This window comes from Suillus paluster (genome assembly GCF_016628075.1).
Source record: "Suillus paluster strain FC165 chromosome Unknown EDB91scaffold_178, whole genome shotgun sequence".
Classification (NCBI taxonomy): domain Eukaryota; kingdom Fungi; phylum Basidiomycota; class Agaricomycetes; order Boletales; family Suillaceae; genus Suillus; species Suillus paluster.
Genome location: NW_024537738.1, coordinates 1 through 58357, shown reverse-complemented (window position 1 = coordinate 58357; position 58357 = coordinate 1). Strand labels below are relative to the sequence as shown.

General features: G+C 47.6%; 9 protein-coding genes across 9 annotated transcripts; 4 read left to right on the top strand and 5 right to left on the bottom strand.

Moving 5' to 3' along the window:
• Positions 1–37: 37 nt before the first annotated feature.
• Positions 38–394, top strand: EDB91DRAFT_1027993 (uncharacterized protein; the record flags this gene model as incomplete). Its single annotated transcript, XM_041312664.1, has 2 exons — positions 38–95; positions 153–394. Coding segments are annotated over 2 exons (300 nt in total), but the record flags the coding sequence as incomplete, so codon positions are not given.
• An 11493-nt stretch (positions 395–11887) lies between these two features.
• Positions 11888–13887, bottom strand: EDB91DRAFT_1088245 (uncharacterized protein; the record flags this gene model as incomplete). The annotated part of the gene is made up of 12 exons (XM_041316389.1): positions 11888–12140; positions 12290–12328; positions 12465–12548; positions 12591–12665; positions 12757–12830; positions 12898–12928; positions 13023–13059; positions 13108–13241; positions 13311–13343; positions 13617–13717; positions 13749–13793; positions 13861–13887. The coding sequence occupies 12 exons, from the start codon at positions 13885–13887 to the stop codon at positions 11888–11890; spliced, it is 933 nt and encodes a 310-aa protein (XP_041169535.1).
• A 3144-nt stretch (positions 13888–17031) lies between these two features.
• EDB91DRAFT_1210139 (Peroxin-3-domain-containing protein) lies at positions 17032–19386 on the top strand. Its single transcript, XM_041320758.1, has 7 exons — positions 17032–17222; positions 17279–17735; positions 17786–17870; positions 17924–18293; positions 18347–18460; positions 18512–19109; positions 19233–19386. The coding sequence occupies exons 1-7, from the start codon at positions 17065–17067 to the stop codon at positions 19308–19310; spliced, it is 1860 nt and encodes a 619-aa protein (XP_041169534.1). The 5' UTR covers positions 17032–17064; the 3' UTR covers positions 19311–19386.
• A 5344-nt stretch (positions 19387–24730) lies between these two features.
• EDB91DRAFT_1175112 (uncharacterized protein) lies at positions 24731–25462 on the bottom strand. Its single transcript, XM_041320353.1, has 4 exons — positions 25370–25462; positions 25233–25278; positions 25053–25127; positions 24731–24995 (listed from the first exon to the last, which is right to left on the bottom strand). Exons 2-4 carry the CDS (start codon positions 25242–25244, stop codon positions 24852–24854), a joined length of 231 nt encoding a protein of 76 aa, XP_041169533.1. The 5' UTR covers positions 25245–25278; positions 25370–25462; the 3' UTR covers positions 24731–24851.
• Positions 25463–32560: 7098 nt separating this feature from the next.
• On the top strand, positions 32561–33376 carry EDB91DRAFT_1064040 (uncharacterized protein; the record flags this gene model as incomplete). The annotated part of the gene is made up of 1 exon (XM_041314658.1): positions 32561–33376. The coding sequence occupies one exon, from the start codon at positions 32561–32563 to the stop codon at positions 33374–33376; it is 816 nt and encodes a 271-aa protein (XP_041169532.1).
• Positions 33377–38819: 5443 nt separating this feature from the next.
• EDB91DRAFT_1088240 (uncharacterized protein) lies at positions 38820–39656 on the bottom strand (the record flags this gene model as incomplete). The annotated part of the gene is made up of 2 exons (XM_041316388.1): positions 38820–39172; positions 39203–39656. The coding sequence occupies 2 exons, from the start codon at positions 39654–39656 to the stop codon at positions 38820–38822; spliced, it is 807 nt and encodes a 268-aa protein (XP_041169531.1).
• Positions 39657–44379: 4723 nt separating this feature from the next.
• On the bottom strand, positions 44380–47052 carry EDB91DRAFT_1088239 (uncharacterized protein; the record flags this gene model as incomplete). The annotated part of the gene is made up of 4 exons (XM_041316387.1): positions 44380–44528; positions 44578–44852; positions 45174–46512; positions 46563–47052. 4 exons carry the CDS (start codon positions 47050–47052, stop codon positions 44380–44382), a joined length of 2253 nt encoding a protein of 750 aa, XP_041169530.1.
• A 2105-nt stretch (positions 47053–49157) lies between these two features.
• Positions 49158–49748, bottom strand: EDB91DRAFT_1004607 (uncharacterized protein; the record flags this gene model as incomplete). Its single annotated transcript, XM_041312291.1, has 3 exons — positions 49158–49443; positions 49492–49551; positions 49603–49748. Coding segments are annotated over 3 exons (492 nt in total), but the record flags the coding sequence as incomplete, so codon positions are not given.
• A 689-nt stretch (positions 49749–50437) lies between these two features.
• On the top strand, positions 50438–51103 carry EDB91DRAFT_1021654 (uncharacterized protein; the record flags this gene model as incomplete). The annotated part of the gene is made up of 2 exons (XM_041312570.1): positions 50438–50771; positions 50868–51103. Coding segments are annotated over 2 exons (570 nt in total), but the record flags the coding sequence as incomplete, so codon positions are not given.
• Between the last annotated feature and the right edge of the window lie 7254 nt (positions 51104–58357).

Genomic DNA, 58357 nt, shown 5'->3' with positions numbered 1-58357 from the left:
GATCCCAATGCACGTGGTCAGAGGACATGACTCTTCATGGTTCTGGTCCTTGGATGTTCAGGGCGACACATCAGGCAATGACTGGATGACAGAATGTGATTGTCTGCTGTATCCGGTGTATCAGGATGTCCGGTCTCACATATTCTCAATAGTTTATCGGGTGAATTGGCTCCGGACGAAAGCACTGCGTGATCGTTGGAATGAGGAGGTTATTCTTGTCAAACATGAAATGCAGTGGTCCATTAATTTCTTTAACCACAAAGCCAAGCAATGGCTCAGTCACATGGACACCGCGACTTCTGCAGGGCTCACCGGACATACATGTTATGCTGCCCGACAATCTCACATATATCACCAACTAGCAGGACATGCAGAGGATACTTTCCGGAAGATGATAGGTCAGCCAGAACTACCGGTTTGATGGTTCATGGTACCGGTCGGATAGTTCATGGTACCGGTCAGATAGTTCATGCCACCGGTCAGATGGTTCATGGTACCGGTCGGATGGTTCATGCCATCGGTCGGATGGTTCATGGTACCGGGCGGGTGGTTCATGTTACCGGTTGGATATATAGTTCATGGTGCCGGGTGGATAGTTCTTGGTACCGGTTGGACAGTTCTTGGTACCGGTTGAATCTTTCATAACACCGGTTAGGTAATATGAAATTATGGTTGACACATGTAAATAATTCTGAGTGTCAGTCTCACTACAGCCTCACATTCCCTCCATGAACAATACTGTACAGTGGCTCAAAAAACTGTCCACATGTTTTCACATTTTTCACTATCTATGATATTGTGTGAGAATATACAAACACCTCAAGGACATGCTGGTACATATTGTAGCACCACTTCAGGGCTTTCAATTGAGCACTATGGCGTGGGAATTGGTTGAGATATGGTGAGATATGAGGCTTCCAAAATGATGACTCATGCGGACAGTTTTTTGACTCAAGTATTTTACAGTGATAATCAGGTATTCTAGTACATTGTGTGACCTCCCTTGGCTTTAATTACTGCCTCTATCCTTCTAGGCATACTCTTAAACTATATCTAACTATATAAACCAGAATGTTCATGTGTCATGATCATAATCACCATGAAAGCCATCTCCTCTGCTCAAAGGGATAATATCCTCTCTTTGTCCTATTCTGGCCTCTCTGCTCATCAAATTTCCTCTAGAACTGAGTATGCAAGTCTACTTGGCCAATTTATCAAAGAAAGCCACCTGGACAAGGAAAACTCTTGTGGAGGATGTCCACCTCTACTAATAAGAGGGCTATCATTCAACATATCACTACAGGAAAGGCTGATAATGCTGTCCAAGCCACCCATTATATCAATTCCACCATCACCACCACTGTCTCTTCACAAACTGTGAGGGATGTTCTCAAGGCAGCTCTCAAGGCAGTAACAAAGAAGAAATGCCTCTTCTCTCTATCAAACATAGGCAGAGAAGACTACCTTTGGCTTGGCCCATCAAAACTGGACTGTAGAGGACTGGAAGCATGTTATATGGTCAGATGAGACCAAAATCAATAGGATTGGGTCAGATGGGAAGGTATATGTATGGAAAAAGAAGGGAGATTTCTAACAGACAGAGAGGTTGTGAGACTGTCAAATTTGGAGGAGGTTCTCTAATGGTATGGGCTGTATGGATGGAATGGTGTGGGTATGCTTGCTGAAGTTGAGGGGAGGATGGATGCTGAGCAGTATGTGGACATTCTAAATGACCACTTGCTGCCTAGCATAGCTGAATCAGGGATTGATGAAGAAGACATCATTTTCCAACAGGCTAATGATCCCAAGCACACATCTAGGAGAGCCAGAAAATGGTTTGAAGAACATAATATCAATGTTCTTGACTGACCAGACAGTCCCCTGATGTCAATGTCATTGAACATCTCTGGGGAACACTCAAGAAGAAGCTTCAAGCCTGAAACCCCCCTAAAGGAGTATGGAGCTATGGGAGAGAGTAGCAGTGGAATGGGAAGGATTGCAACAGAATATTGCCAGAAATTGATTGAGAGTATGCCTAGAAGGATAGAGGCAGTAATTAAAGCCAAGGGAGGTCACACAAGTACTAGAATACCTGATTATCACTGTAAAATACTTGAGTCAAAAAACTGTCCACATGAGTCATCATTTTGGAAGCCTCATATCTCAACCATATCTCACCACTTCCCACGCCATAGTGCTCAATTGAAAGCCCTGAAGTGGTGCTACAATATGGTACCAGCATGTCCTTGAGTTTTTGTATATTCTCACACAATATCATAGATAGTGAAAAATGTGAAAACATGTGGACAGTTTTTTGAGCCACTGTAACTCTCATCCCCCCTGACCAAGTCATCATTGCTGCTAAGGGCAATCAAATCACTGCTGGGGATATCTCTCGCCCTTATCTGCGCCTTATTCTATGCCAATTCCCGGTTGTTGGCCATGCGCCTCTATGTTGACAAGAGTTTTGCCACTGACATGCCTGGCTATGCAACAAATTTTTACATCTTGATGAAATGGGAGATGGAGGTAGCTATCCGGCAATGCTGATATTCCCTTGCACTCATCTTCTACACTGTCATACAGACCTTTGTAACTCCATTCATCAATATATCATTTATCACCCAGTTGTCCGCTGTCATTCCCCACCTTCTCAAGGGGGTGCTTGCAATCATGACCGCACTGTCATGAATGTTACCAACTGCATCTAAATTTCGATTATCAAACCCTAAGTCACCTTATCCGATAAGATTAGATTAGATAGATCCCTGATAAGATAAGATGGATAACTGATTAACGATCACTATCTTTACATCACATCTATACTACATCAACATCATCCATCTATATCCGTAACCATACGAACTCATCATATCCTTAGAAGTCCTACGATTAGGCAATGGGTTACATCATAAGCATCTACAACACTCTACACGCCTCTATGATCGAACCATAACCGAGAGTCCTTTACGAGCTATCTCTCGAAGAGTCATCATCCCTTCACATCGCACACCTTCACTTCTCATGACATGTTAAGAGTTACCTCTGTCATTCACCGAACCCCTTACATTAGACCCTCCGCACAGTCACAGCTAGAACCCTGAACCCCTATCACAGAAAGCATCGCTCATAGAGAAGCATGTTCATTACCGAAGACCCTGGAGAACCCTTAGATCCGATCATACCCGATACATCTCCAGATCCTATCTAGATCCTCAGATCTAGATCCAAGATCCTATCTCTTATCGAGATCCTTAATTACCGCTCGAGACTTCTTGTCACAGAACTCTCTCACACCCTTCTTAATCTCCGTTCACCCTGAATAGAAGCAGCCCCTGAGAACCCTGCTTAATTACCGATACCCTAACCCCTATGAACCCTTACCCTTTTCACCTTGTAGTTGATTGGTTGATAAGACGCCCTATACCCTAGTGCAATGTTATGACCGTATATATTTATCACAAACCTTTCATACTCAGCTATCTCCGCTTAGAGAGTAGTATATAGTTTAGGTCGTAGTCAGTAGTACTCCTTAGACTTAACCTCCTCGTTTCTACGTCATCGTAGGGCCTAGACGTTCCCTCTCAATACTACCCTTGCTTTATCCTCTTCAGACTGAGTCCTGTGGTGTGATCCATACTCCAGACACCTACTAGTTAGGTTAAGGGACGCTGGTCATAACACGCACACACATTGGTGGACCACGACCGGATGTTGATGCTATCCTGCAGGATATCAAGGCATTGCGCCTCTCTGTTGATTCCAATGCATGCGATGACTATGACATTGCTCATATGCCGGACTACTTCAATGACTGGTGGAAGGAAAGTCTCGGTTCTTGCCGGGTGTCCGATATGTTGCCAAAGTCATCCATCAAAGATGTGATGGATTTGGTTGAATTTCACTGTTCACAACTCGTAAGTCCCTCAGATCATGTTAATCTTTGCCGGATGCTCACAACATCCAAAATAGCCGGATCATGTAAGGTCCGGCATGCTCCCATATATTCTTCAGGGTCCGGATCCGCTGCCAGATACAACCGGTTCAACATCTCTTGTGCAGTGCCACAAGACGCCAATTGGGAGAGAGTTGCTGGATATGTTACAGGGAAGGATGAACAATTTTAGAAGCTCAAGTGATAGGTTGGCTGGATTGGTTGGGCCGATTGAATGAACTCACAAGGGCTGTCGCATCCTCACAGGCACTCATTGACCGGTTGAACACAGATGTCAGTGCATAGTGCATCCTGGGTGCAGTCAAGGACAACCTGACATCTTCCAGCATCTGGTCAATATGTTATACTATTATATGTTACTGTCATATTCACTGCAATGTAAATGAGAAGCACCGGTTTTTGTCTTTGCAATCAGGCCGTGTGAATGTGAAACTATTTTCTCTAACTGCTATCTCTCCGGCTATCATTCAACAGTGGTGTTTTTCCATCACTCATTTGGTTTTCCAGACATGGTCGCAATCCCACTAGACTGGGCTTTGTATCAGACCTACCTTGCTGGTGAATTGGTTCACTGAGATTTTCATGTCCACAATTCATCAATGACCGGCAAAAAACATGAACCTTGGACTCTTGGATATTGACACTTGCATTGCATTAGAGCATCTTGCCAATGTGATGGCCTCTGCATACTCCAATGCCGGTAGGTATGCCGGTCCATCACCACATTCCAGTCAACTCACCACCATACAGTTCATCTCAAAATAGACATGGTCAGATACAATGATGCCCTGGACAAAGATGAATCCAGTCAAAGTGCAAAACGAGAGCAGACCCTCTTCGACAGATTCCCCCCCGAACAGGAGCATTTCTTGACAACACCAGCCGTCATCAGTCGATTCCGGAGGTAGAATCATTGTCTGGTATTTGCCTGGAGCTATGCTGCTATGATGATGGTCAGTCTTCCATTGATCTTCATTTGAATTTCAGCTCAGCCGGACATACATAACAGCAAGATATGCATGGTGCAACGCATTCCATGAGTGATTTATTGAAGCACAGCATAACAACTGGTAGGACTGTTGAATGGAGGACCCATCGGTCTAACTTTCATCCAAGTCCGGATGGCAAGATTACGCCCGGTTGCATCAATATATCCCCTGCATGGTTTCAGCAAGGAAGAGAGGTACGTCCGGTCCATATATATGTCATGAATGTTACCAGCTGCATCTAAATTTCGATTATCAAACCCTAAGTCACCTTATCCGATAAGATTAGATTAGATAGATCCCTGATAAGATAAGATGGATAACCGATTAACGATCACTATCTTTACATCACATCTATACTACATCGACGTCATCCATCTATATCCGTAACCCTAGATATACGAACTCATCACATCCTTAGAAGTCCTACGATTAGGCAACGGGTTATATCATAAGCATCTACATGCCTCTATGATCAACCATAACCGAGAGTCCTTTACGAGTTATCTCTCGAAGAGTTATCATATCCCTTCACATCGCACACCTTCACTTCTCATGACATGTTAGAGTTACCTCTGTCATTCACCGAACCCCTTACATTAGAACCTGTTGCACAGTCACAGCTAGAACCCTGAACCCCTATCACAGAAGCATCGCTCATAGAGAGCGTGTTCATTACCGAAGACCCTGGAGAACCCTTGGAACCGATCGTACCCGATACATCTCCAGATACTATCTAGATCCACAGATCTAGATCCAAGATCATATCTCTTATCGAGATCCTTAATTAACCGCTCGAGACTTCTTGTCACAGAACTCTCTCACACCCTTCTTAATCTCCGTCTACCCTGAATAGAAGCAGTCCCTGAGACCCTGCTTAATCACCGATACCCTTGACCCCTATGAACCCTCTACCCTTTCCTTCTTGTAGTTGATTGGTTGATAAGACGCCCTATACCCTAGGTGCAATGTTATGACCGTATATAGTTATATCACAACCTTTCATACTCAGATAGCTCTGCCCCAATAGTAGTATATAGTCTAGGTCGTAGTCAGTAGTACTCCTTAGACTTAACCTCCTCGTTTCTACGTTATTGTAGGGCCTAGACGTTCCCTCTCAAATCCATCTTGCTTTACCCTCTTCAGACTGAGTCCTGTGGTGTGATCCATACTCCAGACACCTACTAGTTAGGTTAAGGGACGTTGATCATAACAATATATTGAAGTCGCCGGTTTGAAGTATTCTAGAAACATGGTTTTCCAAAGCTTGACCCGGAAGATGGGGTTTTTGCCCGAGGTATCCGCTGCACTGAAAGGTGATGTCGGTCAGGAACATTACGACCTCCCTTCAAAGGTCCGGTAATACTAGTTTTGGCTGCACTTCGAGTCATGCACCCTGATCTTTATTGGGCCGGAATGGAAACCCAAGTCAGGCTGGGCGAATGGGCAACCCGATATCATTTGCATGAGATGTACCATCATCTACAACACTGGACATCCATATTCAATGTTGTGTCGGTCATATGCAATCGCCGGACACCGCCTCATAGAGACCCAAAGTGCCGACCGGCGGCATTTGATATCATGACAACCGCTGGTGTTTATCAGCCGGTTATCATGGATTTTATGAACCTCAGGAATCAAATTTCTATACAACTCCGGCTCAATGTTGGCTTCATCATGTCGCCTGGTGAGACATTACATGAATGTTGAAGAAGGCAACCGGATTGTCACTGCGTGGTACATGCGAGACAGCATTCACAACTTTGTCGGGACTCCAAGCACAGAGTATGCAAAATATAGCAATGTAAAATTCAGCGACCCAGTGGAGATGGAATGGGTTTGAGGACTCTGGGTCAACGGACTGTAGATATTTAGACAAGTGATGTCATTCAAAGATATATTTCCGGTAGATCTTGTTTTGCTATACAATGGATCCCCCGGTTGTTCTATGATGGATACGCCAGTTACTGTATGGATGTACCGAATATGGTTTTTGCACGCATGCACCGGTCTCCATTGCACCCCACAGTACCGGCCCACCCGCCTCCATTGCACCCCATAACGCCAGCCCACCCATCTGCATTGCACCCGGTAGCCCCGGCCCACTGGTCTTGATTTCACCTGGTTGACCAGCCCACCCGTCTCCACTGCACCCCATAACCCTGGCTCGATTTCACCTCGTTTACCAGCCCACCCGTCTCTATTGCACACCGCAATGCTGGCTCACCCGTCCTGATTTCACCTGGTCAACCGGCCTACCCATCTCTACTGCACCCCGTAGCCCCGGCCCACCTGTCTTGATTTCACCTGGTTGACCGGCCCACCCGTCTCCACTGCACCCCATAGCCCCGGCCCACCCGGCTCAATTTCACCTCCTTTACCGGCCCACCCGTCTTGATTTCACCTGTTCTACCGGCCCACCCGTCTGCACTGCACCCCGTAACCCCGGCCCACCCGGCTCGATTTCACCTCGTTTACCGGCCCACCCGTCTCCATTGCACCCCGTAACACCGGCCCACCCATCTCAATTTCACCTCATTTACCGGCCTACCCGTCTCCACTGCACCCTGTAACACCGGCCCCCTTGTCTACATTACATTTCATCTTCCGGCCCACCCGTCTCCATTGCACCCTGTAACACCGGCCCACCCATCTCCATTGCACCCCATACGGCCGGCCCACCCATCTCAATTTCACCTCATTCACCGGCCTACCCGTCTCCACTGCACCCCGTAACACCGGCCCCCTCGTCTACATTACATTTCATCTTCCGGCCCACCCGTCTCCATTGCACCCCGTAACACCGGCCCACCCGTCTCAATTTCACCTCATTTACCGGCCTACCCGTCTCCACTGCACCCTGTAACACCGGCCCCCTCGTCTACATTACATTTCATCTTCCGGCCCACCCGTCTCCATTGCACCCTGTAACACCGGCCCACCCATCTCCATTGCACCCCATACGGCTGGCCCACCCGTCTCCCATTGCACCCTATTCCCCGGCCTCCTCGTCTCCATTGCACCCCATATGGCTGGCCCACTCGTCTCCATTGCACCCCATTCCCCGGCCCCCTCGTCTCCATTGCATCTCATCTACCGGCCCCCTCGTCTCCATTGTGCCTTATTTACCGGCCCACTCGCTATCACACACTGGATTCACCACCATTCATAATCACCTATATAGTACATTGCTATACTACCATGTATACTATATACCCCCGGCCCATCTGTTTGCCTCGGATACACCACACCCTCGGCCCACTCGTCTATCACGGTACAATTATTGCCACCGGCCCACACCGGATGGCTCGTCTCTATCGGTACATTGTCACGCCCGGCTGCCCGTCTCAGACGGGTGAATTCACTGAAGGGGCTCAGCTTCTCTCTTTATTATGCTAACTATACTAATATATGATGCGGAGGATCCGAACATGGTCTTATGAACCACTGCCTCCACCACAATAATGCGTTGCAACTTACACCATTGTATTCACACGTCAAACATGTCTCCTCTATGTGGGCCCGGAGGCTAAAATTTGGTCTTTAAATTAGCGCTCATATCAGAGAAATATAGCCTGGTGGATGGACGACTCCCTCTTCGCACCTCAGCAATGGTCGAGTTCTATGGAGGTGCGTGCTTGATCTTAGTCGGGCAGCAAATGTTGGAGGGACCACAATCTCCGAGAGGATGTGTATTACGCAGATAGCGAGCCCGTGACTCCGTGATGTTCACAGTACCCACCCTCACGGTAGCTCACAAAGGTCCGCCATATCGTCACCTCTCCCGGATTTGCATTCCATCCATCGGCGAACTCGGACTATGTGAGTTTTTCATTCATCAATAAACTGGCCTGTTCTTTCCTTGTGCTCCTCACAGTCCCCCAATACAATTAGATTAGCCGTTGTGGGTTGATGAAACTTGTCCACAACTTACTGTTTGGTTATGTAATGCCAAACATTTAACGTCGAATAACACGTTCAAGACGCTCAAGAGTTAGTAGTTATCTTTGCTTCTCCATCACTAACACTTCTATCTATTAAAGTCGTTGCAAGCTCTAAAGGAAGATTTTTACCTTATCGATTTTCCTTCTAACGTCTTCATTTAAGATCGCGACCCTTCAGCAGACTGGAGTTTCCACCGGACGACGACCCTTCAAACCCGTCCTTCCGGAAAAGCAGCCTCATGTTCAGACCACCAATGTGCAGTCTCGTGATTGTCTTGTCTAGTCTGCGGAATAACACTGCCCGGAAACATTGCGCGAGCGAAGCGCCAATAACCAGCGAGAACACTGCCAGAACCCGAGCGTACGAGTTCATTGTGGAATGGTCGGGCATATACACTTAGACCTCAAAGATTATTTCAATCCTAAGTGTGGCTTGGTGCCTCCAGAGTGGATTGCCCCGTATAGGGGCGTTTACGACGACGACGAATTTGTGAGCATTCCAATCGACACCGTTTACGTGCTAGCTGTGTGCTCGGATCAAGAAGACGACTTTGAATGGTGTCCTGCGCAGGAAAAGATGGACTTCATAATAAAGTTGAACGGACGTACCGCAGTGGTGGGTGAGTTGTAGGTATGCTGATTGAGTGCGAGTAGCGACTGGTTGGAACGAAGCTCATGCACTGTACTAATTGCACAAATTGTATTAGGCTCCAAATCACGTTCGTGCCATGGTATCTTTCCCGGTGTCCGTGGTGCTGGAGAAACATGCTTGCTGCTTCGAGATATACTGCGAGTTCGTATCCCTTGGTCTTACGGCTTGCTACCGGAGACAAAAAGCTTCGCTCTAAATACGCATCACATCCTAAGGTCCACTGTGCACCAGGAGGCACTTGTTCATCCAGCCTCAACCCACTGATGGTGCCCGATACGAATCTGCCTCGGTCCGGAAACGGCCGAGTAGTAGTCCATACCAGTCAGACTGGGGGCCCTGTGATGAAGCATCCATCGCTCTGGTTAGGTTTACCCAACTGTAAACTTCCCTGTCTATGGGTCATAGGTTTCTTGGCGTCCCTGATCAGCTGGCTGTATGCACTGAGTCATACCTCCGTACCATTTACTCTCATTGGTATATAGGCTTAGAGGTAGTAGCACCTGTACAGCACCAGAAAGGCGAGCGGTCAGGGTAGCGGTAGCCCACTGGCGAGAGCTTTCGCAGGCTCGAAACCGTTGTCCTAGTGACCCTCTTCTCTGGCTGACAGCACTCAACCTTCGGGGACAGCGGATGCCAAGGTCATGGTTAGCCTAGCGTTGTTCGGATGGACGGGGGTCATATGCTGCTTCGCTTCGCTAGGACCTGGTGATTCATATATGTTGTTAGTAACTCAGTCGCTTTGGTATCATCGAAGCCGCGAGACATCCCGGACAAAAAAACTTGCGTCGTGCGCGAAAGGCAACCCAGGCGAACTGTCAGATCTACTGCAGCCATCGACACTTTTCCACCTCCCAAAATCCTGCGCGCGCAAACCTCGCGCAGGAACATAGCCACCTGTTACCGGGGGCAGTGTCTCAGCTGTTTCTCCTAACTTACACAGGGAAGCGTGAGAGTCTTGGCTGGTGCATTCATGAGGGACTCGACCGTTTGATGTTGCTACTAGAAGTACTTAGGGGTAGGCACTAGCGCGTATTCATGAGTAACGGATGTGACAATCGCAGTATAACGAGCCCTCCGACAGAAAATTTCAAATGCCTATCTTCCCGATCATCAAATTTTCGACGTCTCGTATGGCAAGGGAGTTTCAATAGCGTGAGGCGGGATAATGTCTCGGACTGCAACCTGTACAATCTTTGAAATCGTTAACCACGTAGATACTAGAGAGCCCAGGACAGCTTACCCGAACTAGAAGCAGATATAGCTGGTCCCCTGATATAATCAGAGACACTGATTATTTACTGCAGCTTCCATATACGGCAACAGGTCAATCACCGTCCTTTCAGTAACATTCTTCAACGCGTAGAGCAAGTCAAATGTAAGGTCTGTTGGCAATCAGCTGGCATGAGAATGACACCTCTTTGAAAGGAGTTAGTAGGTTCTTCCTAAAACACTATTTTCAGGATATAAAAGCAGCAGTGTTCGTACCGTCCTACCTCAGAATTATTTATCTCATATCGCATCGCACAATGCGTTTCTCATCCGTCCTCACAGTTGCTGCTGCTTTGACTGCATTTATGTCTGTCAGCGCAGTTTCGGACCGTGATGATTGTGTCATTTATTGCGATGGCCCTACACCTTGTTGCCTCGGTGACACGTGTACAGAGTTAGCCTCCGTGAGTTTTCTTTACATTCTGGATTACGCCATGACTCACCGACCTGGTAGGCTGAAACTAGCATATGGGTGTGTTTATGATAACAAGTTAAGCCCGACTGGCAGGTTTTGGCGGTGAGTTACTTCTCTGCTTTCGCATTGGTGTATTTGATGCACGATATGCAGAGCGTAATTCATTGCTGAGTTGATAGAGATGGCTTGCTTGTGGACAAACTTCACTGCCGCTTGAGCAATGAAGACCTTGGAATAGAGGATTCAGAGTCCAGACTCGATATGACGATGTCTTGAATACAAGACATCTGACTGAAGTGCTTACGACGTATTGATATTGCTATATAAGCTTGAACATCAAAAGCATCATAGACATGACGCATGCCAGCTGAACTGATTGCTGTTGATTAGAGAAATTGTTTGCGTTGTTTATTAGTCATCGAATCGATCTTTGGCCTGTTTTGGTAGCACATATGGAGGTGGGCAACACCCGCCAATAATGCGTGACGCTTTAATATATAATCGAAAAACCCCTAATCAACTCAAAATTCCGCGAAACACGGCTAAAAAAAGACAAAACAATATATATTGTGGTGTAGAACACATCTACGCTTCTAGTGCGTTACTATGTCAGAAATGAGTGTAAATGTAATGTATGTTATGTATGTGCGTTGAAACGAGGGACTATTCGCTAGTATTTGAGTCATGGCCCGTAGCTGTAGCAACAATCATGAAATCTGCGACATCTCTTACCATTTCACCTCTAGCGCGAACCTCGCATCGCTGAACGAGAGCTTTAAGAACACGATAACACTGCTTCTTCGACCTCAAGTAAGAAATCTTGGGGATTTTCGTCTCGTCTTTGAGGCGCCTGTGGACTTCTAGTTGGTCCTTCAGCGCAGGATCTAGTGGCAAAGACTTGAAGGCGGTCAAGGATCTACAACAAGCTGAAGGCCAGAGAAGGAGTCCAACTTTTCAGCCTTCTCCGAGCCTTGGCAGCCACCGTCAACTCATATGAGCTGCTGTGATTCTAAGAGCCTCACTGGTGTGTCTAACACGTTTGCTCTATAACCCTTGACCACCTACCTAGCGGGTACCCCCAATTGCTTTGTTTTACCGTTCGCACTTTGAATCATTGGCCATAGCAGCGAGCAAAGATCAGATAACAATAGTAGTGGTAAATCTCAGACGTAGTTACAAGCACTGTAATATTAAGAGTAATTGCAGCTCCCCACTCCCCCTCGACACGATGTCGGCGAACCTGGCAAGACTGAACGCTGCGATTGTAGCCCATGAACAACTCGAAAACAAACAGCCGACCTTTAAAGACGAGAAGTCCCAGTTCCTATGCAACGTGAACAAACTTCTCGAAGCAGAAAAAACACACCTGAAGTTGCAACAGAAAGATGCGGACGGGCGCTTGCGACGATTGGAGGACAGGTCGGTATTGAACAGATTGACGCTGGTGATAACAGAAATTCAGAGAATGACGAGGGTGAACAGATGGCTGACAAGTGAAGGCGGGCTGCGGAGGAGGAGGATCACATCCGCACCTGACGTCACAAGAGGAAGTGATGAGCGCTTGCAGCCGATCTTTTGGATCCCGTGCTGGTTCTGTCGCCCATAGCTGCGATGGTGTCTGTGTATATGAAACGGCATGAATAGAGGGTTCGACGGGTTACAGTTCACAGTACCTTGTGCTCGAATGAAACTTTTCCACTCATTCTGGACCGTGATATCGCAACCCGTGCCTGTTATAAGTTGTCTGGCTTTCAAAATGCATCAGTAGTTAGAAGGTTCAGAGACATCGAATACTCACGAATTCGAGTCAACGACGGCGACAACAATGGCACCTTCTATCACCAATGTAAGCAAGTAACCAACAGAACGGGACTACTAAACACTCTCTCTTGCAATCATCCTGGCAGCAATGAAAATCTGCAGAATGGCTTCCGTACGCTGAGAATTGTCGGGCAAGTAGTAACTTGATTGTGATCGCCACTGCACCATTAATGCTGCAGCCTTCAGGCCCCAGAGCCTGGTTTCGTGCACATCCCGAGTGTCCATGTCATCATTAACTGTAGGCAAATGAGTGAAATGAACGTACAATGAGCCTCCTATAGCTAGTTGTACGCAGAGCCTATAATATAATCGTCGTCACCGTTGTGGTGCAAGAGTGTTGTGAAGTTGCGGCTGGGTCAAGGGTTCTACAAGTTATGCACGTAATTGGACTTAGAAACAAAATTATAATAGAGATGAGGGCACCCACTCGGAGTAGAATGTCGCCAGGATTTAGACATAATGAGGGGATTGTGCGAAGTCCTAGCGCTGCTATGAATATGAGCATTATGCGTGACGGATGTCATGCGAATGTCTAGATTCGTGTCAGAAGTGTCTCTCGCTTCTACCACACCTTCCTACAGCCTCAATTTGAACTTCCTCCCATCGCCTGGTGTGCAGACTCGTGCAGCCGAGCGTAACAACCTCAGCTTCCTTTTTCCCGCTCCTCGGTGACTTGTAACACCCTCCTCGCGCTAAACCTCACCATCAAGTACTGCCCTTCTACCCAACCTCGAGGCTCCACCTCTCGCTGCATTCATGACATCTGTCACCCTTCGTCATGTCCCTCAAGGCCACCTCCGAGTCACTACACTCACCCACCATCTCCCCTGCCCAAACGACATATGTACATCACTGCCTCTTCGCCCAGTTATTCAGTGTGGGGGACGTGGTGACTCTATAGACTATCCCCATCTTCTCCGCATAATTCCTGATGCCGCATGGGATTATTTTTTTGCAACTTCCTTTAGATTGTTTGCCTTACTTGACATAGTGTATTGAGCAATTGGTCTTATGAATTTAAAGACGGAAGGCATGTAGAAGCGCGTGCTCATGAGTAACGGATATCGTAGCAACATGAGCCCTTCGTGAACTGTCGAACCGCAAAGCACCGATATCTTCCCCGGCATCAAATTTCGACGTCTCGTAGTATGTACAGCGAGGGATTTTCAACAGCGTGAGGCCAGATAATGTCTTGGACTGCAACCTGTGCCATCATCGTTGACCACGTGGATAAATAGAGCGCAGAAGACATCTCACCCGAACCAGAGGCGGGGGTCAGGCCTCCCCCCTGCTATAGTCAGAGGCACAGGTGTTTCAACTTTCGTTTTTTCTGCGAGCGCTAGACGGGTTAGTCTCCCGTAAACAAATAAAATAGAAGGGGGATACAGTCGTTCCTTCAAACGAGCGTCAGGCGATTCAGAAGTGATACGTCCCCTTCGGACGAATCATCCTACGGTATGCGGGCATTTCAGAGTTCAGCTCCTGTATGGGGTAACGGGTAAATCATTGCCGTTTCATAAAGCTCTTCCATCCATACCCAGACATCGGTAATTCTATCCCATCCCGTGCAATCGGACATGACTGACGGTGCCTAGTTGTATTGAAAGCATCGCATCTTCCCGCCGAGGTCTGGTGTGCCGAGCGAGATTTAAGGCCTGCCGGCATGTAAATGAAGTCAGTTTGAAGGGGGATAGGTTGTGCCTGCACTGACCGTCAAGCTCCGCCCAGAATTTTTCAAGGCATAAAAGCGAGCAGTCTTACGGCGCTCCCCTCAGATTGTTTGATCCCATATCATATCGCACAATGCGGTTTTCTTTCGTCATCGCCATTGTCGCTGGTTTGACAACATCTATGTCTGTCAGTGCCGCCGATAGTCTATGCCCTACCATTTGCTGCAGAGTGTTTTCCGGAAAAGAGTGCAGTCGAGATACATCTCCAGATGTGTGAGTAGAGTAGTTTGCTTGCATCCAGAGTTTCCCCATGATTCACCGGCCTGTAGGTTGGGTTCGTAGATGCCTGTCGATAATAAGTCAAGCCTGAGTGGCAAGTCGCGACAGTAAGTCGTGTTTCTGCTTTGCAGTGTGGTTGATGTACAATGTTTACTGAATGGTTCGTTGCTTAGTTGATCGAGGTATTTGCTTCTGGAAATTTTTCGACGCCATTTAAGCAATGGAGACCTTTGAATAGTGGATCACTCAGTGTAATATTGACTTGAAAAATACGTCTGCCTGAAGTACTTACCACGTATTGCTCTTGTTGTGAACTTCAACATCAAAAGCCTCATGAGTTGACATAATAACTTATCGGACACCTACCTGTATCGATCTCGTGTAACTGCAGACTGCCTCATTTCCTTTGGTTGTGTTGGTTCTTCGTGATCACCCGATAGGACATTAGGGCGATGAGATGAGATGATGAACCGTTGCTAACATGAATTTGAATTACCTAGCCGGTCTCCAAGAGTATCAAGCGCCACCGTACGTGTGGGTAGGGGCCAGACAGTGCGTGGGTGTTTGGAAGTGGGTGGGCGTGAGCGTGCTGCGGGAGGACGAGCCCGGGGTGAGAAGGGTGCGTATTTTGAATCTCAATTTCGTGGTGAGGCAGAGATAAAGACTAAGATCCGCGTACCGCTCATACTTGTGTGCGATGTTAAATAAACGATGGGTGAGCACAACAAAGTTGAAATCAGTTTTGGCCCTGCTGGTAAAAATTCAACAAAAGTTCTAACCTCTGACCCAGTACAAAAATCAGCTGTTTGGCGCACATCCACCCATTCCGTAGCCTGCAAGAGCACGCCCATGTACATTCCTTCTAGGTTCCTTTTGATGGCGGTATCTTCTTTGCGGCCATGTGCGTGACACTGCGTGTATTACTTTTTAAATCGATACAGGGAAATCATGATTTCTCTGTGGCGCTGAAAATCGTGATTGCCCTGTATTGAATAGGATGTGCTAAGAACGACTCGTGGTCCTAGCCAAGATGTAGTGTTGCCGCGAGGCGAATCGAGTCGAACCGAGGTGGAAAATTGTGGTAACTCGACACAGTTCGACACTTACGAGTTGCAACGAGTTGTGCCTCGTTTGACTCGCGAGTTGGTAACGAGTTCGGAATTGATGCGGACCGGTGGTCCAGCCAATGAGAAGCCAGGGATGCTAGATACTGCTAACAACGATTATTTGCAAGTAACTACACATTGAGGCGGTCTTGCTTGTAAGCGAACTTCAGAACTTGTAGTGCTTCGAGTGTGGTCGGAGATAGGTTGCTGCGCCGTAGAGTGCAGGTCTCTTTGCTTGATGAAAATATGCGCTCGGAAGGCACAAATGAAGCTTGAGCAGGCAGGACGTCCATAGCAACGCAAAATTTAGCCTTGTTCACCATTTGCACTGGGGGCAGGAGTTGTTGGACCAGGTGAAATGTTCCGAAGTGATTGGAAGGATCCACTTGGAGTCTGGAGTGGAGATAATGTACTTTGGTGAGAATTCAAGTGTTCAGGACTGAGATGACTCGGAGGAAATGACCACAGGCCAGGATTCTGCTGCAATGACATGGGGTCAAAATGTTGCTCGCAGCAACAGCTCTGAGCCACGATGGTATTTAAGTGTTTTACTTCAATTGAAAATTTGATAGCATCCAGCCAGGGTCTCAACACCCGAGAGTGACAATCTACTAGATCCCGGGTTCTTTTGGATGTTGAAGGGGAAGCTGCCAGTCTGCTGCAGCTTGTGCCAATTGCAATGGGATATAATGATATTGACCATTATGATTTACAGGGGATTACGATGTATGGATGTGAACTACACAAACTCGATTCTAACTCGCGAGTCCAACGAGTTGTAACTCGATTTAGTTCGGAAGGTTCGAGTTGAAACGAATTTGGTCATTTTCGAGGCGAGCCGAATTTAGCTCGAGTTGAACTCGCCTCGACAGCAACACTACCAAGATGGCATTCACAGGAAATGCTTATGTCATCCACGTCATCCATAACCGGACACGTGAGCTAACTGCGTTACTCTTTCCTCATGTTCGACGCTGCAAGGAAATACGTGTACGACCGGCGTCGTGGGTTATTTGAGACGTCGGTTGTGCTCTGTGGAGCGTATGCTGTGAACCGCTATGTCAACGAGAGATTGGAGGAAGTCAAGGAGAAGGTGGTCAGGGAAAGAGCGGCTCGAGAGGCGTATGTCCGCTGACACTTTCAAAAAGTATCGATACCTGCTCATTCACTATTATCAGACTTCGAAGACGCTTTCAGAGTACCCATGATGACGCATGCTTTACTATCATGGCACTCGTCCCTACGCTGGCCGAGCAAATTCTCGAGGAGATGGATGTCGAGTCGCTTACAGACGAGCTTCAATCTCTGTCACGTACATCCCGTACTCGATCCCGTTTTCAACATCCAGGATCTGAATCCGAATTTAGTTCCGTTTCGGACGTACACTCAGATGCTGGGTCTGCGTCGGTGTCGTCCTATTCGTCCTATTCAGGCGTCGATGGAGAAACGTCGTCAAATCTGGTGGCATCAACTGGCAGCTGGGTCGATCGCTTTTCCAGCTCCTCCTCGTACAGGAGTCCGATCGAACAGCTGCAGCAACCCCACGATTTTCTTGCCTCTGCTGGTAATCGACTTTCTGACTCCATCACTACCGCTAGTTCCTCACTGAGCTACAATCCTGGTGCCCCTCTTCATGTGAGCTTCTCGCATCTGTAACGTCTGGATCTGAGTTTACGCTTAAACAGGAACCACGTGCTTCCATGTCTACCTCCATGAGCGAGAGTAGCACCCGAACGAAAGCACAATTATGGAAGGAAGTAAAAATGTTAAGTACGTTGTCAAACACGGTATTCTTTGCAATTTGCTCATGCAATATATGTTAGCACTGACCCGCACACTGACAACTCTCTATACAACTACCTTGTTGTCTCTTCTCACAAGCATACAGCTAGCACTTTTGGCACGTGAACGCTACGTCACCTCGGTCCTCTCTACCGAACGCGCCGAACGCATCCGCGAGGCAGCGCCAACGCTTTCGGGGCTTATCTTCCGTGAGGCTGTATCTCGTGTTGTCGACGTTGAGGCAATATGGCCGGCATGGTGTGCAGGCCAAGAGGGCTGGGATGAAGAAGTCGAAGGCATATCAGAGGAGACCGAGATGCGCTTTTTGACGCTGAGTTGGTGGATATTACATGTGGGGTGGAAAGATGTAGCCGCAAGAGTGCGAGGTAGCGTCGAGGCAGTTTTTGAGGGGTATGTGCTTCGTTAAAGTATATGCGCATATTTTAATGATATTTTACTGCCAGAGTATCTCTCAAGACGAAATTATCGCCTTCTGAGCTTCATGTACTGATCATGGATGTTCGACGGCGCGTTGAGCGGGATGGCACTGGAGATAACAAAGCAAGCATGTCTGGCCGGTAAGTAGTATCCCCTGGTTGCCACGTTCATTTTCTCACTCCAACACTTAGCTTTCTTGGCTCTCTCCTTCCACCGACTCCCGAAACGACAGCCCATGTACTTGCACAAGGGGGCGCTCTCCCCCAAGTCCCCTTTGAACCCTCGCCCCTCCCTAGTTCCTCCATCTCGTCGCTGCGCGACTGCGATGACTCTCTCCCAATTGCCGGTCCCACACCTCGCGAAGGTGTCTTCCCAACACCACCCTCCTCTATTCCGCCGTCTTCCCCATCACTATCATCCAGCCGACCTGCCCCAAACACAGCATCCCCACCCCCGCCGTCACAACCCCGCGCCGAGCTCAACGACCCAATATTTTCCTCCCTCCTCTCGCAGACCAGAGCATATCTCGTCGGCCCAGACTTTGCATACGCACTCAGCGCTGCGCTCGACCGCGCCACGGGCGTACTGGTAGACGGACTCCGTGCGAAGGTATTCGTAGACTCGAGCACGACGAATGCTCTGGAAGGGTTGTCGGCGACTGATCCGATAGATTTGACGATGGAAGAGGAAGCGAGGGAGGAAATAAAGATACGGCTGGCAGGTCTTTTGCCTGGATTGGCGCGGTGGAGCCAGCTGGCGCTGAATGCCGTGCCGAATGAATTGGTAGATGTGAGTGTTTGATTTTTCTTTGCCTTTATCATTTGCTTCTTGTATCGGGCCTTGGATATCACGCTCATCTCATTTGATTCATGTCATGCTGTGAATGCTTCGACTGACCGTCTTTTTTGACAGAATGTTATGGCCGTGCGCGAACTCGGTGCGTTGGAGGCAATTGTCATGTCGGATTACCAAGATCGATACACTAGTTGATGCTGAGAAGTCATGCTACGTTGTACCTCCTGTCCTGGCTAATGCATCTAAAGAGAATATCATTAATATAACTTGGAAGTGATTCATGCTGGCTGGGGGCTTACAGCAATGACAAAGGAGATGGTACCCCACTGAAGGCGGGGTCGCGGAGTCTAAAAACCCGTCTACTTTCTCTCACCATAACATTGTCACTACTTCGCAATTCCTCCGCCCCGCACCAGCCTGATAATCCATTCGGGCTATGCTCCTAGTGGGATACCGGGGAGGAGGGGTACATCCGCTGTGAATGTTTCTCCTGTTTTGAGCAGACGCTGTCTGAGCCAGAGATGTATTAAACTCTATTCTTAAATTCAAACTTCTGATTGGCCCACTGGTGCGTGTCTGGGGTCAGTGGAAACGGACAAGAGACTGAATTGCCGGAAGGTGTGTTCCTTGCTTAATGATCATGCTAAGTCAACGATCTTTCTTGTTAATGATACTTGCATGTTGGACGTCCATTAATCATATCTCCCGAACTTACTGCTAGTGGCGAACCCATGGGCATGGCCCTTCTCCAGGAGGTTGCGGCCTCGTATACTAGTTCACGGTACTCGAGATGTAGATGGAGCTTCATAGATCATTTGTCCCATCAGTGACTCACTAATGCTTAAGCTTGACCACGGGGTTCATTGTGACGTTATCATTACCTTTATCTGGCAGGTATATGAAAATCACGTTGCCACTATCGTTGTTCCTCCAAATCTTCAACTCCCTGTCCACATTTTTCGAGGAAGCGACCCCCGGCACAATCCCAGTCGCAAATGGCATGTAGTATAGTCTGTCCTCGCTTTGGGGATGTGGGTCTGTACAAGGTGTGAATGTTGAATCACGATAGGATGTTCACAGAGTCATGGATCATTTACCCCATTCACACTCCTCATCACCCTTGTGTATGGCGGCTGGGGGTATTCACAGGGCGGGGCGGGAGAAATCACACTTCAACTCTTGCCGAATCTACGACCTGTTACTTGCTAAGCCTTGATACTTCAACGCCCTTCACGATCTGGGATCGTGCTTCCGTTTGCACGCGATTTCACGGTCCCTGATCTAGGTCTTTTCGTCATCTTTTCGAGCCCATTCTCATCGATCTTAGGTGAGCAGAACCAATATCACGTGTCAAATCTATGTACATTTGCGGAACTTCAAAAATCACAGTGCCTACGACACCATACCTGTTCCGACTAGTATGTGATTCGGTGACCTCCGCTCGCATGCGGAGTGCCAGAACCTAAGGCTTTTGTTTTTCGAACCCAGTTACGACAGACTCAACCCTCACTGTGATCCAGTCTCTCGCGCTTCTAAACAATGGCTTCTTAACGGTGCGCGTCTTGTAAAGCCCAACATCACTGCATTTATTGGCTTGCTTGCAAGTGAACTCAGTGCAGCTTGCTATCCTGATGCGGATGCTGTCCATCTCCAAATCTCTTCGGACTTCTTGAACTGGTTGTTTAATATGGACGACTGGCTTGATGACTTTGATGTCGACGGTATGTGGGGAATGCGCGAATGCTGTATGTCTGCGCTTCGCTATCCCATCAACTTCCAAACGGAAAGACTTGGTGGAAAAGTGTGCAAATAGTACGTCGAATTATTTTATCACATTCACCTTCGAACAGTCTTTATACTGTAATTTTACGGTTTTCAGGTTCTTTAGCCACTTTAAGGAGACTGGTGGCCCCGGCTGCACCGAGCGGTTCGCCCACACAATGGACTTGTGTTTCATTGCTGTGGCTAAGCAAGCGCATGGCCGTGCCATGGGATGTATCCCTGATGTTAAATCTTACATCGCCACGAGGCGAGACACGAGCGCTTGCAAGCGTTGTATTGCCCTCATTGAATACGTAGTTCGAATTGATCTTCCTGATGAAGTCATGTCACATCCAATACCCCCCCCCCCCCCCCGCGTGGGGAGAAGAGCTTAACAGGCAGGTGGCCATCTATGTCGAAGGGCTGCAGAACTGGATTGTCGGTTCGCTGTACTGGTCCTTCGATTCCACCCGCTATTTCGGGAAGGATGGGTATACGATCAAACGGGACCGAACTTAACTGTGACGATTTGCGTCGTAGAACGCTACATCATCCGCGTCTTATGAAATTCTTACTCTATATCCACGACATAGGTTACATGCTCTTGCTTTTTATTTTCGTAGTTCTAGGTTCTTTGTTCTCCTGCGGCACCTTTCTATTCAATGTCCCGTTTGCTGGTCACGTATCACCACTGTCAGTGTACATAGAATTATCTCACATTCTGGTGCAAATAGAAGCCATCAGCGAAACCCTTATAATATTGTGTTATGAAGTTGGTGGGCGAGCTAAGTATTAACATGCCTCGTGTGAAGTCGTCAATAAGTATAGTGTATCGTGCCAACTTTGTGTTCTTGAAAGATCGGAAGAGATCGAGAACTATGCGAATTAGCAATCATTGAAATGGTCACGATCAGGGAGGAACTTGTCCAGTTTAAGGTACGGCTTGCAGCAAGCAGGGCGGATAGAAGGAACATGTGATGCAGGGGATGATCGAAAGTGTTCAGACGTCTGATTTCAGCGAATCGACTCGGATGGTGAATGCGAATATTCATAGCCAACAGTACTGGGGAGGGATTCTAGGGGTGTAAGCATCGAAGAATACTAGTCTGCTAAGCCAGCATACGATACCGAGTACAAAAGGTAGTAGTATACAGGTGATGGCGAAGTCATCTCAATTTAGATCTTCATGCTTATCCTAGATCTAAGTGAAAGGCAGTTGATGACCATAGGATGGGTAACATGACTGAAAAGACTCACTAGAGAACCAAGCCCGTAAGCTAGCCTTGGTAGCTTCATCACTTGCGTCCATCAACTTCCGGTACGGTTCCAGTGCTTCTCCAAGTCTACCCGCCCGAATGAGTGCATGACACTGCTGCTTGTGTGCGGTTTGCCACAACGACTCGAGGTCCCACCCGAAGAGCTGCAAAAAACGCACAGTTGAGCATGGAAACGATTGTCGGTTGCATTATGTCAACGTACCACGATGAATTCTTCGAACATGGAATGAATCGGCGAGCTGGAAAAGAAATCGCTCGCATTGACAGCAGTCGTGAAGTGGTCAACAGCTTCCTGGTGACGCCTGTTACGCAATGCAATGATTCCCAGTTGGACACGTAGATATGCCTGATGTGCAAAGCGCAGAAATTCAGCGTCAGCGTCAGCACGCGAACCTAGACTTAATACTCACTTCCACGACACGACGAGCAAGAGGATCCGTATCGGGGAAATCGGTGGCTAGCTCTTCGATGCGCAACATTGCCTCTTCATGTTTATTTGCGTTGAACAGCACGATAGCCTGTAAACCCGTAAGGAAGCGCGTCCCAGTATGTAATAAAACGGTAGCTTGCCTTGATCAAGAACAGGAAATATGTCGTTTTCGAATCTCCGTTCGCAGATACGAATGCGAGATCAAAAGTTTTCATAGCGTCCCTAATCTGCCGTTTCCCGCAGAGGGCAATTCCCTTGGATATATAGCCCACCAACGAGGGCCTTATGCGGATGGACTATGTGAAGATCAATGTTAGCCTACATTGAGTGGGTCAGGGTATCTCACCTCAACTGCATCTTGAAGCGCGTTGTCCCATTCCATTTTGCGCGCCATAATCAACGAGCGGTTGGCATAGGAGGTGTAGTTGTTGACGTCTGCATTGATCTCTCGCGTGAGTAGCTCTTCAGCAGTAGCCAAGTCCCCCATGATGCACGCATTGCGAGCGGTCGGGTTCATAGCGAGGATCTATATGAAACATGGTTGAATTATGTTACACGAGCCAAGGGTGGAAATTTCTACACGCCTTTGGAGCAGAGTCTTCACCCTTAAAGACGCAAGATCAGATGGCGAATGGGCGGGAAATCAACGGGAAAGTACCTTTGACGCCGGTTCCTTGGAAGCCTCCTCTGACAAAGCGTCCTTGGGTACTGCCCACTGTGATATCTTGCCATCATCTCCTCCGCTGAGAATGTGTTTCCCATCCATAGAGAACGCTGTGCAAAGAGCAGAGTGCTTGAAGACGGCAATAGTTTGTCGATCAGAGAGCCGCCAGAGGCAGACATTGTCTCCAGTTGCGGAAGCGACGAGCTTGCCAGCTGGATGGATGGCAATGGCGTTGGACGCAGTGTTCACAACGCCCGTCCAGGGATCACCAATCTGGTTCCAAGTCGACACATCCCACTCCCGTATAGTGCGATCATTGTTATCTCCTCCTGAGAGAAGGCGAGTACCATCGGGCGTCCAGGCGAGTGAGAAGGTCCATGTGTAGTGTAACTGCCCAAACAATATTATTGTTGTGTGACCCTTCAAGTTTGCGATGCATTGCCTGGTGCCTGTATTATAAATTTCGATAACATTGCTCTCTGTTGCAATCGCAAGAAGTTCGCCGGACGGCGAATAGCGAATGCAGTTGACATCTGCACCACAGTTGATTGGATCTCCTTGCTGCTGCCACGTAACTGTGCTCCACAGCTTGGTCGTTCGGTCCCATGAACCAGTGGCGAGCAGTGTTCCGTCTGGTGAAAAGTCCAACGAAGTGATCTTACAGAAATTTCGATGGGCTGTGATGATTCCGCTGAGATCTTCCCCAGTTTCTCCATGCCAGATGATGAGCTCCCCAGCGGCATCACCGCTTGCTATGAATCGCCCATCTGGTGATATAGCCAATGACCACACCCCATATTCATCGCGATGTCCCTCCATCTTCTTCAACATTACACCTGTATTCAAATCCCAGAGACGAAGCGTCTTGTCTTCCGAGGCGGTGGCGATACGTTGTCCATCGGGGAAAACTGCGACTCCAGTTACACGTTGTCCATCGGGGGAAACTGCGACTGCAGTTACACGTTTTCCATGATCTTCAAACACTCGAACGGGTGCGGTGCCTGAAATGAGCTGCCCCATTTTACTGGAGGTGGATGTGTTGAGCTAAGGGTGGGTGTCTTGCTCTAAGCTGCAGCGGTTCGTGGGGCCGTGTTTACATTCATTAGACGCCCACCACCAAATTACGTCGCTGCAGCTTTCCAGATCACTCAACGAGCTCTCCTAATGACATAACCAGCTATCGTTGCAGGTGTTGAGCAACGCAGGCAGGCACAATCTTTTGCGCCCGGGCGCGTTGTGCTAGTTCAAATCCGGCCTGGTGTCTTTGAGAAGTTCATATTCTCATCCATGGTAATGTTGAAGTTATCAACGCCCAATCACGCGAGAAGTTGGCCTGCAAAACACACAAGTTACAATACATCTGTATGTTGGCTCGGTTGCTGATGGTAGATCTGTGCGCGACAAAGATGAGCGCAGATGAACGGAACGCGCTTAGTCTCATGAATACATCATAAGTGGTAAATAGCTCAGTAGTTTCCGGAATAAGTGCAATAAAGAAAAAAATATGATTCGCAACGTGGCAGCTCACCTCATGGCACTGACCATGGACCAAACATCACGCATGATCAGACGCCTAATCCTTGCCTGATCCATACCCCACCACCTTACAGTCCGACATGCACCAATCTCAGGGTGCAGGAGGACCGCGCCGAGCCAATACTGCAGTTGCCTCTGGCGCCGATCGAGTAAAGCTGGTCGTGCGAGAAGGGTGACTTTTTGGAGGGAGGGATGAAATGGCGTTGATGCTTCTGCCGGTGTGAGTTAATACTAAGTCGCTATCCAAGTAAAACGAGGGCTAGACGCACAGGTAATGAATGTTTCAGGGCATCGTACAGCTGCACAACATCGTTATACCGTTCATGTGCATGGATGGTAGTACCCTATCAACCCGGCTCATCAATTAGTCTCGTATTTGAGCTACAACACAGAAGGCATGCGAACTTCGTTTGGCCGAATCACAGAATGAAGCACCGCATATGCCCCACGTAGCGTATCATCTCATCCTACGCTCGCCCAATCCACGATATGCACCTTGCAGGTTAAAATTTAACGTGTTGTTTGCTGATTACAGTGGAGGACTTCCTAAGTGGTGTAACTTACATGATGTGCGCGTCCAGCTGCATCGAAGACACTGTATGCGTTTCAGGAAGAGAGCCACGTTCCGGCAAAGGAACAGTCTGGAACTTCTTCTCCAGTAAACGTGACACTGCTGCCATGCAATTGGCCTGTGAGCCCGCTAGGGATGCGATATGTGAAATGCGACTTGGTGCAACAGATGACGCATTTCGGTGTGAATGTCTATTGGGAGAGGTAGTGTTTGTTGAGCATCTCGATGATGACTCAGAGCTTCATGGCTTTGGTCGTTGTCAACTTGCGAGTGACGATCTCCAAAGGTTAGAAGTCCAACGTACAGTCAAGGATGGGTCAATGACACAGGACGGCTCTATGAATCATTTTCTGCATCACACCACAACTACATACTTTTACACATTCAACACACCTCAGTTCCCTGCTAAATACATGTCTCTTGGACTCTCAAAAAACACGACTGAAATTGATTGAGAAGTGATGACGAAATTGTGTGATTACCATTTGTGACAAACCTAAATTTGACCCAATTGAAATTTCTGCTTTGCCATGTACAACTCTGTGGAGCCCAAAGCCTTCAAAATCAAACGGAATACATTGAAGAACATCTCAGGTATCCAGCCCATTTGAATTCATAGAAATAGGTGCATTTTGTGGTGAGTAATTATATCACGGGCCTTCGGGGACGTTCTAATGAACAAGTATAATCTCAGTCTCTTTGAAAAGGCTCGTGCAACGAGCTAAGTACCTAATGAACAAGTATACTAACGACTTGTTAGCTGCATTCTAATTGATACGTGAAGAGTATGTACTCACATCTCAGTCTCTTTGAAAAGGCTGAGATGCGCTCGTGCTACCAGTGGCATTCTTATAGTAAGCTATATAGAAATGAAAAATATATCAAATGAATAAGTGAAATATTGGGGGACTCGAGCTGACATCAACGCGTTGCTCGACAATGTCCATTTTGGCTTGGGCTCGGACCACCTGTCACTCTCCCTCCTCAACCATCTCGGATCGGTCGGTCTTCTTCGTCTCTGATTGTTCTGATCATTTGGACTCCAACACTCCCCCTCGAGTGCAAGCCAGGGACATTTGTCCACGTAACTTTTGCAGGTGCGGGCGAGGCAGGGCCTTGGTGAATGCGTCGGTGACGTTATGGTTGGTCGGGTAGTAGAAGAGTCGGAAAGTCTCGTTCTTAATGTGGGAACGGATGAAGTGATACCATAAGTCGATGTGCTTGGTTCGGGATTGGAATTTCCCATTTGACGCAAGCGCTATTGCTGCTTGATTGTCGCAAAAGATGGGGGTAGGGAGTGGGGTTGGTTCATAAAGCTCTCCAATGAGGTACTGAAGGTAAAGTACTTCTCTCGCAATGCTAGTCAGGGCGATGTACTCAGCCTCTGCAGTGGACAGTGCAATGAGCGGCTGCTTCTGCACACTCCATGCAACGGGGCCGCCGTTCAACATAACAATATATCCAGACATTGAGTGTCTGTGGGGTTGCGATGCCCAGTTGGCATTGACGAACGCCTCAATACCTCTGTCTGTTGATCCAAGGGTAAGTTCGAAATCCGCGGTACCCTTCAGGTAACGCAACGCGCGCTTGGTGGCTTCCCAGTGAGTCCTACCAGGGTTGCGCATAAACTGCGACAGGGTAGCAATGGCAAATGCCATGTCAGGTCGCGTGCTGGTGGCTGTGTACATGAGGGATCCGATTGCTCGTTGATACGGTATGTTGCACATCGCGTCTAGCTGCGCTGCTGTACCAGGGGGACTGATCAATAGATAGGATCGCACCTGGCTCCATTGGTGTTAATGCGTTCTTTGCATCCCCTAGGTAAAACCACTTGACTATCGTGTCGACGTAGGCTCTCTGGGATAGAGTCAAGGTACGTGCTTCACGGTCTCTCGTTACCTTGAGTCCTAACAACCAGTTAAGCTCCCCTAGATCCGATATCTCGAAAAATTCAAGCAGCTGCGCTTTAAAGTGTTTGATGTGGGAGATATGGTTGGTGGTGATGGCCATATCATCGACTGATACAGTGATGACGACATGTTCTTGCTTGCCGCATTTGAAGTAGACCGCCTGGTCGACCTTCGATCACGTGAAGCCCAGCTTCGCGAAAACGCCTGCTAACTCCTCTGCCCACTCAAAGCCCGCTTGCTTCAGCCCAGGTAAGCTTCTCAGCAACCTTAACACCTTTCCTTGCTGCCCATCCTTCAGATAACCCGGTGGCGCCCTCATATATATCTCCTCCTGGATACTGGCATAGAGGTACGCACTTTTGATGTTGACTTGATGTATCTCCCAGTCTCTCTGCGCGGCCATCGTCAGAACCGTTCGAATGGTGCTCATGTTGGCGGTGGGCGCGAACGTGTCGAAGTAATCAACTCCGTACTGTTGCCTCTGACCGTTTGCGATGAGACAGGCCCAGAGTTTGAGTTTTTCACCATCAGGACCGCATTTGGTGGCCAAGACGAAGTGACAGGGTATCAGGTTTGCGCCGCGAGGTGCGTCTACTATCTCCCACGTCCCTAGCTTCTCGAGCTGACTGATTTCGTAGTCTACAGCTTCCTGCCACTCAACTCTGTCAGGGCCATTCAGGGCTTGCTGCAAGGTTGGTTCTGGCTCGGCAGCTGCTAAGGCAAGGTGGATATGGGACTCCTCATCCAGTAAGTCCAACTCTGACGCTTCTAGTAAGGATTCGATTGTGACTGACGCTGTCTCTCCTTCCTGCAGTCTTGCATAGTACCCAGGAAGAGGTCTGTTTCGCGTGACGCGTGGCGCTGGCGGGGTGATTTGCTTGGCGGTTGGTCTGGGTGGTGTAGAGGGTGCCTGAGGGATGGTCTGGACGCCTTCTGCATTGCCGGGGTTGTTGGGTGGGTCATTTGCGGTGGTGGAACCACTTGGCTCCCCCTCGTCCATGACATCCCCAGGTACCATTACCTCCATGGGTGCGAAAGTGATGTTGTGCTCCATGGAAACGTGATATTTCGTCAGCCAGTAAACCCTATACCCCTTGCTTTCTATGTCCACTCTGACGAAGAGAGCCTCCTCTGCCTGTGCCTCCAACTTACCCACCTCCAGGAGATGGACATAGACCCTCGTCCCGAATTCGTGCACTTGGGCCAGGCTTGGCTTGATATTATGAATGAGTTCGTGAGGCATAGTGGCGGGGGTCGCACGGGAGGGAAATCTGTTCTTCAACCAGGTCGTGTAGCTTACTGCTTCGGCCCACAGGAACTTTGGTAAGTCCTTTGTGATGAGCATTGCGCGTGCGTGCTCTACTAATGTTCAATTAAGGCGCTCCACCACTCCGTTCTGCTGGGGTGAGTCGTGTACCGTGAGTTGATGCTCGATACCTTGCTGACGCAGGTAGTCACCAAAATCGGCGCTCAGATATTCTCCCCCTCGGTCCGAACGGACTTTCGCTAAGCGAACGCCAGGTGTTTGACGCGCTAGCCAGACCTCATAGGCCTTGAACGCGGTGAGTGCCTCGCTTTTGAGCTTCAGAAATTGAAGTTTCGTCTGACGACTATAGTCATCAGTAAAGCTTATATAGTATAGGCACCCCCCTAAACTCGTGGTCTGCGCTGGTCCCCAGAGGTCCGTATGCACTAACTCCCCATAGGTAAGTGCGCGGCTCATAGCTTCGTCTGGGAAGGGCTTTTGAGCTGACTTCGCTTTAACGCAGGCATCACAGAACTCTGGCTTCGACGTGGTGTCGATATTGACGCCCGTTATCAAACCCTTCTTTACTGCGTCTATGACAGCGGTTTGGGACACGTGTCCGAGGATGTGATGCGCCTCATTAACAGTGAGCTTCGTGGTTGTGACATTAGTGTGGTGTCTCTGACGACTCCCTACCACACTATATAGGCCCTCTACTTGAGGAATTTCTGCGATGACGTGCCGTGGGGCCCCTTTGACAATATCTTGCACATGTGGCCTTCAAAAAGGACAGCTAGGCCTCCTGCCGTGATGTGATTGGTGGAAATGAGGGTAAAGGCCATGGTAGGGGTGTATAGTGCGTTCTTCAGCATTACCGTCGTGCGCTTCTCACCAAGGGGTAAGTCGATCTGAACATCTCCTCGTCTGATTGCGCTGAGAGTAGAACCGTCCACAGTATGGACATCTTGGGGAGGAATGGTAACAAAGTTGGCGAATTTTGAGCGATCGGGGCAAAAATGAGATGTTGCCCCTGAGTCAATGATCGCGCCTCTCTTCTCAACGGGTAAGCCCAGGTCTCTCACTACACTCGCTAAGTCTGACGTGACGAAAGCGTACTGATCTTGGGACTCAGCTTCTGCTGCGGAGTTTGCCGCTTGCTTCTGAGGCTTTTCCCCTCTCTTCCTCTGCTGGTTCAGGCCTTGCCCTTCCTTGCCCCCTCCAGGTCTCCAACAGTCCATCTTGTAATGGCCCTTTTGGTCGCAGTTAAAGCAGATAACATCGGTGTTGGTCTTGTTGGTGGAGGATGGTGAGGTGCGGCCTTTGCCTTTTGCCTCCTTCGTGGCGAGAGCTGCGCTAGCTCCCTTCTTGCTGGGGCGTCTTTCAGTAAGCTGTCTGTGATCATACTCTTCAGTTATGATGGTGACAAGCTCATTGGGTGTGACAGGAGTTTTCGTGATCTTTGACGCTGCTGTGATGGACGACAGGAGTGGTCTATAAGACTCGGGGAGGGAACCCAGGATGACCGCGTGAAAATCTGGGTTGGCGATCGCGACACCCATGCCTGCAAGCAATTTGTGGAGCCTCATGAGCTCTCCGAAGTGAGATCTGACGTCTCCTGCCTCATCGCACTTCATCTCTTGCATCCGACAACGTAAGTCTATCTGGACGAGCTCTGTCTTCCCTTCATGGATCTGACATATCTCTTCCCAGATCTTCGACGCGTCGTTCAGCTTCTGGACTCACAGTAACAGCCGATCGGTTATCGTGCTGAATATCTGCTGTTTTACCAGTGAGTTTTTCTGGTGGTATTTGTCAGTACATTTATCAAGTTCATCGTAATCCACCTGCGTAGGCATTATCCCGTCCGGCTTCATGATAACCTTCATCTTCTGGTCAAGCACGAAGGGTTTCGGCTCACTTGCTCGACCGTCAGTATACTGCATCAGACCTCTAGCACCAATGGCTGTTAATGTCCACTCCTTATAGGTTATCCAGTTTGAGCCATCTTTGGCAAGCTTCGGGACATTAAGCGGGGTGGTGTTGGAGCTGGGGAGTGATGTATCCATGATTGAGACAGGGCTCATAACCTGTGGTGAGTAATTATATCGCAGGCCTTCAGGGACGTTCTAATGAACAAGTATAATCTCAGTCTCTTTGAAAAGGCTCGTGCAACGAGCTAAGTACCTAATGAACAAGTATACTAACGACTTGTTAGCTGCATTCTAATTGATATGTGAAGAGTATGTACTCACATCTCAGTCTCTTTGAAAAGGCTGAGATGCGCTCGTGCTACCAGTGGCATTCTTATAGTAAGCTATATAGAAATGAAAAATATATCAAATGAATAAGTGAAATATTGGGGGACTCGAGCTGACATCAACGCGTTGCTCGACAATGTCCATTTTGGCTTGGGCTCGGACCACCTGTCACTCTCCCTCCTCAACCATCTTGGATCGGTCGGTCTTCTTCGTCTCTGATCGTTCAGATCGTTCGGACTCCAACACATTTCTGCCAGAGTTGCAAGCAAATCATGAGAAGTATGTGATCCGAGTTGGAATCTATACTAGGCCAGGGTCCACAGTCCAGTAAATTACTACTGAATTCCGCTCCGTCTTGGCTCAAACATGTTGAAACCTTCACCTCACACCTTGAACTTGCAACAATGCCTGGACGACCCAAATCTGTAACATGAAAGAGGCAAGAAGCCCGTGAGGCTTGTGACTACCTCATGTCGCGCACTGTTGAAGCATACCATGCTGAGCTCACAAAAGCTCCAGGAATTCGACACCATGGGGCAAGGACAATCTGCCATGATTTCGAAAAGATGAACTTTGAAGCAACAGGAAAGTTAATCAAGCTATCCTATTCAACTCTGATCCGTCTTGCAGCTGGTGGAAAGACATTGAGCGAGACAAATGCAGCCAATGCATGGATTACTGAGGAGGAGACGAAACAAGTCATTGCTTATGTTCAAGAAGTTGGTGACCATGGTTTTCCACTCAGCCATAAGCAACTTCGCGAACATGTTAATGAAATATGTCACGCACGACTGGGAGATGCATTTCCAGGAGTCGGTGTTAAATGGACCAATCGCTTTGTTGAGAAGCATGCTGACAGTCTCAAGACATCATGGTCTCGCTCACTTGACTCAAAACACAGACAAGCTGTCAACCCGCATACCAATAAAGCTTGGTTTGATCTCCTAGAAGATGTCTTTGAGAAGTATGACATCGACGAAGACTGTATTTATGCAGCTGACAAAATTGGCATTTTACTGGATTCTGGCGAGCACGAACGTGTTATTGGAGGGAGACGGCCTGGGCCTCAGTATCAGCAACGTACAGGGAATCGAGAAAACATTACCATCATCGTTACGATCTGTGCTGATGGCACTGCTTAGCCCCCTGCTGTCATTCTAAAGGGCAATGCCTACCAAGTAAAATGGAAACAAGAAAATCCTGCAAATGCTTTGTGAGTTCATTTTCAATCATTTGTTATTAATGCTAAAATCACGTACATTATGATAGGCTTGGATACTCGAAAAAGGGGTGGACAGATGGAGAGATTGGGGTTGAATGGATCAAAGAGTTCGACAAGCAGATGAAGGCCAAGGCAGACGGACGTGACCGTCTCCTTATTGTGGATGGCCACAACTCACATTATACACGGGGATTCCTGCAATATGCCCATAAAAATCATATTCATATCCTGTGATATCTGGCTCACATGACCCATGTATACCAAGGCTTGGATGTCATTGTTTTCGCAGTCCTAAAACGGAGCTGGAGTGAGGAGCAGGACAAATGGGAGAGAGAGAAAGGGGAAGGCATCACAAAGGCCAACTTTATCACCATTTATGGCCATGCTCATCTCTGCACACTCACACTGGACCTTATTCGCACAGCTTTCTGCAAGACTGGCGTCTGGCCATTCGATCGTGATGTCATCCCTAGCAACATGCTGGCTCCAAGTAAAGAAACCTCAACTAAATCATATCTTCCAATCGCACCATCCATGCCCATGAGAATTCTTGCCAATGCCCTTCAAAAGATGTCAACACAGCTTAGTGACAACAGAGATGAAGAACATTCAGTAAACTCATCATTGAGTACTCAGGAGGATCTTGAGACCATCATCAAACAACTCGCTGAAACATCATTGTCAAAACTCATCTCGTCGACACCAATGAACTCGCAAACTGACCTGCGGCATGCCACGGCCCACACTATCTCCCCCATCAAGAAATCACATACATCCATCACAAACATTCATCCAACAACCACGAACGAAGTCTTGCTACTTGCAGCTCTCCACGAGGCAGAGGCAGCCAATGCTGCACTGAAAAAACACATTATCGCACTCTGGGCATCCAATATATTGAATGAGATGTACTGTGCTAAAATTCGCAGTCAGCTTGCTCATCAGGAGTTAAAAAAGCAGGCAGGAAATAATGGTGGAAAGATTCTCAGGGATGGCTTACCACACTTGTTGTCAGGCGACATGTTCTATGAAAGAGTTGTTCAGTTTGAGGAGGCTCAAACAAGAGGTGCAGCTGAGAAGAGGACGAGGACCGAAGAGTGGAAGAGACACACTGAAGCATTGGCAGATTGGAAAAAGCTTGAGGATGCGAGGAAGGCAGAGAATAAGGCATGGCGAGAACACTATCATGAAGTGTTAAAGATATGGGAGTCAGAGAAGGCTCGCACAAAAGAAGAGAAGCGGAAACTCACAGAGAAGAAGCCCACTTTGGGCAAGCTCATTGCAGCCATACCACGGCCAAAGGTAATTGTATCTGAGGAGTGTGAAAGTGATGGCGAGTATTTTGATCTGGATGATATAGGCTCATGCGCCAGTGACGAATATTAATGTAGTTACATATCTATGTTTCGAATCAGAAACGTAGTGATTGATAAGCTTTTCTTACCTAATTGAGGCTGATTCATTGAGCCATACTCAGCAAATTAGGCACCCCCTCACTGTTGCTGATGCCGTGCTCGAACAGCTCACTTTTTTTTCTTCAAAATGTATGAAGACCTCAAGCAGAGGTCTATGTATGGGGCAAAAATATTTTGAAAAAAATCCACGCAGTTGTTGTGGCTCGGGAGGTTAGTTTTCATTTTCATGGTTCAATGAGGCATCCATAACTGTACATGAGAACTTGGCTGCATTTCACCCTTATCAAGCCTTACTTATGCTCAAACTGAAACACAATCCATCATCCCAATAGTGATTGTGGTTAATGTAGTAGAGGGTCAAAAGCCACTTCCTGGTTCAGCGAAATCACAAGTTCATCATAAATGAGGAGACTTACCATGATACATTAAGACAAGGCCATTAAGCCACATTAGATCTGCCATGATCCCAAGAAGGAACGACCATCTTCATTGTATTTCCTACAGAAGACTAATGATCTCCATAGCAGCCTTAAGCAGTTTCTTCCTACATCTCACCCTCTCCGATAGAGAAGGACAAACATAACTAGCCATGATGACCCATTGATCTTGCCAGAACTCGTCAGACCAAGCACAATTTGAGGTTTCGCGACCCCGTCGATGCGTTGCAAGATTGTGTCCATGGATTCGAAAATGGTGTTGACATCCAGCTCCCCATCATTCACATACATGTGCAAGTTATGATCTAGGTAGGTGACCTTCAGGCAGGACACTTTCTTCCTGCATGGTTATTACTGTTGTACACCGCTATGATTATGACATCCATACTCTCAAAACACTCACAAGAAAGCGAATTGAAGCCATTCCGACCAATCAGGCTGTCATTGCAGGAATCTGTGTGGCAATACATAAGACATGCATGTCTCATCTGAATGGTCATGCCCTGTTCCCTTGAACTTCAATTAGGCTGCCCCGATGACATGTCAAGCTTTTGTCGCCTGGAACGGTTTTAGTGGAGGTCTGACGTTTGCAGGGCTTGCTTTGAGGTATTTACAGCTGTCACTGGTATGATTTGCAATTTACATTGACAATAGTCACACACCAGCGGTTTGGGAGTTTTTCACTATGCAAGATTTGTTTCAAAATGTCATTGATGAATTTAGCATTTTCACTATACATTTCGACATGATAAAAATAAGAAATTTAGATGAGTGGAAAAATCCTGGGCAAAATTGTACATTTTATGCACCATTTTGACACTGTAAAAGAAAGTCATTTAACCAACAACAAGATTTGAAGAAAAATGTTCGATCATTCTGATTCAAATCCTGCATGGGGTGAAATGTGAGGAAAATTTGAAGTAAGTCGAAACACATTACATTTTACCTGTTTGGAAGGGATTTTACCCCATGCAATTGGATTTAAATCAAAATGATCGAACATTTTTCTTCAAATCTTGCTGTTGGTTAAATGACTTTCTTTTACAGTGTCAAAATGGTGCATAAAATGCCTAATTTTGCCCAGGATTTTGCCACTTGTCTAAATTTCTTATTTTTATTGGGTCTCGCACGATTTATGGAGGCGCACGCACACCAGTATAGCCAAAAAACGGTCCCTCAATACGCGAGGCGACGGGAAAGGTTAGAAAGAGGGCAAACTCAATCTAACATGGAGTCGCCTGCTAAGTAAGCATAGCTCCACCATAGGAGGGACGGAGCCTGAAAAAGGATTGGCCCAATCCTTGTAGACAACGTGAAAGGCGCATTGACCATGGTGAACACGATCAAATGCCGAACACGCCCACTGAGAGTGGAAGGTATTTGAGTCAAACTCAAACAAGAACATGTCGCTCGCGATGACGCTAGTTATCACGCGACCCATTAGCTTAGTGTAAATAAAATTAAACCCAACTAATGGGCCTTGCACGATTTATGGAGGCGCACGCACACTGGTATAGCCAAAAAACAGTCCCTCAATACGCGAGGGACCAGCTGTAGATTATTGACTAGTAGTATGATGCGGCAAAAGGTAGCAAAAGGTAGTAGAGCCCCTAGTAGAGCCCCATAAAATAAAAACTGAAGGATGAATGCTATATGACTATTAAAAAGGGAGGGATAGGGAGGGTGAATTGAAAAAGAAAAGAAATAAATAAATAATAATACATAGATCACGCACATAAACTACGCAGAACCAAACGGCGGGTCGTGAACTGGACGACCATGAAACAACAACGCTTGTAGAAGTGTTGCATTTTTGCGTACATAACGCTCCCAGATGTCAGACTGCCATCGCCCGATAGCACGAATGCGATCAGGAGACACACCCACTGCTGCAAGAGACGTAGCACCTCCCGCCCGCATCGAGTGACCAGACACAGTCACTGGAAAGAACGTGCGCATTTTGCGGATAAACCATGACCGTGTGGGCGGCTGCCCATTACACCGTAACCAGAGGTAAGGGTGCAACGGAAAATGAAAATCACGTGAAGCAAGGTATCGCGTAAAGAGAGGGAAAGGATCTGACCCAACGTATAAACGCTGAATGACCACCCAATTTCCTTCATACCGCGAGTCCGTCTTGTCACGTTGAATAAGGAAGGAGAAGTCGTTATCGGAGACGCAGACCGAAGGTCGCAGAGAAATCTTTGCATGATCCCGCGAAGAAGTGTCATCCGGCACTACCAACTCTCCCAGGCGAAGCAGACCATAAAACCCACAGTGAAGCTGAGCTACCCACAGCAAATTGTCATGAGTCAAAGGGTGTGACAACTCAACGAGAACTCGCTGTAGATCATCCCGCAGAATTGGCTCTTTCCAGAGAATAGGACGACCGAGGGTACATAACACACCCTGCAACGTACGTTTGACGAGATGTGAATGGTGGGATTGACAGACATGAGGGAAATGTGGTTCCAGGTTACTGATGATGCCGGATAGATAGGTTTCGACTGAACGAGGCTGAATATGATGTGACATATAGGTGACGAAGTAAGACAATGTGTCAGGTGTGGGATCAATCGGCAGACTGTGTTGTTTACAGAAAGTGAGATATGAGTTCAAATGAGACGAATAGGCACAGGAAGTAGTATTGTCGAGAGCTAGTCCCAACAGAATCGAACGCTCATGGATGAGACATTCAATTGACCAGACATCCCGATGAGGTTGTCTGGCCTTCACCGAAACTGGAATCATTTTTGCGCTACCCCCAGCGCATTCCAAGGGGGTGTAAAAGGATGTATGGACAGACCCAGCGAAACCAGTTTAGCTTCACAATTCCTCCACCAAGATAAGTGATCCACTACCACATTGTCAACACCAGGCACAAAGAAAACCCGGAAGTCAACACTAGCATCAAGAATAGCATCCACCGCAACCATGAGTAACCAGTTATAGGGAGGGAGAGCTGCCAGAGAGTTGAACATGGACACAGTGTTCAGATTGTCAGTGAAGACTGCAATCCGCTGACCTGGACGACAATGTATTATTCTATCAACAATCGCCGCAGTTACTGCAAGAGCTTTGAAGAAGAAAATGGTTCCAGTAGGTGCCGAACTAGGTAGAACAGCCTGATACCCGATATTGAGGTCAGGAAACCAATACGCAAGCCCATCACCCGACACATCAGTATACACTTTGAGTACATCCTCCTGAAGGCACGAAAAATTCCAGGAGATGGACTTGAAGAAGAACACTCCTTCAGCAGAGCGTAGGTGACCGATAACCCAGTAGAGCTCTCTAACCACGTCTCTGTTAACCCAAATCAGGGCTCTTGATGCAAGTTTTCCAGCCGTCTTAGCATAGAGGGCTGAAAGACCAGGCCGAAGAAGAGGATAGACGTTGAGCGCCCAGTTGAGCCATCCAGCTAACCGCTGAAAGTCTCGTAATGACCTGCGAGAACCCTTTTGCGCGAAATCCTCTAGCTCTTGAATAAGCTGTGAGCGTGAGGTATCGGACATACGTGCCCGCATTAAATTTGGGTCGACATCGAATCCAATAATGGGTAGCTCCAGTCCAAAGATCTGCTTCCTCTCCTCATGCGGCACACCTATGGCATCCCATAAGTGAAGTAGCTTGACCATGTTGCATGGTAGAAGCTTTTTGTAAGGCGCGTAAAACTCCAGACTGCGTTTGTCCTCGAATGAGAAAGAGTCGTTGACGTAGATGTAAAGGAAATGGATGAGAATTTTAAAGATCATGATCCAAATGACAAGGGACATGAAGGCATGGTAGATTCTTTGAGAGGCTCTTCCTCCAAAGACGTTTCTTCTGTCAACATACCGATGACCTTGAAAACTAATGATTTGCTTGATCTGCCATAACGGATGCATAGGCATATGCTGATAAGCTTCAGATACATCCGCCTTCCAAAGATTTAGCATAGCGTGAGGACATGAATGCCAGAAGGTACGGAGCCCATTAGCCAAGTCATGGACATTGTCAAGAGTTACGCCAGCAATGTTGTCATGCAATATCATTGAGTTAAGCGCGTACTTCCCAGCACTATGATCGGTAACCAGCCGATGCTTATTCGTTCCTGGCTTTGGTACAGCATGGATGGGCATACTATACATACCAGGAAGCAGATCTGGACCGAATGCTTGAGAGTAGCGACCGACCTCAACCTCTTTCTCAATCTGAGTGCGTAAAAACTCCTTTTCAGCTTCAGTCTTGGGAGGTCAATCTGAGTTATCAAAAATAAGAGGCCATTCTTCAGAATGAGTGTTGGCAAAGGGCCAAAAACCCTCGCGTAGACCAGTACAGACAGAGCGGACAAAATCAGGGTTCGGATGATCAGCTAACAGCGATTCAAAAACATCGATTTTGATAAGCATAGAGATTTTGAATAAGGAAGGATTAGATTGAATGGTATTCATTGTGCTCTGATTCAAAAATTCGCATGCCGGAGGACGAGGCAGTGGAGCTGCGGTCTCTGTCCAGAGAGCAGTCCAGCTGTAAGCCGACATTCCTGGTCCCCAGACTCCTTTTCATCGAAAACACTGACCATGAGCGATACCCTCATTTAGGGGTTCCTTTATTTGGACACTCCGACTTTCGGTGAGCACCCCTACATCCCCTCCAGTCACAGCGATGGGAAAATTGGCACTCGCTATCCGATTTTTGGCAGGTTCCTCTATTCCATTTATGACAGGGATCATCCCTTCCGCTATTTCCGTCTCTCCGATTTGTTCTTCCCCAGGAACCAGATGAGGATGAGGCGGAATTGGAACCAACACCAAAAGAGGTGAGGAAGGTGGTTCGGAGATGTTTGAATTGGGAATAATCAGTGAGGCGTAGGTTTCTTTGCATGGCCACTTGATTTCGGATGGATTGATCGAATTCGATGACATGGGAATGCAACCGAACATCCATGGCATGAAAGAGTCTGCTGAGGTAGGTGTGATATTGGGTGAATTCATCTCATTGTTGCGGGAAGACAAAGGCAATGGCTTCGATATACATGGAGAACGCGATGTTGTGGTCAGATGATGTCTTGATTCCACCTGAGGACTTTGAGACCCGAAGGGCGAGCTCAATCTCGTCATCAATGACGTGCATTTGCTTCGGGTCGAGCTCAGTGGTATGGGCAGAGTCAAGGACTTTGCCAAGGTCGACATATTTCCATCGCACGACATTAAGCCATTCACTGGGTGGAAATGGGGGACACCCTGGTGTGGACAGGATGTCGGTAACAACGCTCTTTGGATTGGCAGCAAAATTTTCAAGTTGTTTGTAGGTTTCTCTGATATCCGAAGGAAGAGAGGCAAGTGCCTCTGATCACCTTTGCGACCAGGAGAACTTACTGACGTCAACGACTTTAGCTCGCTGCCTGGATGAGGGTGACTCATCCTCTTCAGATTCTGAGTCAACCCTTGACCGCTTGCTTCCAACTTTGGCCTCTTCATTACTGGGTAGCCCCCTATTCTCTCGCTCAACTTCCTCTTCTTGCATTCCTTCCCCAAATTGATGCTCTCCTCGATTTGCGGCAACTCGCTTTGAGAAGTCAATCTCGTTGAGCATTCCGATATAGATATTGAGGGCATCATCGAGGTTTTGTCCACTCTGGACAGCCGGTGAATCTTCAAGGACTTCTTGGATGGTGAGCACTGTATTTGCTTTCCCGTTTTGACCGAGTCGATATTGGTTAATAAATTCATTGCATTGTTCGACGCAGGAGAGGTCAGTCGTTCGCTCAGAGTTGGTCTGGGGAGGTCCAGATGAAGCAACAGTTTCGGAGTTTTCTCCATTGTCAGACATGAAGAACTTGTTCTGATGATAACAAAGTTATAATAATTGATCAAAAAACTAGCTAGCGAGGCGACGGGAAAGGTTAGAAAGAGCTTTCCGGTAAATATATAGTTGAGCTCACCAAGCAAGGTGACGGGAAAGGTTAGAAAGAGGGCAAACTCAATCTAACACGGAGTCGCCTGCTAAGTAAGCATAGCTCCACCATAGGAGGGACAGAGCCTGAAAAAGGATTGGCCCAATCCTTGTAGACAACGTGAAAGGTGCATTGACCATGGTAAACACGATCAAATGCCGAACACGCCCACTGAGAGTGGAAGGTATTTGAGTCAAACTCAAACAAGAACACATCGCTCGCGATGACGCTAGTTATTACGCAACCCATTAGCTTAGTGTAAATAAAATTAACCCAATTATCATGTCAAAATGTATAGTGAAAATGCCTAATTGATCAATGACATTTTGGAACAAATTTTGCATAGCGAAAAACTCCCAAACCGCCGGTGTGTCAGTGTCATCAATCGGCGTTTATGCGAAGTCAGTCACGGGTTAACTCCAATTCATTTTGAATCGGTCATATATCCTGCAGGACTAGTACTGTATGAATCATATCCTGTTTCTCATGCCAAGTTGCTACTCCAGCACACGATATCCATCATACGTCGTTCCTCCAGTCACCTTTTCTCACAAAACCGGGATGCATCAGCTCGCTGTACTATCACCCCAGTCATCCTATGGAGTTCAAAGGTCTGCATGTATCTCGCTGCTCGCGTTTCAAACTTCTGCAACTCAGAAGTTTTCGCCTTCCAAGGCATATTTTATCTGACACTGTGATGGGTTGTTCAGGGCATCACAGCCTTACTTTATTTGTAGCTCAAGTTAGTTCTCACCTTCGCCACTCTCAGGTGTGATGTCCTCAGTTTTGCATGGTGAACTGGCGGTAGATCGCGCTGGTCTTTCAGTGAGTTAGTGCCGTAGAGAAGTTCATGTTCTCATCTATGATAGTGTTGAGCTGACCAACGGTCTTGATATATGAGGCGAGAAGTTGGCCTGCAACAAGCCTGCAAAACACACAAGTTCAACTTAATATGCCATTTCTAATGTAAGTCAATCAGCATAGCGTATCATGCCAACTATGTGCTCTTGCAGGATCGGAAGAGATCGAGATCTATGTGAATTAACTATCATTGAAAATGTGCATGGAGGAAATTGTTCAGTTTACAGTGCAGTTTGCAGAAAGCGGGGTGGACGGAAGAAGCATGCGGGGGATGCAGTGGCTCTCGATCGAATATTCAGACGTCGAATTTCCGAGTCGATGAATCAATGGTGAAGTACAGTGGCGGGCATGCACCAAGCGAATATTCATAGTCAGCGGTGGGGAGGGACTGTATGTGTAAATAATGTAGAATATGAGTCTGTTTTCGTATAATGAGCCAGCATACCATATCGAGTACAAAGGCCTAAGGGAATATAAGGTAATGTCGAAGTACAAATGAGAACCGACGATCTCTGTTTCAATATATACGAGGAACCACCTGCAGTGAGGGCTGCATGTCCATTGATGGCATTTAGCGCCCTTCATGCTAAAGCTGAGCGAAAGGCTGTTGAGGACCATAGGATGGGTAACAGGACTGAAAAGACTCACTAGAGAACCAAGCCCATAAGCTAGCCTTGGTAGCTTCATCGCTTGCGTCCATCAACTTCCGGTACAGTTCCAGTGCTTCTCCAAGTCTACCCGCCCGATTGAGTGCATGACACTGCTGCTTGTGTGCGGTTTGCCACAATGACTCGAGGTCCCACCCGAAGAGCTGCAAAAAACGCACAGTTGAGCATGGAAACGATCGTCGGTTAGATGATGTCAACGTACCACGGTGAATTCTTCGAACATGGAATGAATCGGCGAGCTGGAAAAGAAATTGCTCGCATTGACAGCAGTTGTGAAGTGGTCAACAGCTTCCTGGTGACGCCTGTTACGCAATGCAATGATTCCCAGTTGGACACGTAGATATGCCTGATGTGCAAAGCGCAAAAATTCAGCGTCAGCGTCAGCACGCGAACCTAGACTTAATACTCACTTCCACGACACGACGAGTAAGAGGATCCGTATCGGGGAAATCGGTGGCTAGCTCTTCGATGCGCAACATTGCCTCTTCATGTTTATTTGCGTTGAACAGCACGATAGCCTGTAAACCCATAATGAAGCGTGTCCCAGTATGTAATAAAAATGGAAGCTTGCCTTGATTAAGAACAGGAAATATATCGTCTTCGAATCTCCATTCGCAGATACGAATGCGAGGTCAAAAGCTTTCATGGCGTCCTGTATATGTCTTTTCCCGCAAAGGGCAATGCCCTTGGATATATAGCCCGCCAAAGAGGGCCTTATGCAGATGGACTATATGAAGATCAACGTTAGCCTACATTAAGTGGGTCGGAGTATCTCACCTCAATTGCATCTTGAAGCGCATGGTCCCATCCGATTTTGCGCGCCATAATCAACGAGCGGTTGGCATAGGAGCTGTAGTTATTGGCGTCTGTATTGATCTCTTGCGTGAGTAGCTCTTCAGCAGTAGCCAAGTCCCCCATGATGCACGCATTGCGAGTGGGCGGCTTCATAGCAAAGATCTACACAACAAATGGTTGGATTGCATTACTGTACAAGTCAAAGGTAAAATTTGTCACGTGCCTTAGGAGCAGAGTCTTCCGCCTCGGGCAAAGCGTCCTTGGGTACTGCCCACTGTGATATCCTGCCACCATATCCCCCGCTGAGAATGTATTTCCCATCCATAGAGAATGCTGTGCAACGAGCAGAGTGCTTGAAGACGGTGATGGTTTGTCGATCAGAGAGCCGCCAGAGGCAGACACTGTCTCCAGTTGCGGAAGCGACGAGCTTACCAGCTGGATGAATGGCAATGGCATTGGACCAAGTGCTCACAGCACCCATCCAGGGATCATCGATCTGGTTCCAAGTCGACACATCCCACTCCCGTATAGTGTGATCATTGCTATCTCCTCCTGAGAGAAGGCGAGTACCATCGGGCGTCCAGGCGAGTGAGAAGCTCGATGTGTAGCGTAACTGTCCAAGAAACATTATTGTTGTGTGACCCTTCAAGTGTGCGATGCATTGCCTGGTGGCTGTATTATAAATTTCGATGATATTGCTCTCTGTTGCAATCAGCAAGAAGTTCGCCGTCCGGCGAATAGCGAACACAGCTAACAGCTGCAACACAGTTGATTGGATCTCCTTGCTGCTGCCACGTAGTTGTGCTCCACAGCTTGACTGTTTTGTCCCATGAACCAGTGGCAAGCACTGTTCCATCTGGTGAAAAGTCTATCGAGACGATGACATCCCCATGGGCGCTGATGATTCCGGTGAGGGATTCCCCAGATTCTCCACGCCAGGCGATGAACTCTCCGTGTTCATCACTGCTTGCTATTAATCGCCCATCTCGTGATATGGCCAATGTCCATACCCCACAGATCCCATCGCAATGTCCCTCCATCTTCTTCAGCAGAACACCTGTATTGAAGTCCCAGAGACGAAGCGTATTGTATTCCGAGGCGGTGGCGATATGTTGTCCATCGGGGAAAACTGCGACTGCATTTGCGCATGTTCCATGGTCTTGAAACACTCGAATGGGTGCGGTGCCTGAAATGAGCTGCCCCATTTTACTGGAGGTGAATGTGTTGAGTACAATCGAGGTGGACTGGGTTGAGGTGGGTGTCTTGCTCTAAGCTGCAGCGGTTCGTGGGGCCGTGTTTACATTCATTAGACGCCCACCAGCAAATTACGTCGCTGCAGCTTTCCAGACACATCGGGGATTCGAATATTTAAGACTGGTTTGAATGTCATGCGAAATGTCAAGATAATACTTAATATTTAGGTTGTCGTCTTAGCGGATGTAAAATTTCAAATGTTAAAGAGGTCTTTCACGACAAGAGAAATATAAAGTATCAGCGAACATTTTCTTACTGTCTGAATGTCAATGACAATAAGAAATATAAATATATCTTTAATGCTGGCATAAACTTCGAAATGAAACTTCACATTTAAGACTTGAAAAAACTTCAATTTTAGCACGTGACTGAACATCTGCTCATGTATGAAGTTTAGACCGTCGCTTAGACGGGCGTTAAAATTCAAAGTACCCCCTGACAATAAAACGTGAAAATAAATCATCAAGTTTTATCTCTAGATAAAACCGATCGCCCGACAATCGCCCACTCACGGCTGAATCATCGCCCACTTACAACGTCATCGCCCACTTGAGTTTGAGATGCGAAATATATTAGGGGACCAGACGAGCTAGAACTTAGAAAAACGCATTAACACACTCTTATTCAACTGGTACAGACCAACGATAGCATGACGGGGTGGACAGCTTATATATTGTACATGTACACGAATGTAGTAGAGTGAAACCGAAAATCAACCCTGTTTGACAGTAGTCAGACACCGGTGATTTCTCGAGGTGAATGAATGTACTTACAAAATCATTTCAACTTGTATACAGGCTAGTGCTAGTGCCTAGTGCTAATTCTCTGTAAAAGCTGAGCAGGAGATTAGAGACGCACAAGTAACAACCAATTTATTCTTACCACTTGCTTTGGTGGCAAGAAAACTGCAAGACGCCGTGTCGACATTTTTCATCATTTTGTTGGTGCCCGCATTGAATTTGAGTGAGCCTTTCCACTTCAAGCCAGTCATTGGACCGTTCGCATCATCAGTGAATGTATGTCACTCGCGTGAAACACCCCGTCGAATGTTGTCCAGGTGTGACTGGAACCAAAATTCGCATCGACTGGACCAGAACCCCACGTTTAGTCCTGAGGCAGCCCAGGCCTGGGGCCTGGGCCACCAGGAGACGATTTCAACATTCCCGTCGTCTAGATTCAAACATAAGCGCCTCTGTCGATGTAAACAAGAGAAACTTACTGGTATGCAGATAATACGTCCCGCACATGAAATCTACCTCCTCTTCTGACAGCTCATCATCGAAATAAGTCTGGCCATTAATGTCCAGCATGAGGCCAAATGGTACCGCTTCCCGCGAAATGCCATCAAGAACGGAGGGGAGAACATCGAACCCAAGACTATGTAAAGCCAGCCGCCATATGAGGCCACCATGAAGAAGTGCCGCTCTTGCGCGAGGCTGGTTCATGAACTCGTGACGGTGCTGCTCGTACACGATGTAGTCAGCAAAAACAGGCCTAAAACGGGCGAGTCTGCGATCCTCGGGGGGGAAGACGTGTCCGAGCGAGTATGTACAGAGTTCCATAGGTGGGCGTCAAGCGTCAGGTGGAACTGAGATTGGCTGCAACGTCTTTATAGCAATTCCTTTTTCAAGGAGGTTATACGCGATCTTGGTGATATCCGAGCCCCAGTCACGCCGGAGGCACATCACAGCCGTGATAGCATCGGGAACCGCCAGTTTCCAGGGCACCAGATTTGACGACAGTGACTCGATGATGTAGAGCCGCTGCTTGGGTTGTTGCACATAGGAAACTCAAATGTGTGCATTCGAGACTGACAGGGACGAGTCAGGTCCTAGATCCCAGAGATCGGGCGGGATGTCTGACAACTGAGATTGAGGGAGCGTGACGAGGTAACCTATAAAACATGTGATGACATGCTTCTGTGCGTCTGGAATTGACGTGATATCCGTGGGGTTGTTGCCGACGAGTCTGGTTAAGTGAGTCCACTGTGTCTTGCGAGTCCAATCATCGAATGTAGTCGATCTGCCTCGGGGTGTAGTGGTGGATGCTGCAAGGCGATATCCGAGATGAAAGTGCAAAATGGAGACAAATCGCTCAACACTACGAGTGTACTGCGTTGAGGGTGCAACCTCATAATGACCGAAGTAGGCTTCGATGTCTTTCAAGAAACTGGACAAGGGTGGGGCAGGGGCAGGGGGAGCAGGGGTAGGTTCAGAAGGAGCAGACGCAGGCGGGAAATCATCTTCAACCCAATCGCCATCGGGAATGCTGGTAAGATCCAATGCATCGCACAAATCCCACTCATTACGGAACGAGTCGTATACCCTGGTAGACTTGCTATATGACATCCAAGTCATTGGTATCTCAGCCTTTGTGAGACGGATGCGTTGACGAAAGCCGCCAAACTTGTCATTAGGTTGCCATTCAAACACCACAACTGTGCTGGATTTGCCAGGAATGCCGTGGTTCATGGCTGCCCGCTCACGGCTCTGACGCGACTGCCGTTGAGCTGGCGTCTCCGTCTCCTCTTTCCTCTTGTTCTCCTGACAGCGCCGCGCAAAGAATGCCTTGAAGTCTTCTCCTCGCTTCTGTCTAGAGTGGGGTTGGGAGACCGGGAACAGAGAGTCCGCATGTGCCTTGGGAACATCAGACACGGGCTGTGCCCCACTGTTCTCACCCCATCCAAGGGCACTATCGTCCCAGTTAAGGACACTCTGAGTGTTGTCCTCTGGTCGACCCCACACACTATCGTCCGGTTGACCCCACGCACTTTCGTCCAGCTGACCCCAAGTGTCAGGCGTCTCCTTGCGTTGGACTTCCTCGGTCGCATGGGTGATAGCTGCCGGAGACGGGATATAATGACGCAAGGTAAAATCAACGGCGGCAGAAGTATCCCCAGAAACGCGGACCCAAATCGGAAGCAAGAATTTCTCAAACATGGGCAATTGAACTTGCCAAGGACAGTGAATGGAAGAGATCAAGGCTCCCGTACATGGCACGTTTGTCGTCAGATCTCCAACGAATGAGCGTGACAACTCAAGAACCCATTCAGCGGGTATGGGATGTTGGGGGTTACTCGTTAAGATAGCCGTCCACTGATTGGCACCTTGGTATCGACGTGTCATGATGTACCACGAGCAGGTGGCGGCAATTACTGGAAATCCATCAGGCAATCACGAACGATGAATAAACTGGTTGACTTACATAGAAATGCATCGCGCGACCTTATTGCAACCTTTTTAGCAAGGTTAGCGTCTGTATGCCACCGTTGGTACCCATAGGAAGTCGGAGGGCGTGGAAGTTTAGTCCCCCATGGAATCAATAATCCAGCACCCAAACGTTCCTGGCACCAGAGCAGTTTCTGCTCTAACTCGACCCATTTTGCCCGAATATCGCGGTGGAGAATGTGCCTTCCCGATGTATCTACCTCTGTAAGGAGGGAAAACCTGGAGTGGTTGAGGCATCCAAAGATTGGCCCATCGAAGCTAGGATTCAAAGGTACCAGGGGAAACCACGGACGAGTTCCGTACACCCAGTGAGTGGTGAGTGGTGTATTACTATCGTCAGGAGAACTATCGTAGTCTTCGCGAGGATCCCAAGGAGGCTCGTGAGGTATGACGTCGGGAAGGGAGTGTGCGGTGAGAGAGGTATAAACCTGCCCATCACGGATGATGACACGGAGATTGTTACTCATGGATGCAAGGAGACGCAAAGAGTATCACAGTCAAGACTACTACTGCAACAGTACAAACCGTTACGTTAGGTCAAGATCAGAGATGTTGAGTATATCGCAGTCGTTGAGAATATCACAGTGCAGTCGTTGAGAATATCGCAGTGCAGTCGTTGAGAATATCGCAGACGCAGAGTATCACAGTCAAGACTACTACCGCAACAGTACAAACCGTTACGTTAGGTCAGAGACGTTAAGAATATCGCAGTCAAGACTACCGCAACAGTACAAACCGTTACGTTAGATGAGGAAGAAGGTAACGAAATGGGAGAAGGTTTGGTGCATCTAATATAGACGTAGCGGAGTTTCAACAATATGGGGTGTGGTCTGTGGCGGTCTGTGGCCTGTGTGGATTGAGACAAGTGGAGGCAAACAAAACAATGCCACTGTGACTTGGGATGAGTGGAGAAAATTAAAAATTAAAATTAACAACAGAATTTTAACTATGTGGCTTGAGATGTGAAGTAAAGAACTTGAGTTAACCTTGGATTTGGGATGTTGACGATGGTGATGGAGCCAGAGAACGCCGGGCGGCATGACGAGTGAGAATAGGGCTGCCACGGACGTCAAACCAGGAAGCGACGGATGTCGACTTAGAGTTAGGACATTGGCGGTGGGGATGAAAGTAGAGAATACTGGGCACGACCGTACATACAGTCATGCCCTGGAGAAGGTCATGAAAGGTTGCTGCGACGAGACGATAAAAGAGGAGTTAATGCAGGGCATGACTGTACATACAGTCATGCCCTGGAAGAAGGTGAGGAAGGGTCGTTTTCGACAAGGAGAATGGGAGCTCAACAGTACAAACCGTCGAACCTAGTAATAGTTATTAGTACCAAGTTCCATAAAGATGAGGGACTTAGAACTTTGGCGACGAAAGCGCCCAACAATCACAAACACCCATATTAGGAAATTGTTACATAACATTGACATTGACTGCTTGACAGTTTGAACTTTGTACTCTGCTCATCGTCCCCATCCTCGGAGCACGACAGTATGTACTGTCGTGCTCATCGAGTTCATCCTTTGTACTTTCGAGCTGCTCATTGTCCCCATCCTCGAAGCACGACAGTATGTACTGTCGTGCTCATCGAGTTCATTGTTCCTATCTTCGGAGCACAACAGTATGTACTGTCGTGTCTCCTATCCCATTAATCAACCAACAAGTCCAGCCGTCAACACACGTCATCCAACTCGCTTTCGCTTATTGCGACCCCTTGGATCACGTTGGCCCTGTCTTCTACGTCAGGTAACCAAGTCGTTTGTTAAAATCCAACCCCATTGACCAACCGTTAAACGATCCAGCCGTTAACATCTGTCATCCCCTCCACCGTACATACAGTGGAGGTGGAATTGACTCAGTCCATCTACCAATGCGGTGGAGGGCATAATGCAAAACCTATGTCTATGTTCAACTAGCGTGCTACATGTACTGGACGAGAGATAGGTCCTTCGTCTCTTCATCTCCTTTCGCTGCTCGCAGGTAATCAGTATCGCACTTGCCCCTATGGTCATCTTTGTCGATCGCTCCGTCCGCTTCTTGAGCTAGCTCCATGATCTTTGCCGCTAATTCCCGGAGCATCATAATGTCATTTTTGACGTATCCTTTGGTCGGCCCTTCCTTATCGTCCTTCTGGATATCTACATACTCGTCAAATATCATGGCAGCTTGGACACGCTGTGAAAAGTCATCAGCCACATTAATCATTGTTGCCGAAGTCATGTACCCATGTACACGGTTCAGTGCGCTATCCTGAAGGTGCGTCAGTTAGATCCCTGCTGACCAACTGGCCCACTTACCAAAAAGCTGTCTCTATAATTTATCAGCAGGAAGACGCTCATAGATAGCAGTGCCAGTAGTCGTGTCAACATAACCAGTATGTGCGACAGGGACCAGTAATCCCCTGAGGGCGCCTTGGATACCTTCGGCACTGCGTAGTCATACGCCCATATCTTGATTGTAGTTTTCCCGCGCCCTAGCACGGGCAAAGTGCTGGCAATTGTGCAGCGGCCATTGAGATCGCGTGCCTAAACCAGGTCAGTGACATTTTTTTCTGACTAGTCTTAATACTTACGGATATTGTTTGCACAAGGCCAGTGTCCGCGTGGTGGAGGGTTTGAAGTGTCTCCCCTGTCTTCCGATCAAATATATATACTAGCCCATGGTCACTTCCTCCCACAACTACCTTGCCGTCTTCCCCGAATGCCACTTGCTTCGGGACCGATATGCTTGGCAAACCAGTTGCAAACGTTCGAACAAACTCACCATCACCTTCAAGGCGATATAATGTAAACCCGTCTGTTGCATTATCAACAACGAACACCCCCCGCTTGGAGTACACCGCAGCATGACCACTATATAATGTCAGTAACGCGCCCAGGTCAAGAGCGGTAGTTTCTCACATCACTGATTTGCAGCTAATTTCTTGCACTATGTCGCCATCTTCATCCTTCAGTTTCATGCTGTTCGGCTCTCAGCATCAGGCAATGAAAGTATGCAGTGGAAGGACTGACAAGTTGCCATCATAGAGCCCGAACACATAGATGCTCCGGTTATCTGTGAACGCTACCGACTTGGGCACCGTATTTTCAAGTCGCACTGCGAAGACGGGCTGGAGCTGCGAGCTTGTATTGAGCGTCAGAACCTGAACCATTTTGTCTCTAGTTCCGAAAAAATGAGGGTAGAAAAAGAGAACGAGCTCGCTAACATGGAGCAGCGCTTTGCAAGACACGGTAGGCAACAGCATGCGGCCACGGAAATCGGCACAGACCCCACCCAAAGGAACGCTCAACAGCCACCCCACACGCCCCAGAAACCACAGCTCAAGACTCCGTGCCTCGAGACGATTAAAAAGATCAGGAAGGCACGTGGAACAACACGCAAGATGCGTCTGGTATCTGTAGTAGAGGTAAGTACTAAGCGGTCGGAACTCGTTTTAAACTCACGTCATAGCAGGACGCTGACGAGCCTATGGAAACGCATCGAGAACGATCATCGACAATTGAGCAAGAGCCACAGCGATTTCAGCCTGACGACGTCTACCCTATGTCTGCGATGGAAAACGCGATCTCCAAAGGCATAGAGGCGGCACTCAGACGCATCCTTGTCGATAAGGATATTTTGACATCCACGAAGCGTAGTCCTCGAAGGAAAAAGAAGCAGGATGATGAAATTAGGATAGAAAGGGCCGCAGATTTGAGCCACGAAAGAGACTTCCTTCTTGTGAGAGTTGAATTTTTGACGTATATGCTGATGCTAAGCATGAAGTAGGGTGAAATCCGGCGTCTCCTCAAAGATACCTTCAGTATATCTCAAGACGCAGATTTTATTGTGCACCAGCCGGTGGATCGTGAAGATGTGTACTCGTACGAGTATGAAGATGGCCCAGGCCCCAACACCCAGAATCTGGCCTTTGATCTCAAAAACGGATTTAACACCCCCTGGAATGCGAAAATTCTCGATATTCTCCTTGAAGAATTGAAAAAGAGGAGTGTAGAAGAGGAGTGGCCGTTCCGGAGGTCGGATGCCTATTATAAGGCAATACTCGAAGATCGCTACAAGCGGATGCGGATGGTCTGGAGAGCAGCCCAACCAAAGGTTACAGCAAAGGGCTGCTTGGAGACTGCGGAAGAAGTGGAGGAGAGGTTGATTGCAAAAAGAGGTGAAAATCTGAAGTCGGTTCGTTAAACAACTCGTTGGCGAAATGTATGTCCGCAGCATGATCTCAAGGCTCTTCGGATACTAATGCGTCTATAGAAATATCTCCGCAGAGCAAAAGTCCTGGAGCAAGTTATTGAGCTGAAGAAAGATGGCGAGGACGACGACCTACCAGCTTGGCAGTGGCTTCAAAAACTAGTCAAGACGCTGGGAGACGGGGGTATGAGTTCAGAAGAAAGTGATATCGAAAACGACGTCGAATGTGTGCTCCGGGTCAAGAACATGGCATGGCATCGCGGGATAGAGCGAGAACTGAATATCATCAATAATCAGAGAGTCTTGGATGATGAAATTTTCGCGCCCCAGGGTTCCAAACCAATGAAGAGGATACGCGCATCGGGAAATTCGACGACTGTACGGAACCCGGTCACTGGATTACCCAAGGCCCTATACAACGGCAGATGGTTTGATGGTCTTACTGGAGGTCAGGTAGAAAGGTTGAATGTGTCAGATGAGATGTTCCGATGGATGAAAGTTGGTGTAGCATAGTAGCGTGTTGAATAGACGGTGTAAGTGAACCGCAGGGAACGGAAGATAAGTCAATTCCCCCTCCACTGTATGTACGGTGGAGGGGATGACGCGTGTTGACGGCTGGCTGGATCGTTGCGAGAGCGAGTTAGCCATTGCCCACTCCACTGTATGTACGGTGGAGGGGATGACGTGTGTTGATGGCTGGACATGTTGGTTGATTAATGGTTGGATCTGTCAACAAATGGGCTTACCTGACTAACGGGCCAGCGTGATCTAAAGGATTGCAGTAAGCGAAGGCGGATGACCTGGAGTTGATGGCTTGATCATTCCGCGAAAAAGGATGGAGTTGGCGAGGTGGTGGGTGGTAATGGAATAGGAGACACGACAGTACATACCGTTGTGCTCCGAAGATAGGAACAATGAACTCGATGAGCACGACAGTACATACTGTCAGTGCTTCGAGGATGGGGACAATGAGCAGCTCGAAAGTACAAAGGATGAACTCGATGAGCACGACAGTACATACTGTCGTGCTCCGAGGATGGGGACGATGAGCAGAGTACAAAGTTCAAACTGTCAAGCAGTCAATGTCAATGTTATGTAACAATTTCCTAATATGGGTGTTTGTGATTGTTGGGCGCTTTCATCGCCAAAGTTCTAAGTCCTATGGAACTTAGTAACTATTACTCTAGGAGGTTCGACGGTTTGTACTGTCGAGCCTCCCATTCTCCTTGTTGACAACGACCCTTCCTCACCTTCTTCCAGGGCATGACTGTATGTACGGTCGTGCCCGGTGTTCTCTACTTTCATCGTCACCAGACGTCTCGTCGCAGCGACCTTTCACGACCTTCTCCAGGGCATGACTGTATGTACAGTCGTGCCCGTTCATCGCCACCGCCAACGTCCTAATTCTAAGTCAACATCCATCGCTTCCTGGTTCGACGTCCATGGCAGCCCTTCCCGCCCGGCGTTCTTTGCCAACGATCAGTCCACACCAAGCTCAGGTCGCCGCCAGCTCTCCCTGACAACAGAGTTATATCTTGTTTGGTAGTTCTTGTAATGAACGTCATATTTTCGTACAAGGCTTACTGCTGTCTTGTTATTTCATTACTGGAAATTGCGAGTTGTTTCTTTTATTGTTGTTGTTCGTCTGACTCAAAAGCTTGCCTACGCAGTCGTTTCTTGCTCTCCAATTCACTCCCATCAATTCATAGAAATGACGGTACATACTGTCGTTGCTATTCGCCCCGCTCTTCATGCCTGTGTCTCACTCACTGTTCAAACGGTGCTTCTGTGAGGAATGCATCGAAACCGGTGATCGTGCTGAGGATGGCACCCCTAAGGGGGTACTCATTGCAGAACGTCTTATGGCTGCACATTTACAACGCACCAAATGTACCCAAGCAGAACATGCTGCTGCTGGCTCTCCCCGCACGAACGCCATCACGGATTTGTTAGTCTCACAGCTGGACGCACTCGCTCTTATCGACAACAAACCACCTGTTTCTCACCCCAACCCCACTCCACCATTATCTATTACGGCTCTCGCAGATGATCTTGAGCAACTCACTTTGCTAGATCATTTTGTTGCCCGTGAACCCAGAGTCGCTATTTCTGGCGACGTCTCCCAAAAGAACATACATCGGCCAACTGTGAAGGCCTTGAGGGTCCTCAATAACATAGAGTTCCGCGTTCAGCGGTGCTTTCGGTTGTTACTTGCGGGTAATTCCAATGATGTTGGTCGCGAGCTACTATTGCTTCGCACAGCTGTGGAATCCGTCAAACGAAAAGCAGACCTTGTGGTCACACGGAAGAGGGCAATTATGTTGGAGATAGATGGCTTAGAAGCTCAGTTCAACAGTCAAAAGCCTCCCGAAATGGACTTACGTGCAGCAGTCGAATTTGATACCAGTAAGAGTCGATTATCTTCATCGTGATCGTGTCCTGAATAGTCAATAGATGTTCACCATGATTTTCCGCTGGATCAGTGTGATGAAATCGCACAGGTCGCCTTATTCATCACTGTGACATGTAAAGTCATCATGGGGGTCAGCAAGCGAGCCTGCGATTTCCTCTTGGGACTTATTTCAATCATGTTATTCCTCGCTTTCCAGAGATCGGATGGTAGCCTCAGCTCTTCCCATCAAAATGTGCTCAGGCAAATTCCAAAGAGTTTCGACACCGTGCTCTCAAGATTCCATCTCACTGAGAAAACTGTCGTCTATGCAGTCTGCCCCAGTTGTCACTGCACTTACAGCCCACATCATGCAGACGGCTCAACTATTCCTACATATCCTGAACGTTGCACACACCACCCCACGCCAGAGGCCGAATGTGGCGAGTCATTGCTCAGCCCTGGCCCTGATGGAGTAGTGCGACCGAAGAAGACATTTGTTTACCACAATTTTAAAGACTACCTCGCCGGTCTCCTCTCCCGTGCAGATATTGAGGGGGCGATGGATCAAGCCTGCGACGATTTGCAAGACTCGATCAATTCCCCCCATCCACCTTTGATGAAACACGCATTTGAGGCTCAGTTTCTCCGTCAATTTTGTGGCCCAGACCCAGGTTCACTTTTTATTGATAGAGGAGATGAAGGGCACTATGCTTTCGCCCTTTTCGTGGACTTCTTCAATCCGGAGGGCATGAATTTGCGTGGTGCCAACAAATCCTCTGGCATCATCTCTATGGCATGCTTGAATCTACCATTGGATATCAGGTATAAGCCCGAAAACATGTATCTTGCAGGAATCATCCCAGGTCCGAAACAGCCGTCCCTCAAGCATCTCAATCACTACATCCGGCCACTTATTGATGACATGGTAGACTCATGGGAGCGCGGCATCAATTTTTCCAAGACTGCTTGTTTTCCCACTGGCCGGCTTGCTCGCAGCGCTATTGTTTTGGCAGTTTGTGATCTTCCTGCCGCTCGTCATCTTGCTTCTTTAGCTGGAACCAGTAGCCATTTTTATTGTAGCGCGTGCAATTGCTACCATAAGACCACGTACGGTAGAGTGGACTTCGAAAGCTGGAAACCTCGTGATAAAGATGAACTCCGGAAGTTCGCTGAGCGGTGGAGGGATGCTGCAACAACCTCCGAACGAGAGAAACTATTCAAAGCTCACAGTGTGCGCTATTCAGAGATGTGGCATTTGCCATACTGGGATCCCTCACGCCAGCTTGTTGTCGACCCGATGCATTGTATATTGGAAGGTTTAGTCCAGCATCACTCTCGTACCCTTCTCGGTTTGACTACAGCAACCACTTCATCTTCATCGACTTTACCCCCTCCGGCCTTTTCATGCGACTTAGGCGATATGCCTCCGGGGATGACTTCGAAGGAAATGACTCAGGTCGCTGCTATACGCACCCTTCTTGTTTCCCAGTTGTCGTCCGATGACGAAAATCTGGATAACCTAAAAAAATCGCTGTTTCGCAAGAATACGGGACCTCTCAAGTTTGTTTGCGAGGCCTTGCGATGCGCTCCCCAGAAATCTAGTAGATTGTTCAAAATCGACTACGTCAAAGCTCTCGTGGAATGGGTAAGTTCTTAATATGTCTACTTTGTTGCAACTTTTTTATGTTTGTTCTCAGCGCTGTGGAAAACCTTTTGCTGCTCCTGAGAAGGAGCTTCAGCTTGGTTCTCTAGATGCCCTTCATCGTGTCCGAGATGTCATCCAACAAATAACCATTCCATCTTGGTTTACTTCAGTCCCAAGCGATTTCGGAAGCGCATCTGCTGGGACGATGAAAGCAGACGAATGGCGCTCTCTAATCACCGTCTACATTCCTATTGCCCTCGTGAGCTTGTGGGGGGCCGGTACCTCGCATCCTTCCGATGAAGTCGGCACTCACCTTAGAGCTGTTCTCGACCATACTATGGAACTTGTTTGCGCGGTGTATCTCACATGCGCCCGAACAACGACTGTAGAGAGAGCACACACGTATCGCTCTCACATTGCGCTTTATGTTGGAAATTTGAAGAAGATATACCCTAACATCGCTCTGCATCCAAATCACCACGCTGCCTTCCACATATACGACTTTCTACTCCTATTTGGCCCGGCCCACTCTTGGTGGTGCTTTCCTTTCGAACGTTTGATTGGAATACTTCAGCGTCTTCCAGTAAATCATAAGACTGGTGAGTTTTTACGGAACACCAGTGTAATAGCGGGACTGACTTTTCAAGGCAAGTCGGAAACTACCATGTTATACTCATTCATCAAAACTTCAAAACTTCACCGTTGGCTCAGTCGACCTGACTGTTCACCGGCTATTCAAGAGTGCAAATTTCTGTTTGACAGCACGTATGCTCCCAAGAGCGCTGGAACTCTCGGTGAAGAACTTGCTGAAGATCCTTTGGACGACAGTTTACAGGCTCCTTCCTCCGCTGTAGCTGTGGCTGTTCCTGAAGCCTTGTTTGCGCTTATCAAACGACGCACAGCAATATTACGCGCACAACTAAAATTCAATGGGATTGTCTATAGCAGAGCCTCTACTCACGTCGGGAATAGTCAAGTTTTTTATTATTCTCAGGGTGACCACTTATTGTCTCCTGTCCCCGGCAGTATCCAACATATCTATGCTACACCCACGGGTGAACTGGTGTTTGCTGTCCACAAGCTCCTCCCACGTCACGATCAGTCCATTGATCCATTTGCTATGTATCCTCATTTTCCCGCCAAAATGTACTTGTCAAGCTCAAGTAGTCATTTGGAAAATGTCAAGGTATCCTGGGTTGTTAGTCACTTTGCTCGATGGGCAGTTTCGAGTGATACTGTAGTCATACTATCTCTATCTCGCGTAAGTACAATTCACCTCGAGAAATCACCGGTGTCTAACTACTGTCAAACAGGATTGATTTTCAATTTCACTCTACTACATAGTTTCGCGTACATTTACAATATATAAGCTGTCCACCCTGTCGTTTGAATAAGAGTGCGTTAACATGTGTTTCTAACCGAAAGGCATCGCTTGTGTCTATAACTTATCATCTAGTCCCCTAATATTTAGCATCTCAAACTCAAGTGGGCGATGACGTTGTAAGTGGGCGATGATTCAGCCGTGAGTGGGCGATCGTCGGGCGATCGGTTTTATCTAGAGATAAAACTTGATGATTTATTTTCACATTTTATTGTCAGGGGGGTATTTTGAATTTTAACACCCATCTAAACGACGGTCTAAACTTCATACATGAGCAGATGTTCAGTCACGTGCTAAAATTGAAGTTTTTTCGAGTCTTAAATGTGAAGTTTCATTTCGAAGTTTATGCCAGCATTAAAGATATATTTATATTTCTTATTGTCATTGACATTCAGACAGTAAGAAAATGTTCACTGATACTTTATATTTCTCTTGTCGTGCAAGACCTCTTTAACATTTGAAATTTTACATCCGCTAAGACGACAACCTAAATATTAAGTATTATCTTGACATTTCGCACGACATTCAAACCAGTCTTAAATATTCGGATCCCCGATGTGAGATCACTCAACGAACTCTCCTAATGACATGACTAGCTATCGTTGCAGGTGTTGAGCAACGCAGGCACGCACAATGTTTTGCGCCCGGGGGCGTTGTGCTTGTTCAAATCCGGCCTGGTGTCTTTGAGAAGTTCATGTTCTCATCCATGGTACTATCACTCCTGGGAATCTGCAACTGGCATGTAATATGCAAAATGTTCAAAACACCTCAATGTGCTACTTGAATCACCTCGAGAAAATTCATGTGTATGTAGGCTACTTAGAGATGATGTACTGTCCAAGTAGAATAAAATTTTCTTGAGTGTTGCAGCTGCGAGAGACAGAATAGTGGTGATTCGCAACCTTGTATAATCATAAATGATCCAGATCCCATAGATCCTAGAGAGATATTCAAAAAGTTACACCCGGAGCATATCAAACACCTCGTCAGGGTGTCAGAACACAATTTCGATAGAGGCCATTCTCTTGTTTTAAGATGCTATAGACAGAGGATTGACGACATGTATGAAAGCGTGACAGCAGATAGGAGAGTGTGTAAGAAATTCAATCTCCTCCAAGTGAAAGTTGACGGTGCCGCTACTGTGCCGATGTGTGACACGACGTGACCATGTTTTGCAGAATACCAGTCAGACCCTGAATTTTCTCGGCCTTCATCCGACACTCCACCACAAAATCCTTAAAATCAGCAAAAATCAGATTCATATAGAGCAGCTACGAATCTATAATGGTGCAAATCCGTAGAAGAAAATATGATGTGGTTGAGGAGTTACAAAAGATTTATTGAAAATGTTGCAGAACCCCAGGAGTGATAGTAATGTTGATTCTTGAAGTTATCAACGCTCAGTCACGTGACGAGTTCGCCGCAAAACACACAAGTCAGGATATCTGGAAAAATTCACGATTAGCTAACGTAAATTCTGTAAAGGGGGTTCGTCTGAGATTCGTTCTATAAAAAAAAAAGGAATCCTAAAAAGTCACGTGACGCCTTATTCTAGCCCAAGATGAACTCGAGAATTGCCGCCTGGTGGCAGTACTAGTACTATCTACAGTCTATGAGAAATGCTAAGTAAAACTAGAGCGGAAACACGAGAAAATACACTCGTAAAACATAGGCAAGCATATGTGAACCAAAATGATAGATTTGAGGGAGCTTGCATGTAAATTTACAAGTACGTGGCACCGGGCACATCCGCAGGGAGGGAGCCTGCCCAGAAGTTCGGAATTTACAAAATTTACAAAATTTACCGTGTATTTCTCACTGTCCCGCACTTTCCTCACTTTACTGACTCAAAATCACACTTTACTGGACTTTACATTAATGTATTGCACTCACACTCCCTTATCTCTACCTTCTCCTTCTCTCCCTCGAACTCATCCTACACAGCTGCCATAAACAGGTGCGGCTGTGTTCCAGTCACGTGACAGAGCTTTCCTCCGCTCTGAACCTTCTTCGTCACTGTCGTGCGCAACGCTGGAGGTGAATGCTGCCAACAACGCAACAACAACTCCCCTGGAGAAGAAATACTGTATGTCATTTTTTTTCCTCATGCTTCTCAGTACTCACATTATACAGGGCCTCTGGACTACTGCACTTCCA

Bases quoted from the DNA above. Each gene is read 5' to 3' on its own strand.
- EDB91DRAFT_1175112 (XM_041320353.1), bottom strand. The intron at 24,996-25,052 runs GTGCGTCTAGCC...TCACACCGGCAG, and splicing joins CCCTGAAACATTCATTACCT to AAGCATCAACGCCATTTCAT.
- EDB91DRAFT_1210139 (XM_041320758.1), top strand. From the start codon at position 17,065: ATGTTCGACGCTGCAAGGAAATACGTGTACGACCGGCGTCGTGGGTTA. The intron at 17,736-17,785 runs GTGAGCTTCTCG...ACGCTTAAACAG, and splicing joins ATCCTGGTGCCCCTCTTCAT to GAACCACGTGCTTCCATGTC. The intron at 18,294-18,346 runs GTATGTGCTTCG...TTTTACTGCCAG, and splicing joins GTCGAGGCAGTTTTTGAGGG to AGTATCTCTCAAGACGAAAT.